Below are 72,089 nucleotides of genomic sequence, written 5' to 3' on the forward strand. Positions count from 1 at the left end.
TGATGCAGCCCCGCTGCGGGGTGAGGCAGTTCCACTCCTTCCATCGAAAACGTTGTATCGGAGGTTGTACAAGCTAACACAAGCTCTTCCCACAGACGGCGCCAATTGTAAGGACACGATTTGGTGACGAACCTAAACAGTATTGGGTTCGTACGTAAAAGGCCCAGACAATATAATTTGTAGAGCGTGGGTGTAAAGAGCTAGGTTAACTGTGGTATCTACCTCCAAGATTTTCTCTCAAGCCCATACAAGGTTTTCCTTCTTTTTCGTTGGTATAATCAGCGTTTTTTCTTAAGTCCCTAGTGTTACTCTCTCTCTCCTCCTTCTTACTTCTTTCTCTTCAGTTTTATGTGTGTTCTTCTTTTTTCCCGATCCCCTTCTTCATGTTCTTCGTTTAGTTTATATACTCCCCTTCGCGATCCATCCTCGCCGAACACGTGTAGATTGTGTCCGGGGGATTTCTTTCTGTCCCATCTGGCACCTCCTAGAACTTCCTATGGGCAGCTGTAAGGCTGCTTCCCTACTGCTCAGGTATCACCTCCACATTAATGCGGCCAGAGAGTTGGTTGAGAGGTCATTAATGCGGAGGCAGCTATAGTTTCAGATATTTGTTTGTCTTATCTCTTTCATCTTTAGTCGGCTACTCTACCCTTTGAGATGACCTAATTCTGAGATCTGATCGCGGTGAGACCACGTCCTGATCGTCCTCGGACCCATACTGCCGAGGAGCATGACGTCCTCGGACGGGTATACGGCCCCGGATGGGCCACTGGCCCAACAATCCTCAACCAATTCTGAATCCTATGGGCCTATCAACCGAATGATCCCCACACTACGAATAAGAAGAAAACTCTAAAAATAAACAAGACAATCTCAACCAATCATGTACAGAAATTTACAATGAATCACACATCAGAGAAAGTAAAGAATATAATAAAAAAGAGTACAGCATTCTCAACCATACAGGAATCGATCATGCATTTAACATATACATTGCAAATGCACACATGCTAAATAAAAATGCAAGCACAAGTATATTCCCTGCCAATTTATACATTGTCGACAATCCACCAGTCAATAACAGAGGATGTCAATAGTCTCTTTGTATAAAGCAATAGAGCTTATCCATCACTAAGAAACTTAAAACAGATTCAATCACTTACCTAGAATTCGCTAATCTCAACTCTATAGTCCACAAACTTCACTCCCAGTCCCCCCACAAACCAGAAAGTTTTACAAAGCTATCTGGACAGAATTTTCCACCAAAATTTTGGGGGGAAAACCACCAATCCACTATTTGACAATTCAAATGATTTTCCATTTGTACTTTTAATTACATGGCTTATTTAAGAGTCATAAGACTTTATTTAGATAACTTCATAGGTCATTGAAATATCCCATAATGAGTTTAAAGAGTAGTCAACGATGCCTTTCTGTGCCTTCTCTGGCGAAAGGATATCAAAGTTTACAACTTAATAAGTATTGCCACTTAGCAAAAGATTCCATGAGATGGAAACCAATTTATAGGTCCCATTCAACTATTCTTATAGAAAAAAATAAATAGGAATACACATAAACAAACAGACTGATAAATAAAAGTCAGTTAACCCGCTACCCGTTTTTATTTTCATCACCAGACACCAGTTTTATTTTCATCATCAAACAGGAGAATTCAGAAATCCAAATCAGGTGTTCTCTCAGACTTCAGAAATCCAAATTAAAGTTCTTATTTCAATTTAAATTCAACCTACAAACACCTGATTGATTATTTGCTTTGAACAAGACAGCAAAAATAAACACTAAAAAAAATAGCCAATAATTAATATGTAGTCTAAAATTTACATGGTTGCAATACTGTAATTCTGTTTATCTAAAAAAAAGACATGCAGATGAAGTCTATCATGATCGGTGATGGAACTCGAAGAAATCAAACCCTGATTGCTAATTATAAACTCAATGGCAACTTAGTAACATATATACGGAGACAAAAAACTTCTTATCTTGAAACTTATATTAACCTTGGAATGCCCTAGTACAGTAGTCACCTATTGGGCAATTTAAAAAAAAAATGAAGCATGTCAGACTGGAAAGGGAAACCAAGCAAAACTTGCAAAAAATAAAGCTTAAAGATCTTTCCAAACATTAAAATCAGTAGATGAGTTGCTATAATTTACAATACTGTCTTGGCACCCTATAAAGTATGAACTTCGTATTGGATCCACGTTTACTAAAGCATGGGCAGTTCCGCTTGGGCTAGCTGCAACAGCAACCTCGTCTGCATCAATTATCACTTCAGCATAACCTTTACCAACTACTTGGCTGTTCTCCAACTGCAAATAATTCACAAATGAAAATTAAATAATTAAATTTTTTTTTTTTTAAAAAGTCAAAGGTGTTGAAGATAGAAGCAATTTGAAGAAGCTTTAAGTTCAGGGATCATCAAAACGACAGCACAGGACAAACAAAACGGTGAAGCTAGATTAATGTTGTGAAACGCATCATTTCATTTAACGCAACACACCATTTAGAATAACGCAGAACCAAAGTACAGGACGCGCTGTAAAACGATGTCGTTCACTCTGTTTTAAGTCTCAGTTAGTTTTGGGCAAAAGTTTGTTATTTAGTTTCCGTGATTTACAGGCTTGATCCCCATAGTTTGGATCTAATTATTGATCACTGATCAGTTAAGAGTGGTAGAGTGAGTGTATAAATAGTTAGTAGTTGATCATTTGTACAATTAAGCAAGATATTTTTTCTCATTCATAGAAATTCTCTGTTTCTCACTCTTTCTCTCTCATTATCTTCACTGATCTTTCTCCTTATTTTTTCTCTGCTTTAATCTTGCTTCTGTCTGAGATTCATAACATCAATAATTTCTTCAAAAGGAATATGAAAACATCATATCAGACTCATCAAATGATGTTACATTCAGATAACGTATAACACCCTCATTGTGATACATAAAAACCTAAGCAGTCTTTCGCCAATCACTAGTGAAATATCACAGAATGGATCCCATATTCCAGTACAGTGATTTAAATAACTTATCTGTCACTCTGTTTCTTTTTAATATAAAATGTTTCCTAGAGAAGTAGGCATAATACAATAGCAATTCCAATTGGTAATAGCATAATGATACACGTACACAACAGGTAAAAGAGAACAATTTTAAAAAAGGGTAGACACAACTTCCACTGGAGTCAACTAGTATGTTTTGTCTCACCACTAGAACTTTTTGATTTTTGGTAATTACATAACTCAGAACTCATTAGACAAGTTTCCATCCACAAGAAACAGAAGTTAGGTTAGCATCTTAATATGCCAAACAGTAACATTTGATTAAAAAATAGAACGAGAAATACTTAACTTCTCACTCTTCCATTATGTGCCATTCATGGCTCCTGCAAACCTTTTCTGCCAATTTGATTTTCTTTTTTTTTCCCCATTAATGCACTAAGTATTGAATTAAATTTCTTGACATGATAAATAACACATCCAAACAATTAGTATGGCCTACATCCACAGAATCAAGCTGTTATGATATTTTCAATTCTTTAAAAGCAACAGCTTACCCTATATTTTGTTTTAGCACCCCAAATGACAAGTGTCTCATTACAAGTATGATGTCTGTGATTTCCCCTTAAAGCACCAGGTCGAATTTCCCCAAAATGAAGTGAAGCACAAGTCACAACTCCATCCAGGGGCGTAGCCAGGAATTTTTACATGGGGGGGCTGATTCGAACCATGAAAGTTGAAATCGACGACAATGAGTATCATTGTTGTATGGATAGTCTATATTTTTAGGTTGATATGGACCTTCTTTAAGATAAACTCGTTGGATTTCATCTTGTTTGTTGATAGGGAATTCACATATTTGTTTACGTGATTCTGGATCACGATCTATCTCTTCAGATTGAATTCTTGAACATTTGGAGGGGTCAGGGTGTTCATCAGGCATCGAAATATCAACATTTGTTTCTACAGTCACAGGTGTCCTAATTTCTGAATTGCTAACATCTTTTTTCTTAAAGAATGCATCAATTTTTTTTTTTCATTTGCTCATAATTCTTTTAGCTTTAAAAATATGACTCAAAAATTAACCTGAAAAGAAGTTTAAAAAATAAAATTTTAATTAGAAATTTTTACTTAGTTATATCGATGCTATTCATACTCAAGAAAAAACAAAATTTCCACTATAATTTAAACATACACCCATTTTTAATACGACTTTAATTAATAATAACCCCTCAAATAAAAACAAAAATTAAACACACAAGTATTGGTACACAAAACCAAACAATTTAACAACACCCACGACCACGTCCACAGCCACATGATATCTAACTAATAAAAAATAAGTAATAAATCAAAACAATTTTACCTTAGAAACTTTGTCTTCACAAAGTGCAAAGATGGGTCACCCGTGTGGCAATGCCTACTGCCTTCGCCTGACTGCCTCCAACTTTAGATCTTCCCTTCAAGACCCATCACAAACAATCTCCCCATGCCTTTAATCATGTATTTCTCTAAAAATCTATGAAAATATAAAGAGCATGTGAATATTTAGGTGTAGATAGTTGAGAAAATTAAAAAAAGACACTAAAAAGAGATGAATGTCTAATGCTTAAGAAAGAGAAGAAAACTCACAAGTCACTAAGTTCCACAACTAAAGCAGATGAAGAAAGAAAAAATTGGTCAAGAACTTTTTTTTTTTTTTTTTCAGACTGTGAGTACAAAGGACTGGAGTTTTAGGGGCTGGTAGGTGGGCAACGGTACTGGTGCAAATGAAAGTGTATCAAAGAAGACAAAACAAAAGAATCAGAAGTAAAGAAAGGGATTCTATGGGTCAGTGGGTGGATTTTTTGAGGTGAAGAGAAAGTAAAGTTTTGTTTTTAGTGTTTGGACTTGAGCAGGCCAGCTTGTTTTATTTGGAGTACATAAGGTGATAAGGCCTAAAACTAAAGTTGGACTTAGGAGAATATTTGAGCTAGGCTTGGGAGAATAGTTGAGAATTGGGCATGGGGGCCAGCTGTCCAATATTGGGGGGCCCAATTTTTTTTTCTACCTACTCTAATGGAATTTTTTTTTTTTTGCAGGGGCCGGGGCCCCCCAAAGCCACTATATGGCTCCGCCCCTGGCTCCACCTGTAAACAAACATACTCCTTCGTCAAACTCTACAACATCAAATTAAATAACAACAAAGAAACAAGAGAAGAACCATGATGATGATCCTATGTTCTTTTTTCCCTGCACCAATAGTTAGTCACAGACTTAGCATCATCCTCATTGTCATTGTGATTCAAAGTCCGCTGGGCAGGAGCTAAAGTTGGAGGTGAAAAGCGGGAATTGCTGTGCTGAAGTTTGAGAGAAAGCCATGTGAGGAAGAGGAAGACTGAAAGAAGAAAAGGGAAAGCATGAGGCTTCTAGTTCTTGAGGAAGTGAATGATGCGATGCGAGATGAGGTTGAGTTTGCATGTGTTGATGTTTGGTTCGCAAATATCGAGCTCTGATTATTGTTTGTGTTTGTTAATGAGTTTCTTCTAGGGTTTGCCATCATCACCTCTCCACTCTCTCCTCTCCTCTCTTCTTCACATTCTCATTTACGACAGTATCGTTCTCTCTCTCTCTCTCTCTCTCTCTCTCTCTCTCTCTTTGGGTTTTTTTTACTCCCCCTTTGCGCCTACTATTTATTTTGAGACAACTCTTTGTGCTTTTTTTTTTTTTCTTTTTTTTGAGTTTGATAAAAATATTAAATCAAGCCAAGAAATCCAATTTGGATTTGGTTTGATTTGTTTCCATATTGAGTCATCTTTACGAAGTGAGGGTTTTTTTAATTTTTTTTTTAATAATTTGATAATTGAGAATGGTTGAGTTGAATGAGCTACAAGCCTTTTAATAGTTAAGTGATTATCTTGATAATTCTTAAACTGAAGGGTCCAATTGATTAGAGGGGTAGAAAAGTAGAAGAATAAAAGAGATTTTTTCTCTCATATGTATTTGGTTGATACTAGAAGGATGGGAAAATGAAAAAAAATCTAAGATGAAGTTGGTATAAATTTACAATTATGTCCTTATTAAATAAAACAAAAATGTAATACATTTTTTTAATTAAAAAATTATTTATGGTAACTTCAATTTTTTTGTTATTATTATTATTATTATTATTATTATAAAAACCACATGTCAATAGGATCCAAAATAGATGAAAGTAGAGAATGTAAGAAACGGATAAAATTTGGATGTATGAGATGTGAGCTTGAGTACCTTATTCTTAACACTTATTGACTGAAAATATTGTGAGGCTTTTTGGATTTTGGTAAGTGTTTTTCTTGAATATGTATTTGAAATTTTGAATAGTGTTCTCTAGGTTAGGATCTAAGATGTTCAAGTCTCTTTTCCTTCTCTCTCTGGATTTTTGTGAATATGACAGTTTTGTTTGGATTGAAATTGGCTTGAGAATGTTCTTATGAAGAGGAAGAGTGTTCTTGGGCAAAAGCTTCACCATTTTAACAAATATGTTTTTAGATCTTGATTTTTATGTTTTTGTTATTATTATTATTATTTTTTTTTTTTTGTGTTTTTAATGGTGAAAGTATGGAGGTGGGTTACGGCAAATTAATGGAGCTAACCCCACGTAGGTAAAGTGCCAATTTTTAAATCACAAATAGACAACTTAAATTTTAGCCAAACCACAAGAGGGTAAGTTGTAATTTTTCCTAAATTAATCAATCACTCAAGTTTATTAATTGGTCCAATTGCATGCAATATACAATTAAATCACCAGTCTAAACTTAAGTGTGACAAAAAATAAATCTTGACACATATGATGTGGTCATGATAGGGAAAACCTTTGCAGGAAAAACCCCAATGGATGATATATAGTCATCACTCCCTGAAGAATCCACTAATAAAGATTAAAATTACAAGTACAAAGAATCTTGTCTGATCCTAACGTACTTCTCTACAATTGAACCTACTGATTTATCCAAGCTTAGATCCAACCCAATTGGACTACTCTTCTCAGCAGACTTCTTCAATATGCAATAAACTCCATTCTATGATTGACTCCTTATAACAATCCTTGATTAATGTAGTTGATTGGTACAAAATTTTTCACAGCAACACACTTCAATGGTGAATTGGAAATAGCTCGGTATAAAACCTTAGGCGCACAAAGTCGTAGCAACCTCTCTTAGTTTGTGTGTCTTCTATCTCTACAATGACAATTGTAGAATATAGTTTTCATACCTCTTGGAACCCTAGTGCATAGATCTCAAAACAAATCATGTCATCATGAGCTAAAATAGAAAAATCTATTCAATTTTCTCGAAACTTGATTGATCTAAGGTGTCAAACTTTAGTAAATCTCGATAGGTTGACCAGGTATCAAGGTGCAGTCGAGATACTTGACTAAAAAGTTTCTTAAGCAATTTTTTTGTGTATTTAAAATGGATCTTTAACATACTTGTGGACATTAAAAAATAAGACTCAAAATACATCATTAAGTGCATTTTGACTTAAATATGCCAACACTTAAAAATATGACCCTAACAAATTCCACTCCAACAAGTATACTTGACCTTAGAGAAAAATAGCATATTAACATAAAAACTATCTAATGAAACCTTGTGACCCTAACCAAAAGATATTACTTAAACAAGAAGCAACTTAACTTAAAATCTCGTACTTCTAAAAGCCAAACTTCTTAAGCAACATTTATTTCAACAAAAATATCCTAATCATTCATTGGTTTATAAAGACACAAGGGTTTTAAGTCTTAAATATAGTTTTGAATTTAACTTAAAAATAAGAAAATTTCTGGAGTGCTAGAAAAATGATGGCCATGAAGTTTTTGAGAAACCTTAAGGCGGTGGTGCTGAGCCTAGTTATCTTTTTTTTTCTCTTTGAAGTGCAAGCTAATGATTTGGCCTCTTCCTCTTTCCATACCTCTTCACTTCAAATCCCTCTTCCTCATATTTTCAAACTTGATAATGTGCAACCCAATTTTCAACTTGCTTTGAAAGCAAGATCAGACAATGTAAAAGAATCTCACCAACATAACACTAAGGGTATGCATGGGTCGGGTTAAGTCAGGTTAAGGGGATTTTTTTACCTAACCCACCATGGTGGGTTAAAACAAAATTCAACCCATCACATAAGTCCAACCCAACCCACATGAGTCGGGTTGAACCCATGGGTTGGACAATTTTTTTTAATACTATTATTATAAAATTGAGCATAAAAATAAAAATAAAAATATATTAAAAAAACCAAAGACTAATATCAATGTAACTCCTTAAAGGCAAACAACACTAATGACTAAACAACAATAGAAATTTACTAGGGTTTGTGTGAACTAATTGGCTTTTATATAGGATAGGAAAAGCTGGTTATTTAAAAAACATTTATTATTTATATAATATATTTTAAATATATGGGTGGGTCGGGTTAGGTTTGGAATTTTATGACTTGAACCCAAATCGACCCGCTATAAAAAAAAAAAAAAAAAAAAATTTGTAACCTAACCCAACCCACCAAGCCCTAAAAATCAATCCAACCCGGTGAGTTGGGTTGGGTCGGGTCGGTTTTGGCAGGTTGGTAGGTTGGTTGCACACCCCTAAAGGCAACAAAGTTTTTGTATCAAAAACTTTGAATTCAATGTATGAAAAGGGTAGAAAGAATAATCGCACTAGAAGAAAGCACTGGCGGCTTTAAATGCAAGCCGACCACCCTGATTTGCAAAAAATTGCATATATACACTTGCCAAAAAAAAAAAAAATTATATGTTAAACTAATCTATTGTGACCATCCTAACAAAAATGTTGAACATCCTAACTTAAGAATTACAAAAAGTTGGGTTCAACAAAAATAAAAATAATGCTATATTCACAACATTTTCACAATAATTATCCAATGTGGTAAGTTGTTACTGATTCTAATTTGAACTCAATACTGATATTATTTTTTTACTCACTAATAACAGCTTTTTACATAAGATTTATTGTAAAACTATTGTGCACGTCGCATTACTCCAAAATTAATTCTACCTCCCAAACATAATCCTTAATCCATTTCATAAAATTTAAAAAAAAAAAAAAAAAAAAAACTTAAATAACAGCAATAAATATTAGTCCAAACAACAACAAACATAAACCAAACAAAAATAAGATAAGACCAAACAACAACAAGTGATCTAATTATTCAACCAAAAACCTACTATAAAACAAAAAAATAAAAATCACTAAACATTCAAATTTGTAACTCATTCAACCTATTCAATAAAAACAATCTCTAATTTCATTTTTCTCTAAAAAATGGTACTAAGAAAAATATTGTAGTTGTCAGTTATCCTTAGTGGTGATGACAATTATATTCTTTTTGGCTTTGAATTCACAACAATTTGAAGTCACAACAATATTACTCTCCTTAGTGACTCGACTCACAATTGTAGCAAATATTCAAGTTATCGCTTTATTAGATTTTGTATAATTTAAATTTCTTAGTGACCACTCTATAAATAATTTCTAAAACCATCACTAGAAGAAATTATGAGAATTTGAATACAATAGATCCCTTTTATTACAAAGAATGTTATATTGAACAGTACAAAAGGCACCACCGCGCACCTTTGGTGTGGTGGTCACTCCACAAGTATAAATACTTGTGGGATGTGGGGGACAAGGGCTGGAGTTCAAGTCTCCAGGAAGAAACTTTACACATATATACATTTAGACTAGGTTAAAGTAGAAATTCTATCTTGTAAAAAAAAAAAAAAAGTACAAAAGGCATATCAAAGGGCACTAAGATGTTACTCATATATATCATCCAAGAGAGAGCTCCAATCTCTCTCTCTCTCTCTCTCTCTCTCTCTCTCTCTCTCTCTCTCTCTCCCTCTCCAAGGATACACAAAAGTGTGAAAAATTATTTAAACACAACCAATACCTTTTTTGGATCTTAGTTCCTCATATTAAACCCTTTCATGGGTCTAAGATTACACCATTATCCTGATGGATTGGGGTGTGAGAATGAATTTCACAGTTGGTTTTGAAGACTAAGAAATTATGTTTATTCCTTTACGCAAAAGTCTAACCTACTTTATTTAAGTTGAACTTAGTGCTAGAGAAATAAGTAAGTAGATACAGGGATAGAGCTAGAACTTTGAGTTAGGGGGGCAGCTATTCTATTGGCTATGTGCGGCAATTTCAACCACTAATTCTACTCTACTACTTAGCTGATGAGATTTTTTTCTTTCTTTCTTTTTTGTATGGATAAGAATAAAATTATTTTTGCTTATAATTTTTTAAAGGGCAGGGTTGTTTATTTTGGATAAAATTGGTTAATTGATCTTATTTTAGTTTTACTATTGGTAATTTTATTGTTGAAAATTTTTTTTTGGCTCGTATATTTTGTTTTAGATTTAAGATCTATAAATTTTTTTATGGTTACTAAAATGAGGAAAATGCTAGAGTTACAAACTTTTTTATAAATTACTGATTTGATAAATGATTATTGGAAAATAAAAAATTGATGTGAGTGATGGACCTATATGCGAACCAATAAGAATTTGCTATTAAAACAGTTTGTAAAAATATTGTATAAAAATTTACGAGAATAGCATTACCTTTAAAATAATCAATGATATTGTTTAAGGGAAAAAAATGTAATTTTATAGAACAAAATTGCTAAAATTAGTTGTGGGTACCTAAGGCATGCTTGGCAACGTCCTAGGCATGCTTGCAACGTCCTTGGCCGTCCTCGGCATGCTTTGTAACGTCCTCAGCATGCTTAGCAACGTCCTCGGCATGCTTGGCAATGTCCTTGGCCGACCTCGGCATGCTTACTACGTCCTAGGCGTCCCACATCGAAGAGAAATCCCCCCACTTTCTACCTTATAAGCTTTGAAGCAAAGGAGTAGTGTACCACTACTTCTTTAAAGAAATAATGATACATTACTCTTTCGCTTCAAAGCTTATAAGGTAGAAAGTGGGAGGATTTCTCTTCAATGTGGGACGCCTAGGACATAGTAAGCATGCCGAGGTCGGCCAAGAATGTTGCCAAGCATGCCTTAGGTACCCACATTAGTATACCCACACACACACACATATATATAATAATAATATTTAAAAAAAAAAAAAAAAAACAATTTTGTGGGGCAATGCCCCCCAATCCAATGATAGCTCTATCCCTGAGTAGATAGCATGATTCTTGTGTACTTACACTCATTCACTTTTATTCATCCTAGTATTCCTAAAGCATTTTGCTCTTCTAACATAAAACGTGGCCGGAGGAGGAATAGCCTCTCATCTTATTACAAGTACAACAGGGGCATTAGCATATTAGATAGATTATTCCATTAGTGGTTGATATCTCTGGTCTTAAAAATTGGTATTTGTGTTGCAAAACAGCATGATTGAATTTAATTGGAAAACCTAGGCAACTCCTGAGGAATTACAACTAAGTTTTGTCCTAGAAATATTTTAGTTCTTTAGCTTCGTGACCTCCAATCTAACAGTTGTAATATCATTAACCTCAACTAGCATTTTTTATTAGTTATTTTTTTTTATATGTATATAGATACAGTAGATTTGAACTTATAGTATTCATTTTATGATGATTGCTATTTTTTTTATGAACAAAAATGGGTAGGGGGAAACCTAAGTTGGTGTCTTCCACGTGGGTGTGACCATAAGGGCATCCTTACCCACTAGGTCTAGGCTTGTAGGAGTAGGGGATCTTGATGAATCATAACTGTGCACCTAGTTTTATCAAGGACGCTAGTGAGCATGAGCCAAGAGCATGAAGTTTTTTCCCAAACGCTTCCCATTGCGAGATTCAAACCTAGGACCTCCACCTCCCAAACCCTTAAAATGAGCTCATGACCACTAGAGCAACCACCTTTGGTGGTTGATCATTGTGATTTATTATAAAGTCAAGACACCAATTGATATTTAGGCTAGGTGGGATCCGAACTTAGGTCTCTTATTCAATAACCAAAAAAAAAAAAAAAAATTTTATTAATTGCAAGAGCAATATTGAGTACCGACACCAAAAAAAAATGTTGAGCACAAAATGAAATCTTCCAAAAATTAAAGATCAAAAACCTTTATTTAAATCTCATCTTACCCATAATGTTGTTTATCAAATGAAGTTTTGTCACACAAAGAGGACAAGCCAATGGAAATGCAATCACTAAGAACCAATAACCCTTTAGTTTAACCTTGGTCTCACTTTGATTTCATGCTAACATCCACAAAACTTTTTTTTGAGAGAGTTTTAACCTATGGCATCCACTCCTGATAATAACTCTTTATTATCAAACCAAGACACCAATCAGTTTTTGGTGTAGGCGGGGATTGAACCCCAGATCTCTTATACAATTATCAGAAACTTTACCAGTTGAGTTAATTGAAACCTACTAACATCCACAAAACTAATGTATTATAAACTGAGCTTTCTAATTAAAAAGGCAGTTTAATTCTGCTTGGGATATAAACATGCTTACTAATCTCTTTGACAACACCATAACATTTTGTAGATCCCTTTCTCCTATTAAGTTGGTCCAGACAAGCTCATATGGACTCCAAACTCACAAGGTAATTTCACAGTGAAGTTATCATATCTTTTAGGCCAATCCCCAATTTTACATGACTTGGGTTCTATTTCAAAACATGAGTGAGAATATTTATGGAAGCTGAAGATACACGAAAGGCTAAATCTGATGCTTTGAAAAATTGCTTGGGACATTCTCCCAACCAAAGACACTCAACAAAAGGAGGCCTCAAGCAGACATGTCCTGTGTCCTATGTAGTCAAGCAATGGAATCGGTGAACCACTTCTTTGTCTCATGCCATATACAACCATATCATTTGGTCTCTCTCTCCATGGCCTATCCTTAGTTCCTCACTGACTCACTAGGTACAATGACTCCAAGTGACCTAGTAAAATATCACATTTTCACAATGATTTTTGAAGATTCTTATTGATGAAGGTCACAAATTCACTTTTTTTGCTACTGTTTTATTTGACAATATTTGGAGATTCCGTAACCAAATCATCTTTATTGAATACATTCCAAATCCTACAAAAGAGGCTGAAAAGATAAACAAGGCCCATCTTGACCACTTATCAGCCTGGTTCTCATTGGTATCGACCTTAAATTTATGTTGGTGTCATCCACAATCAGGTTGAGTGAAGGTCAATTTTAATAATACCATCCGACCCATGCTTCTTTCACTGTTATGTGTCGAAATGAATTTGACGATACTGTGTTTACCCACTCAAATCTCCTTTCCATTACATATCTTTCTCAAGGTGAAACCCATGTAGCTTTTCAAACAATAACACTCGTTGTCCACCATGAATTCCAATATGTTATCTTCGAAGGATATTCCAAAGGAATCATTGAGGCCCCTTTGCAATTGCATTTCTCTCCCCCGTGGTTTTTTTAGGCTCCTTGCGTTATTGAGATTTTATTTTTGTCTTTAGGTTGTTAGCTTCTTGTCTCATAATCAAGGTTTTCAGACCCGGACCGTTCATTGAACCGTAAAAGGGAGAGGTTCAAGGGTTTTGAGGTTGGACCGAGGTCGAACCGGGGTCGAACCGTGATGACGTCATAATTAATTTAATAATTATTTTAAATATATATAAAAACATTAAATTAATAAAAAAAATAGAAAAATTAACTAAAATAGCCTAATTCATTTAGAAAAGCTTATTTCTAAAAAATACATAAAACTTACAAAAATACAGTACACAATTACACGTTGTTACACACTAGACAAAAAAAACTCCTTCCCATCAAAAATGCATGAAAGAAACAAGTCACTAGACAAAAAAACTTTTCAAATGTAACATCCTTTCCACAAGTTAATTGAACCATAATACAAAAACTGATCCCTAAAACATCCTAATCCCACATTCACTTTTCCTTTTCAACTTTCCACAGAACCTACTCATTATGCAACAGACCCCAAAAAAAAAAAAATAATAAAACTAAATATTTAACTTGTATTGCTTGGAAAGCATAGGGTTTCTGAGAATAATGTCTTCTTATCTGGGAAAGCACAGGGTTTCTGCAAGTCATTGGTACTTTTATTACTGTTTTTGCTTCTTCTCACTTTGACTAGCTATTAGCTTACTTTTGTTTCACACTGTTTTTGCTTCTTCTCACTTTGACTAGCTATTAGCTTACTTTTGTTTCACATTTTGATTAGTCATTTCTTCTTCATTGTGCTTGTCAAGTATGTGAGACATTAGGGCCAATTGTTTTCAGGACACCATCATAAGAAAAAGCTAGTTAAGATACTATAAGGCGTCTGCCTGTTCTATCACTTAACTCATTTTGAAACAGGTCCATCGTCCACCTGTTCTATTCTTGAGGGTCATTTTTCTTCTTCTCTTTTTATTTTTTTATTAATATGTGGTCTGATAGCTGTAGTTAAGTAAATTTGAAATCTAGCATATTCAGATGCTATGTTAATTCTGGGATTTCAATTATGTTGAGATTGCTTTTAGTAATGGGGCAAATGATTTGAGAATAATGTAAATATTATTGAAACCAACAGCAATAAAAAATACAAAAAAAAAAAATAAAAAACATGCAGCAAGAAGTTGCAGACACAACAAAGTAATTTTGGCAGACAGAAACACCAATTGACCCAAATCAATTTTCACAATTACAATAATATCACAAGCCTTGTCTTCACATACACCAACACTTCAGATCTATATCATCATCCACAATCAATTTTCAATTGACCCAAATCAATTTACACACCAACACTTCAAATCTATATCATCATCCACAATCAACTTGCAAATATTAACAAAGAAAAAACAGATTAAAGTACCAACGACGGCGACGGCGACGAGGCACAGAGTGAGCTGCGACGGGGACGAGGGAGAGAGGCAGAGATGAGCGTGAGAGAGTGAGCTGCGATCTGGGTTGAGCTGCGACGGCAACGAGGGAGAGAGGTAAAGACGAGAGAGTGATTGAGACTTTGAGAGAGTGAGGAAGAGATCTGGGCTGAGCTGCAACAGTGCGACGGCGACGAGGGAGAGAGTGATTGAGAGAGTGAGGATTGAGGAAGAAATCTGGGCTGAGCTGCGACAGTGCGACGGTGACGAGGGAGAGGCAGAGACGAGAGAGTGATTGAGACTTGAGAGAGTGAGGATTGAGAGTGATTTTTGAGAGAGGCAGAGACGAGTGAGGATTGAGAGTGATTGAGAGAGGGTTTCAGAGTGAGGCTAAGAGTGATTTTTGAGAGAGGGTTAAAAAAAAAAAAAGGTGGAACGACGCCGTATAGGGGGGAAAAAAAAAAAAAAAAAAAGGCTGAAATTAGGGAACCGTCCGAACCGTGTGAACCGGTCACGGTTCACAGACCCGGACGGTCGGACCGCGGTCCGGAAGGTTCCATGCTTTTTTCGCATGGAACGGTTCCTTACCTTAAATGGACCGTGAATCTGAACGGTTCCCGGGTTTTCCGGTCGGACCGTACGGTCCGGTCCGGGTTTAATAACCTTGCTCATAATATGGCTCGTTGGGCCGCCTCTTGTAATTGGGATGGATCAATATCCATCTTCTCTCTTCTTTTTTGAGTTCTTATCCTCAAAATTGAAGATAATTTGAGGCAAAATTTAGCTACAAAATTAGTTGTAGCATTCAAGATTACCGGTTAGACCAATTCAAGTGATTGAAAGAGGAAACCTAGAAAGAAAAAGAAGTCCATGCTACTATAAGGCCTCTAAACTCCTTCCTCACAACACTGCTGCATTACCCATGGGGATGGGCGGCCCATAGGCGCGAGATGTACCTTTTGGGGGGGGGGGGGTGGCGGTCCCCTGGAGATTACAACTTTACTCGATAAAATAAATATTATTATATATTTTGAAAATCTAACCGTTGAATTGTATGTTCTTTATACTTTTAATACACATGTCAAATTTTATGTCAATTGGATATTATTTATTATATGATCAATAAGTTTATATTTTATACATAATTATAAATTACAAAAACTTGCAATTTAAACAATTTTTTTTTTATTAAAATTTAAACAATTTATTAATGATCTAGTTATTGAGATTTAATTTTTTTTAAAAACATGAAAAACATAAGAAGAAAATGTAATTCAATGATGGATTTTTCAAAATTCATCTCCAATAAAAAGATATTGAGTAAGATGGTAACCTTAAACTACTACTAATTTTAATGTTAAAAAAAAAAAAAAAAACCCTACACGGTGTACAAAGAACACCTTTCCTACTCTTTTCCAGGAATTTTTGGTGCTTCAAGGCCGAGTAATGTTTTCATTAGTTTAATGAACAGGAGCTTCGAACTAAACGGAACAGGCCTCATGTAGCCAAACCAAGATCAAAAAAAGAAAAAGAAAATCCATAAAAATAAAATAAACACTTACTAAAAGAAAAGAAACATAAAGAAGACTATGACGACCAGTAGTAAAACTAGTAAAAAAAACAATCTTGAACATTTGTTTTGACTTTAATCTATCTAAATCTATTGGAGCACTGACAACGTTGTTGTTGTTAAATTCACCAAGTCCAAATCTAATGGTCACCAAACTATGATGCAAAATTATCCCAAAAACTTTATAGTACTATTCGTTTGGTTCAATTCCTTATGAGAAAAAAAAAAACAACCTTTACTACTTGTTTAATTATTGTTCACATATATACAAGTTTGGATTCTTGTGTTCTGTTTCCAATCAGAACTTTTTTTTTTTTTTTTTTTTATATAACTTTTATCACTTCTCTCTCCTTATTTTTCCTAGATTTGACGTTTGACCTGAGGTTAGATATATTTTTTAACATTTGGGAATATATATAATATAATCTGATTTTTTGGTGAATATGTGCATTTGATTTTGTGTTTGCTTTCCAAGAAGTTGTTTTTAATTGTTATATATAGTTTCTCTTTTGAAATAAAATAATTGGGGGATATGAAAATTAAGGGACTAGGGTTACCTTTTCTTACTTTACTTCTCTATTGGGGTGCCTGTTTATGATTTCATAAGCTGCGGGCTCACTTGGGTCGTCGATTTTTTCTTGATTTTCTCATCTGGGTTGTTCCAAGTTCCTTGATTTCCCATCTGGGTCGGTGAGTTTTTCTGCTTCTATTGTCTGAAGCGGCGTGTTTTCTCATCTGGGTCTTGCCTGTTTTTCTCTATCTTAGCAGCTTTCGACATTGAATTTCTGGGCTTTTTTACTCGTTTGATTGAATCAGAGAGGTAAAGTTGATTGATTTCCTTGTTAAATTCTGTTACCAGTGTTTGGGGTCTTGGATTTTGCCTTTTTTCCCAGAGATTTGGATTGTTTTTTTTCTTCCCTGTGGCTGGGGGGTGTGTTGTACACTTCTTTCATTGTTTGATAGAAGGAAGAATTAAGTTAAAAATTTCATCAGGCTTGGTAGAAATTGGTGCAGTAGTTAAGGGGTTTTCAATCCCAGGGGGGAAGCCATGATTTTTGGGCTGTAACTTTTCTGTATCCAGCATCTGAGGCTTTGTTGGGAAAGAAAGTGAGGTGTTTCTACTCTCTGGGAATTGTTAAATGATGTTTCATCCACAAGGGGCTTCAAAACACGCTTGTAGTCTTCTTGCTGTCACTAGTGACAAAAATTTAGAAGATAAACTCAAGAAGGATGTTTTGGAAGATAAGCCGAGATATCCCTTTCCAGAATTGGTGTCCTCTGGACGTTTGGAGGTGCAGTAATCTATTTTTGGTTGTAAATTTTCTATAATGAATATCAGATTGAAGAGTATTGCATATTCTATAGTTCCTAGTTCCTAGAAGTTCATTGTTGTCTTCTTTTACTATAGTTATATTTATCCCTCTCTGACTGCAGGTTCAGACTCTGAACAATCCAAGCAAAGACGAGTTATGTAAGACTCTGGAATCGTATAAGCCAAGCATTGTGTACTTGCAAGGAGAGCAGCTTGAGAATGATGAAGTTGGGCCTCTGGCGTTTGGAGGTGTTGGTGTGTCCACCCCGGACGCGATATCTGAGATCTTTGCTAGCACATTGCCTACTGCTGTATGTGATACATCTAAGTTGAACATGTTTTTGTGGTGTAGATCATTCCATTGTCTTACTACTCCCCGTTGTGGTGGGTGGGGTAGGGGTTGCATCTTTTTCTGAATTCGTTTCTTTACTATCTCGTTCGCTGCTAATTGGATTGCTACATACATCTCCACCTTTTACTTTCCTATGTGTTTGTTCTTTTTATTTTTATTTTTTAATCTTCCAGTGTTAACTTTTGATGCTTATTGCACTTCCACAATAGAATCCTTAAATATTGGAACATATGGTCAATAGTGTCAGTATGGTAAAAAAAAGGGAAGGTGAGTGAGTATAGAGACAAAAAATAAAAGGTTTAAAATTTCACTAATGTTTCCTAATCAACTGAATTGAACATATATTTAACAGTAAGGAGATATGGATTCAGCATGTGTGAGTCATTTTGGTAGAAAATTAACATTTGAGTAAGAAATCAGCAATAATTCTGTAATGTAGATGAAATTTGTAAACAAGTTCATCATAGTTTGTGCGGTTCTGCATGGTCTTATGTAGCTTAGTCCCATGAACCCCAAGTGTTCTCCACCATTGTTAATAATGTGTTATGTGACTGAGCATTTGTTTTCTTTGATATGGTGAAGGTCATTACTACATTCGGCATTTGATCTGATTTGATTTCAAATGTGTGTGCAGGTTTATTTGGAAATCCCAAATGGAAAAAAGTTAGCAGAGGCACTTCACACAAAGGTGACTTTTGAAAAGATTTCTAAGCATGCCTTATTGTGTTTACAGTTCATTATTATATTAAACCATTGAAAGCTTGTGTTTGCAATGGTTTAATGTAATCTTTCAAGGAAAAATTTAATTGAATTGATATGCTTCATTGTTTCAGGGGATTCCCTATGTGATATATTGGAGGAATGCAATTTCTTGTTATGCTGCTTGCCATTTTCGTCATGCATTATTTTCAGTTGTACAGAGGTATATTATCTCTTACCAAAGTGCATGTAGTGGCTTTTACTTTAGTTTGGAATGTTCTGTGAATGAATAGTGCACACTTGAGCTTTAGATAAATGATGGGCTAATAATTGGAATCTTGGATAATTTTCGTTCGTACATGCATACGTAAAAAAGAGTCACTTTATTGTCTTACATAAATTTGGAATGCCATACAGGAGTTCAATCAATTGGGTGGTTGTCTGCAATTTTTGAGACCCTAGTGACTAAATAACCTAGTCTATGAACAGTTATTTCTCTCTGCACGTTTGGAGGCAAGATAAATTATCTCATTTTGGAGCAAAACTACTCTCTCTCTGATTAAGGGTCAGATTATATGCATTAGCTTTTCTGCGTCTATGTGCGCACATGTCGAAACATGTTTTATAGGTTGATAAAATGGTATAATGATAAACCAGAAACTTTTTATGTTTGGATCTTTTAGTTATCTATTTTGGATTGTTGGTTAAATGGATCAATGGTATTTTGATTGAGCTGTTGATGCTTGTCTAGATCTATGAGCTTGCCTTTGTGACCTCTTATTGAGGTAGTTTGTCACACAGCATTACATGGTATCCATAGCATGCTTCTTTTGAGCGAAATCCTAATAAATAAAATCTATTTATGGATATTACCAAGTGGTCTTACAAGCGCATAGGTAGTTAAATCAGGGACCCTGTTGCTCGGAGGATTACACTTACAGGGTACCCAGATCCCTGGCCCTCAACAATGGTGCACATAGGCTGCTGCTGCCTCTGTATCTCTCTCTTTTTTTTTTCTTTTTTCCTGGTGGGACAAGAGTTTGGGGAGGAGGAGTATTGGAGAGCTAAATTATATGAGCTTGAGATGGCATTTAATCTTTATCTCTTTTGTTGGATTGCAGTTCATCTACTCATACATGGGATGCTTTCCAACTTGCGCGTGCTTCCTTTAGACTTTATTGTGTACGAAACAGTCAAGTTCTTCCTGCTAACAGCCATAAAGTTGATGATGAGCTGGGGCCATGCCTTCTAGGGGACCGTTTGAAAATCAATGTTGACCCTCCTGAGGTAGATGCAGAGGAAGATGATGAAAGTTCTTTAGGTACTTTGCCTGCTATAAGGATACATGATGATGATGTGAGCTTGAGGTTTCTTGTTTGTGGAGTGCCATCCTCATTGGTGAGCTGGAATTTATCTCTCTTTACTGGTCTTTATCTGATGGTTCTTCTCTTAGGAACATATGCACCTAATTTCATGCTTAAACAAACACAGCCATCCACCCACATATATATTTTTTCTGTAGTTTGCTTATGGACAGATTTCTTTTCAGGATGCATGCTTGTTAGAATCATTGGAAGATGGCCTCAATGCCCTCTTGAACATTGAAGTAAGTTCAATGAGGATTATCTGCAATTATTCTTCAATTAACTTGAGCTTATGTTTCTATTTTTACTTTACATACAGTTATATGGTAATGTCTTCTCATGTATGTTCTTGTCGTCCAACTTGGTTTTCTCATTAAGTGTTAGTTCTCCTATTAAAAAAGGAAAATAAGGATTATTAATATCATATGCCATTATATTTTTGGTGTTATTGACATGCGTTTTGTGTCATCTTTTTGGTGTGAGGGAGGTTTCAACTTTTCTGTATTGTTATTTCTCATTTTGTGCTTTATGTTGTTTCAGATACGAGGGAGCAAACTTCATGGAAAATTTAGGTATTATTCATCTTGGAATTTGTTGATATCTACAGTGGATATATTTTTAATGTTACCTAGTTCCTTTTAAATTATTTTGGTTGAATAAGCTGCATGCTTACAAAGAGATGCTTAAACCTGCGTTTGCAAGACAACCTACTGGTTTAAGTTTTCTGTGTTTATGTTGATATGATGCTTTCTTGGGGTTTTAACATCTTCAAGATGTTTTGATCTTTTAAATTACCTCTGTTTTGAATGATTGTTTGTCTGCATTTATTACCCTGCCTAATAACTTTTTAATATGTCAATTCCTTTATAATGTGGTTCAGTGCCCCTCCTCCGCCACTTCAGGCAGGGACATTTTCTCGTGGCGTTGTGACTATGCGATGTGATGTAACAACCTGCAGTTGTTCTCACATCTCACTTCTGGTGTCTGGTAGTGCTCAAACGTGCTTTGATGATCAGGTAAGCAACAAGGATTTTTGTGGAAATTCTTTTTTGGTATTGGAGATGTTGAGTTCTAATACTTTTATGATCTATATATTTTCAGCTCCTGGAGAATCATATTAAGAATGAAATTATTGAGAAGAGTGAACTTGTTCATGCACTGCCTGAAGGTGATGAAAAGAAAATTACATTCTCTGAGCCTCGTAAATCAGCTTCAATTGCTTGTGGGGCAACTGTATTTGAAATTTGCATGAAGGTCCCTACATGGGCTTCTCAGGTATTTCAACTACAGAACTCTCCTTCCTCAATCCCCTGATCCCCCCTTGTCATTGTAATATTGTATTGAATTTTTCCCCCTCTTTTCCTCTTATTTTTTGGGCAACTGTAATGATTTTCTCTGTTATGGTTGTGCTTTTTCTTGAACATGACCCTGATACAAACCTTATGCCTGATTCATTGAACATCAATTTTCAATGTTGAACTGTTAGTTCACTATCATTGGGGTTCACTTTGAAAGTGAAAGCATAGCACATAACTACCAAAATTCAGTTGGTGATTTTATCTATGATTTATTTGGGTCTCTAAGTATAAATCTGTGATTTTATTCTGCTAATGAGGGGGAATCTTTATATGGCTGTAACCTTGAGCTTGGATTTAACTGCTAGAGATAATGGTTAGAGTAACCTGAATAAATGGCACCTTCCTTTTTGGGAGGCCTCAATTGTCTGATAATGTTACCTATAAGACTTTTGGATATCTGGATTCTTGCAGATTCAAAGACCATCTCTTACAATGATTACCTTGAATAATTTTTTTTTTTTTTTTGGAGAAACGATTTCCTTCAATACTTAGACCTTCTCCCTTTTACATTTGAGAAATGAGGAGCCTTGAAATGGCACTGATTTAGTTACAACAGGGTTGATAGCTCATTATGAGCTTGTTCATATTGTTTGATTACTTACTATGATTATATGGCTTATAAATATGTAACAATAATCTCTATTGTACCTAAAAAAAAATAAAAATAAAAATTCTTAATTGTGCATTTAGCTGGATCAGTCTGTTCCGAACAGCATCCTCCTTCCCGCTCCCCCTCTCTCTATTGGTGATCCTGCACCTAGAACTTATAAGAGGAGGTGGTGCCACTTGAGCTAGAGCTCATTGGCACTCTTTAGCATCCTTAGAACTTGTATAAATCAAAATTGCAAATTGGGTGGATTCACTGTTCACCTGTCTTGAGCTGGAGTCAGATCTAACCTCTTTTAGGACAGTTAGATTGCTGGCGTTAGGGCATTATGGTTCATTATAAGATATTCTGAACTAGTGAGCACTGAACAATTTTAAGCCTCAGAGCTTGAGAAAATTATGCATGATTCAGCTTTGAGGCTCAAGTTCTTTGACCATTTGCACCTCTGAATGTATGGAAAGTTACTTGTTCTATGAATCTGAATTTATTTTGTAAAAAGATACTTTATCAAGCACACTTACTCTGTTGTGTTGATTTGGGGCAGCTAACTGGATGTTTATTACTGTTTTTGTTGTGGTTTTATTATCAGGTTTTAAGGCAGCTAGCGCCAGATGTTTCATATCGTAGTTTAGTTGCACTTGGAATTGCAAGCATTCAGGGATTGCCAGTTGCTTCTTTTGAGAAAGATGATGCTGAGCGTCTGCTTTTTTTCTGTTCAAGGCATGGAAAAGATACCTGTAGGGACAATTTAATTTTTAGCAGCCCCCCTAGTTGGTTGAGACCACCTGCTCCTAGTCGGAAGAGGTCTGAACCAAGCCAAGGGACTACCCCTGCTTCCCATGATGGCAAGTCTAATAAAATTGATGAAGATGACAGAGACACTAGATTGCGGAATGGGGTTAGCATGCCCTTACTCCCAGCTAGGCAAAGATTGAAGGTTGCCGCAATGAGGCCTATTCCTCATGTTCGTCGCCATAAAATGACACCATTTTCTGGAATGTCTGAGGCAGATGGGCATGATGGAGGCCAAGTTAAGGTTACTTTGCCTGTTGTTACCCCTGTAAAGCAAAGTATTGTAGGATCAGCTCCCACAACACAACGAAGATCATATTCAAGCTCATCTCAAGCTAAGCAGATTATTTCCTTGAATCCACTTCCTTTGAAGAAACATGGGTGTGGTAGAAGTCCAATGCAGAGTTGCTCCGAGGTGAGTTGTCTAATTATGTTTTATATGACCAGCTATGGTTTTGGCTGCAGATATGGCTGTTTTGGAAATCCATCGTGCCTGTTCTTGCATCATACATTATGATGAAGAAAAGGAAAATATACAAAACAAAATTATACATCCAAATTACAGTTACTTTCGTAGTAAAAAATGGAAGTAAAAGCAAAGCTTTTACTTTTATCAACTTCCTTAAATTTGTTTCGTTAATCACAGAATTGAATAAGAAAATTAATGCCAAGATGGTTTGATGAGCCAATATCAGAATATCTTGCCCATGGGACTCTTCAAAACACAGTGACTTTTTGTGGTAAATGTGTTTTAAAAATGAATGAAATGAAACACATATGTTACAAAAGAAACGTTAGTGTTGCGTCCTCAGAACAGAAGTTTAACTCAAATCAAAGATGCTTCTAGGTGAGGAGGAGAACTTACTCTACTTGGTTGACGTTATAATTGTCTTGTAGGAGGAGTTTCTGAAGGATGTGATGCAGTTTCTAATCCTTCGAGGACATACTAGGCTTATTCCCCAAGGTGGGCTTGCTGAGTTCCCAGATGCCATACTTAATGGGAAGCGTCTTGACCTATACAACTTGTACAAAGAGGTGAGTTCATTGAATTTTTCTGGTTAGTGGGAATTAGTACAATTTGTTGCTGAAGAGTTCATGCATTTGTAGGTGGTTACAAGAGGAGGCTTTCATGTTGGCAATGGTATCAACTGGAAAGGGCAGATCTTTTCTAAGATGCATAATTACACAATGACCAATAGAATGACTGTATGTTCTATAATCTTTCTTTGATCTTCTTGATTTTTAGTTCTTTCAGCAATGGTCTTTAATTTTGGTCCTACTATGCAACCTTTGGGGTTTCTTTGTTTGTTTTTTTTTTTTTTTTTATATTTAATTTTTGGGTTGGAGGGGGGGGGGGGGGGGGAGAGGAGTGTGTTGGAATTGGAAGAATGGTGAGGGCAAGGAAGGATGGTAAAACAAGTGGGAGGGCATAAATGCTTACTCCTCAGGTGCTTAAACAAAAGCATTTAAATGTGGATGTTTAGTTGTGACAAGCATATTTTGAATCTACTACGAGGAATAGAGTTATTGTTAATCACAAATACTCGTGTAAAACACATTTATTATAACACTATTTGATTTGGGTAATCTATTTGTTTTGACAGGGTGTTGGTAATACGCTAAAAAGGCATTATGAAACTTACCTTCTAGAATATGAATTGGCTCATGATGATGTAGATGGGGAGTGTTGTTTGTTGTGTCATAGGTATGTACTTTTCCCTTTCTCGCTCTCTCTGCTGAGATGGTAGTTAGTAATATCATTGTAAAATAAATGTTTACTTACAATGGAAGTTTACAACTGTTGAGCAGTAGTGCAGCAGGGGATTGGGTGAACTGTGGCATATGTGGTGAGTGGGCCCACTTTGGCTGTGACAGAAGGCAGGGTCTTGGTGCATTTAAGGTATCAGTATTGCAATTCCTGAACTCCATAAGAACCTGTTGGTTGCAAAAACTATTTGCCTCATAGCTATTATTCTTTTCATAGCTTTTATACATGCCAGGAGTTTGATTGTATATCATACATGTGCTGCATTTACCATACAAACTGGGATTTGTTCTGAAAAAATCATTGTTGTAATAATTTGTTTTTAACTTGCAGGATTACGCAAAAACAGATGGGCTAGAATACATATGTCCACATTGTAGCATTACAAATTTCAAGAAGAAACCACAGAAAGTAGGAAATGGAGTTCCTCAAGGCTCGATGATATCAAGACCATTGTAATTCATTTTTGCATTCCTTTTTTTGTTCATTGGCTTACCATTTTTTGGGGTTTCTTTTTCTTATATCATGTATGAGAGACTCTTAGTTTGCTCGGCTAATGGGGTTGCATGTTCTTATTAAGTTCTCACCCACTTTCATTGCAATTAATTAGGAGATTATGGGGAAAAGGACAAGGAGTAGAGAAGCATACAAGTCGATAAATAGAGGATAGGTGTCGCAGGCATAGTATTACAAGTAGGAATTTATATTTTCCACTTTTCAGTGGGGTGGATAGGTATTAGGGTAAAGATGCCCTTAATTTAGGCAGGGTGGTTGTAAAATATTTTGATTCTCCTTTGAACATTTGACTGATGTAGCTTAATGACGATGATAAATATATCCATTAAATGATTCCCTGTGTCTAGATTATCTGAAAAGAATAATCTTTATACTATAGTTGATGTAGTTTATTATGGATATCCCACAGAAATCTGTTTATTGACAAGATGGTGTGATTGACACAAAACAACTAGCCATCAGATGATTGCTAGTTGTTCTAAATGAAAATACCAACACCCGTTTGAAATATGCCATAAATGACACTCAATTTTCTTTCACGGTCTAAAGAGACCATGGATTTTTAGGTGAATATCCAGAATCAGTTCGTAATACAGGTTGATTTTTATTGTTCATGGCCTATTTTATTGTGTTTTGGTATGCTTGTGTTGTATGGTCTGGTGGCAGAATGGTTTTATTTATGAAATGTGTTTCTTCCTGTCCCGTTTTCTCTTGTTGATTCCCTGTTGCCCCTCTCAGGGTGCTCTGTTTCTTCAAAAAAAGTTTTTTGGTTCATCCCAAAAAAAGTCTTCTTGTACAGCTGGAAATGTACTGAAAAATTATCTTGCTTACTAAAAATGGATTTTTCACTTAAAATTGTTCATAAATTAAATGGTTGATTTTTGTTTTTTAAGATTTACTTGTATTAAGCACAAAACCATGGCCAGAAATCGAACAGGAAACGCCACTTCTTAATATTGGAATTTGGAAGATTATAGTAGGTTATATTCATCAATTAAATACTCCCTATGCTGCAAAAGTTGAGTCTCAGACTCAGCTTGGTTATTAGACCTATAACAAATTTAGTGACAATTTTTTTTTTTTTTTAACAATTTGTTCATATAATGAATTGTAATTGATGCAATGATAAAGATTATGTCAATGGTGGGTTCATGTTAAAATTCATGTCAAATCACAACTCAACATTTTATTTTAATACATTGTAAAATATTATGTATTGTTGTAGTTAATGATTGTTATATTTAGGCCTATAATTACACATTATTAAAATTTTTTAAGTGACCGTGACATACCTTTTAAATCTTTTAGACTAAACTACAAATGAGTACCATAAATAGGATATAATATACTAACCTGCATGTAATGTGCAAGCAGCCTTGAACCTTGTCCCCATAGAACTTGCAATGAGGACAGCTCCTCCAATTATTTATCGTGGCAAGCTCCATCACCATTATATCTTCCCTCTCTCTTTCATCCTTGTTTAAGTTTTGAAATCCCTGCATTCAATACTTGCATGCCATGAAACCCTGCACTGTGCACAGAATAGTCTTCGACAATTTGGACACTCAGATGCAGTCACTAACTCCCCTCCATCATCTACTAACATAGCCGAGCAGTCCTTGTAGGGGCAGTAAAACTTTTTGAGACCCAAGAATCAATGATTCACAAAGGGCATCTCCCCATCTATCAAATACTTCTTGTGGAATAATGTCACGGCAACACTGAGGCTCCAAGAGACCTCTACAGTTTGGATCAGGGCATTTCACTGATGATATATTTTCTTGTAACTTTGTTGCAACATATTGGCTAATACAGTCAGCACAAAATGAGTGAGTGCAGCTATTGTTTGTGAACATTTCACTGGATACTTTCCCATCCATGCAAATCATGCACAAGGTTTGAGGGGAATGAGAAGATTGACCAGTTTCTTTACCCTTTCCATTGTGATTTTTCATAGAAGAGGAACAGTACTCTTCCTCCACCAAAGGAGTTGGTGATTCCCTATTTATTCTTGAAGAGATTACTGAGGACATGAGAGCCTCTTGAAGCTGTAAGCCTGTAACTCTTAGCCAATAGGAAATATTTTACAATGTATTAGCTTCTAATATTTACAAAGCATACATTTATACAATAATAATAAATCTGTTAATTTCTAGAGCTGTAAGTTAATACAGCAAAGCAAAAAAAACTCACATTAACCCAAAACTTACAATTCTTAGTTGTACACACTGAAACAAAGCAGAAGAGTATTATAACAATGAATAATCGGTGGTAAGTGAAACAATATGAAAAATGTAACTTTCTGTGAGGAGATGCAATGCAAAAAGTGATGATGCATGCTCCCTTTTATAACAAGGAGGAGAAATAAAAAGATAAAAAAGTATCCATGACATAGATTCTATGTGTGATATCAGTAGGTTAGGTTTTATTGGGAACAAATAAAGAATATATTCCAAGTACTTTGGTGAATAAGAATCAAGAAGAAGAGGTGATTGACTCTAATTTTCGGTGCCACAATTTTTTTTATTTTTTCAGCATACCAAAATTCCTATTAAATATTTATCTCTCCTCCCTTACAATTTCGGCAACTTGGTTGCCATAAATTTTTTTTTTCTCCCATTTTTGGCAATTTGGTTGCCAAATTTCCTATTAAATCCTCCCTCATTTCGGCAAAACCATGCCCCAATATTTCTAAATATATTCTTCAACAATATGAATAAAAAGAAATGGAAGAGGAAAAGAAAGAAAGTAGTTTGGAGAAAAAAATAAAAATAAAAATAAAAATCTAAGCAGTACTGTAGAGCCGGGTCAAGAGCCTTTTTAGATTCCTAGATATAGATGCATGCATGGGGAAGCTGTTTATTAACACCAATACCAATCTATGCAGAATACTAAGCAGGGCCTCTAAATCCCTTGATTAGAGGTTCACGTATATAAATACGAACAGAATGAGATAACTTCCTTAAATGAAATATAAAATATGGCAGCTGGAACATCAAGCTCTAACAATCATCTCTTGGTTGATGACTTCTACTTCTCAGCTCTCCATGATGACGAAGAACTACTCCCCATCTCAGATGAGAAATATGCCCAAGAGTTACAGCTTCAAGAGGCTCTCATGTCCTCCGTAATCTCTTCAAGAATAAATAGGGAATCACCAACTCTTTTGGTGGAGGAAGGGTGTTCTTCTTCCATGAAAAATCCCAAGGGAAAGGGTAAAGAAACTGGTCAATCTTCTCAGTCCTTCCCTCAAACCTTGTGCATGATTTGCATGGATGGGAAACTAACCGGTGAAATGTTCACAAACAATAGCTGCACTCACTCATTTTGTGCTGGCTGTATTAGCCAATATGTTGCAACAAAGTTACAAGATAATATATCATCAGTGAAATGCCCTGATCCAAAATGTAGAGGTCTCTTGGAGCCTCAGTGTTGCCGTGACATTATTCCACAAGAAGTGTTTGATAGATGGGGAGATGCCCTTTGTGAATCATTGATTCTTGGGTCTCAAAAGTTTTACTGCCCCTACAAGGACTGCTCGGCTATGTTAGTAGATGATGGAGGGGAGGTAGTGACTGCATCTGAGTGTCCAGATTGTCGAAGACTATTCTGTGCACAGTGCAGGGTTTCATGGCATGCAGGAATTGAATGCAGGGAATTTCAAAATATAAACAAAGATGAAAGAGAGAGGGAAGATATAATGGTGATGGAGCTTGCCAAGAAAAAGAATTGGAGGAGATGTCCTCATTGCAAGTTCTATGTGGACAAGGTTCAAGGCTGCTTGCACATTGCATGCAGGTTAGTATATTATATCCTATTTATGGTACTCATTTGTAGTTTAGTCCAAAAGATTTAAAAGGTATGTGTACGTCACTTAAAATTGAAATAATGTGTTGATGATAGACCTAAAGATTTATAATATAATCCTGATATAGATGCATTTGAAATTAATAAATAAAATAAAATAACAAAAAAAAACATACTTTTCTCATGTTTAAACATGCAATAGTAAGAATTAAGAGTTTTATAATTCAATTGACATTTTTTAAGTATTTCCTTTAGAGATATTTATGATTCAAATTTCTTTTTCATGATTATTGTTATAACTTAATTAATCACTTTAGAGAGGTTTCTCTTTTCTTTTCTCTTTTTTTTGTCAAATTCTTTTTATAGATAATCATAATGCAGTTTTAATCTCAATCAAGTACATTGACATGATTTTAGAAAATCATGCTTTAGAGCATTAACATTGGAGGTGTAAAACCCCCAAACAAATTACTATTTTAACAATACACCCGCTTAAATTGAGGTTTACCTAAGTGTGCTACTAAAAAAAATTTAACAACCATGAATAAATTTGTATATATACAACCTACTATTCATGGTTGCTAATAATAAAAGTATATAGAAGTACACAGAAGAGAGAAGTGAGAGATGGGAGAAAAGAGAGAGAATGGGTTGATAGGGTAGTTTATATTATTTTAATGAGTTGTATGTAAAAATAAAAAACTGAGATGTTATGCGATGCTAAATTACTGATTGTCTCAAAAACTTAAACTATTGAGATATAGTAAATTTAATTATTTAACCACACAATTCTAACATGTAAGTTGTAAAATAAATTGATAAAATAGATAAAGTAACTTTTTATTGTTGTAAAGTAAATATTTGTTTTACAAATCGAGACGTGAATGTTTAAATTTGTTATAACTTTGCCAAACAAGATCTTTTGATACATATTAGGAATCATTTTTAATTTCCTTCACTGTCGTCTACTTTTTTACTTTTTTATTGTATTTTATCTTTATTTTTTACAGGTGTGGATTTCATTTTTGCTATGGCTGCGGATCTGAATGGGATGAAGTCCACCAATGTGGACTTACTTATTAAGAACGTTGAAGTCCAAAGAATGCATTAGGAATGTGATTCAAATATGAATGTCATTCGGGTTAGAAATATATAAATTTCGATTTAGGATAATGCGCCATAGAGTATTTTTATCCCTGAAATTTTGTATTAAGAGCATTATTTGCCTTAAATTATAATTTTTTTTAATTATAAAACAAGTGTGAGGTTAATGGAACAAGTTGTTTAAAAAAAAAAAAAAAAGCTTACAAACAACATGGTGCATTCTATTTATATAATGAAAAGTAGGCCGGCTCTCCTTGCAAGCCATTTAGGCATGGGTCTAAAGCCCCCAAATAGAAGAAGGCCAATTGAATTCATTATCTATATTTCTTTCTATATAGAAGTCAGTCTCTCCCCAAATCCCAAATATTAATTAGCCAACATTTGAAAAATAATTTTTACATAAAAAATAATAATAATCTCTCTCTTCATGGGCTGTGCATTTTGGATTGAGAGTGCAACTTGGGTTTACTACTCAAAGAGAGTGGATAGAGAGCGAAAGAATTGGTGACCAATATATATCTCCTTAAAAAACTATTAATATGGATGAATTTGAGCTAATATGTTATAATTATTAGATCATCCCTCCTTACAAGTTCACTTAACACTAATTACACTCTTATAACCTTACTTGGTATTACTTTGATTGCGTTAGTAGTTATTTTGAGACCCTATTGTCATAATCAAAAGACATTACACCAAGTCTGAGACAAATAGCATACAATTTATCTTACTTAGGGAAAATCAATGGATGAGAAAATTTTGACAAAACTTGTGATGAGGATGACATTCTTATTGATCTACAAGCTAATGTCTCTGCCTCTAAAGGCCTCTAAAATTTTCAATCCATCTTAGTAACTTCCAATCCCACATTCCAATCTCTTTAAGTTTGACGGATATGCAATATATATGTATTCTACGGGTTTCTAACACTGCATTCGTGATCTGGTTTATCTAAGTGATCTAAAACATCCTGTTGCTGTAAAGTGCACAATTGATTGCATCACAAAGCTAGAGAGATGTGACTTTGAATTTGTAAGGATTTTTCTAAATTGTTATCTAAGTCATACTATAAGATGTCATGTCATGCAGAGTCCAGTGAATAGACCCTAATTGTAGATTTGGTAACTAGTTCTTAAGATATAGATATTCCTTCTGTCTTTGTCTTTAAAATCATGCAATAATGTGGGAATATGTAGCATAATCAGGGTGTGTTTACAAAATTCCATGAGGTTGTGAATTAGGTAGGTAGCATAATTAGGTGTTAGAAAAATTCCATTGGTTCCATCTTTCTCTTTACCATGAAATAAATAAATTAATAATTACATTTTTGCATAATTCAACTTTGTAAATTTACTAAATTGAAATTATGAGACTCATTGAATAAAATTATGAATGTTTTTGGATGCTTTGTGTAAAAAATATGTTGCTTATGAGTGTAAGAATTTTCATCGAGATGGTTTAAGTAATCTAGTAATTTTAAGTTTTATTATGATTGTGAAAAAAATAAGTATATTTCTTATATAAAAAAATCAACAATGATAAACAAATAGATAAAGGCCTATTGAGAAAGATATGTGAGTTTTTAAAAGGAATTGAGAGCTTTTCTATTTGGGTTTTGCTTATTTTGGCATTGAATGATCATACAAGGAATAGGTTGAATAAAAAGGGAGTAAAAAAAAATGAAGCTTGAGCACCATAGCTGTTAAGAGTAAGATATAGGGATGGCAATGAGGTGGGTTGAGGTGGGATCATGGGTGCGGGGTGGCCATCCCCATCATGTCACCTCTTTGGAGCAAGAAAAACCAATGAGGGACAGTAGTTGGGCAGGTTGAGTTTTAGGGGAGTTGGAGATGTCTTACTAATATTAATGAGATTGTTTCGATATTGAGAAGATAAAGATGAAATATAAAGGAAAAACGATAACCATGGGAGTACTAAAAAATAAGTAGATATAAACATTTCGTTTTTCTACTTATATAAACGAAAACTTTTCATTTTTGCCATCCCTACCCTAGTAAGAAACAAAGGGTTATAGATTGAACTTTGGAAAGAGAGAGAGAAGGTTAAAGAAAAAGGCCAAAGAGAGAGAAAATGAATATTTTGAGCTGAGGAAAGTTAAATGCCATGGCAAATAGGTGGGAATTAAATAGCTAAACAAAGTGCCTTCTCACGTGACTTTGCACCATTGCAAATTTGCAATGGTGACTCAGTTTTGGTTTGCAGGGGAAACGAGCCCCCTTCCCCAAATACAATTTTTTTTTTTTCAACACCCACTTTAAAAAGTTGTGGAAAAAAAAATGTATTTTTAGCATAATTATTTTTAAAAAATTAATAAAAAAATTTCACTTTAAGCCTTAAAATGCTTAGAACCGGCTGATGAAAACATGTATATTGTTGTTGATGGTAATTACGATCCGAAAGGCACTTCTACCTGTTCTGAAAGGCATTTCTATCCTTTCGGCCCATTTGTTTATGGACCGCATCTGGAAAAAATAATATTCATACATGAAAAGTGTATTGTATTAAAATTAGGCTTTGAGTTTCGAGCTAACTTATTCATTTCTTTGGGCTCAACCTCTTAATTCTACATTTCAACTTATCCACAATAGAAACGTGGTTGTCATCTGATTCAGGATTTTTTTTTTTTTTGAAAAAACAAAATTTTATTCTAATCTTCCTTTTATAAGTTATAGTACTTCTGTTAAATTTATAAGTTTTTGGCTTGTACTTGGATCAGCTATTCTTTAATGTAATATTGTTCCTTTTCTACTTAAAAATTAAAAATTAAAAAAATAAATAGAAAGTCTTAAACAGATAATCAAATACAAAACTAGGGAAAAAAAAAATTTTGGAGTTACTCTTTACCACCCTAAAGTATACTCCAAATTATACTTTGCACCCTAAACTTTTCGAATGCATATTTTGCATCTTAAACTATATCAATTGTTACACTTTGCACCCCGACATTAAGTTTGCTGTTAACTTAGATGGAAAAGTATGACATCGCGTGAAAAGTCTCAATTGCCTCTCTTCTCAATTCCTAAAAATAAAGAAGAAATTACATTTTACCACCCTAAGCTATACTATTGATTACACTTTACATTCTAAACTTTGGATTTCCATCCAAGTTAACAGAAAACTTAATGTTGAGGATGCAAAGTGTAACAAAAGTCATAGTTTAGGGTGCAAAACGTGCTTTTAAAAAGTTTATGGTGCAAGTATAATCTAGGGTATAGTTTAACGTGGTAAATTATAATTTCTCCAAAAGAATTGAACTATTTTTGTACTTAGTTTTATTTCTTATAATGTAATTTTTGTTATTGTGATATAAGAAATTTTGTTAATGTTTTACATTTTTTTCCAATTAATTATGAAAATCTATTTAACGGGTATGACTTTTTTTTAGAACAATATATATTTTTCATGAAGTTTGTACCTTAGTTAATATTTATTTTAGATAGAAATTTTGAAATTTATTTCAAATGAGGTTTTGTTGGTTATAATGGTGTGGACGATAATTCCTTTAGAGTAAAAATCACCAACATATCTGTGGGGTAGGGGGTCGGATCACATACTGGGCCTTAGGCCTTGTTTGAGGAGGTAAGTAATCCAAAGACAAGCAAGCAGCACAAATTGTTTTGAGTCAGACTTTATGAGTAGAGCATGGAACGGAAAGGTTGTCCGAGGAGGAGTGTCTCCTCGGACCGACTCGGAGTGGGTCAAACACTAGACCTAATGATCCAGGTTACCCCCCAAGATGCATCGGTGACAAGGACGTACCCCTGAAACGTTCAAGAGGGAAGAAAACCCCAAAAGAAAAATATAATATATCTAAAGGAAAGCTGCTATCACCACATTAAATGCACCGCAGCTACTTTTCTTGCCGCATTTATGTGGAGAAAACCCTTGAACAGTAATCCCTTAGCAACCGCAGCTCACAGAAAGCCAAAGATGATGCTAGATGGAACAGGTACTCAAATAAGGGTTTAGATGGCCAACAAGTATAAGATTAAGATGGTCCGAGGAGGACTATATAACGTGAAAAACCCTCCATGAAAGAGGGGTGGGGGGGGGGGGAGAAAAAATGGTAATTAAATCGGCCATAAAGCTTTAAGTATAGAATACCAAAGAATCAGCATCCTTGGACCAATCTGAGAGCATTATTCCTTAACAGACTTTTGTTATCTTTTTCTTTTTGGCAACAAAACCTGTTTTTCTGCCACTTGGTTCACATGAGCCTAGTCCCCCAACCCATTCTCTACAAATTTAATTGTTTTGGGCTGCTTGGGCCTTAAATCCACACATCCATAGGACCATAAGTCAAAGTCAGGTCCCTACAGTATCAACAAAGAGAAATTAATAGTACTTTGAAACAAATGATCTTTCTTTTACACGTCTCTTGGTAAGAGATATGTCACTTGAATAACAAATAAGTTCTATTCAAGAGACACAACTCTTCTGTCTCTTCATTAACAAATAAGCAATGAATCAATGCTTATATCATTGATTTTCATATGTTTGAATTAATTTATTTTATTGGCTCAAATTAAATTGCCCATCATAACTTGTTAAATTTTTGCTATATGCGTCCGTGTATTGTAGTATGACTTGTTTAACACGTTTTTTTTAACCAATATATCTCCTTTGAAAACCCATTAGTATGGATGAATTTGATATAATATGTGATAATTATTTGATCATCCCTCCTTACAAGTTACAAGTTTACTTGAAACTAATTACACTCTTATGACCATACTTGTCTTTATTCAAATCATATGGTTACATTAATAGTTATTTTGAGACCCTATGGTAATAATCAAAAGACATTACTCTTAAGTCCTAGACAAATAGCATACAAATTATCATACTTCGAAAAGATACAATTCTAAAACGATAACACCAAATTAATTACAATTCTATTAATAATATTTTAAAGGAGTCTAGTAATTTGGTTATAAATAAGGAATAAAGTTTTAAGCCTTTATCGTTCTCTTAAATTATACTTTAAAAGAAGAAATTTTCTAACATTAGGTAAAATCAATTGATGAAAAAATTATGACAAAACTTGTGGTGGGGATGATGGAGCTTGTTATCCTTATTCTTATTGATCTACAAGCTAATGTCTCTGCCTCTAAATTTTCCAATCCATCTTCACTTCCTAATCCGCTTTCTCATCTCTCTAGGCTTGATCATGATCATGGCATTATTAATGATTGCATTTTAGAAAAACATGAATATTGTCTAGATTACTCTAATGAATGTGGAATTTGTATTCTACGGGGTTTCGAACACTGCATTCGTGACTTGGTCTATCTAAGTGATCCAAAACGTCTCGTTGCTATAAAATGCATAATTGATTGCCTCAAAAAGATAGAGATGACCATGATTTTGGAAGCACTTTGGTAACTTCTTATGTAAGTCAATCTATGAGATAGAGTAAAATGGATACCCCAATTATAGATTTGGTAAGTAGTTCTCTCTCTCTCTCTCTCTCTCTCTCTCTCTCTCTCTCTCTCATTTATGGCGCTAGTTTTTGTTGTTTAAATTACACATGAAAGATGAATTTATAGGTCAAATAGTAAATACTGTTTGATTAACGTGAAATTTGTTATGTGTGTTAATAATATAGAGAACATGTAATTCAATGGTTGGATTTTCAACTTATTTATCTAATAAAAAGTTATTAGGTAATATAACATTTTTTTTAAGTTACATCATGTGTAACTTCAACCCAGCCCCATTGTTGGTAAAAAAATGTTCAAAATATCCAATTCTAGATAGATGTGAGGGCTTTAGTTAATAAGTGATGAGAATTTTTTTGAGACATCATGACTTCAAGTTATTATATAGAATGAAATATGACTCATGTGAATGGAAACAGTTGTGTGATTTGACTAATGTCATTTTACCCCTTAGGTTATTCATGGAGTCTAAATAAATAAAAACAATAATTAAGTGCCTCATCCATACTACTTATTATAGTTTTCATAATCAGATCGGACCGATCGATTCAATCAGGTTAACTAGAAATTGGACGTCGGGCCGATCTTTTATGTTGGAAACTTGACTGACACGTTAACCATTAAGGTAAGCCAGCTTCTTGGGTCTCTATGTTACAAAAAATTATTATATATATAATTGAATTAATAATTTTTATTTTGTTACGGTTTGACTTCGGTTGGATATTGGTATGACCGTAAAAATCTTGAACCTCTCAATTTTTCGATTCTTTAAGCGATCCAAATTTCAAAACAATGCTACTTATAAGAGGATTCTCTAGTTTGGTACCAAAAAAAAAAAAAAAAAAAATTAGTTGCTCTAAAATAAGAATTGCTACATCCACAAAACCTTTACAACAAATTATAGGTTATTAGTTATTATTTGTTCTAATTAAAACTTACCACTGAAATTACTTCTTTGCCCACTATTAGTAGCCAATAACAACTTGCCAGCTAGAATTTATAATGAAAATGGTGTAGACATAACATTTCTCTTCTAAAATACTTCACACAACTTACTGAACTCAAAACACCCTTGTCTTTTAGTTAAATTATTTGAAATAAAAAAGTCACACATATGTTTTACTATTTTTAAATCTAACCAACTTTGTCATAAAATAAAAAATACTAACACTCATACACTACTATCATTTTGAATTCAAGGTAAATCCTAATTTTTAGGCTCTTTTTTTCTTTTCACTATTTGAGTTACCATAAAGAGCGGATTAGTCATAGGTTGAAACTATCTCTTAAAAAAAGAATTACCACCTTTTATTTTAAATTCAAAATTTTAAAACATTCACAATGGTTTAAATGTAACTTTTATACAAGTACTATAAGTGGAATTTACTACTAGTAAGTTCAGGACCTATTCATTTTTCCAAAAAATGCTAAATTACAAACTATTTTACAACACTTTTTATGAATTGTTGATATGGTGAGTAATTATTGGTAATTGAAAAAGTGATGTTAATCATAGATCTATATGAAAATCAGTAAAAATTGGACACATCAACCATTTATAAAAATGTTATAAAATAATTTGTGATGATAACAATATTACTTCTTCTTTTTTCCTCCCTGTCCTTGATTTTCTTGCCGTGGATGATGGATCTGATTATTTAGATTTATGGAACAGGTCAAGAATATTTCAATAGATTAATACGTTAGAGGCTTAGAGCTATTTTAGGCGATGTCTTGCAGCTTTCATTCTCTCTTATAACCAAGGCCAGTTATAGAAACGTTGCAAATAAGTGGGGCATAAAGCACCTGGTTTTTCAAAGGTCAACATGACGTTGATGTACCAATTCATTTTTAGGTCCATACAATTTCTGTCCTCAATGATGAGGAGTTGAGCAAGCTGATAGGAACACTCACTATTGCCAATCCAGGTGTTTTGCCCATTATTAATCTTGATTTGTTGCCTAAGAGGGGAAGGTGACATTGAATCGGCATCTGAAGTGTTTTTGGGTCTTTGTTATAGTAAATTTGATGTTCAAAGTTTGGGATATGGTAAATAAGATTCAAGAAGACAATGCTAATCTCTTCATCATTTTTAGAATCATTTAAATTGATCTCCTATTTTAAAAAAGGTAAATTAAGCCCAAAAGAAAAGGGAAAAAAATGAATGAAAATTCAATTCAAGCATGAATTTTAATTATTGGGGATCCAATAAACCACAACCACTCAAATTCTCCTAACACTGCAAACATAAGACTCAAAATTCCAGCTGATTTGAACATAGAGAACCATTCGAACCTAGTTCCTATTAACTGGTTGATGATATGCTAAAGAAGATTCAAGAAGACAATGCATGTATGATGTATCAACCAGTTTTGGGATCCAATTTTTATAATGTATAATTAGATAACTAGATTTTCTTACCATAAAAGAATATTCTTGACAAAATTTTAAATTGACATAGATGTCAAACTTTTCCTTCTAAAAAACAAAAGATGTGGAACTCTTGAATATGAAACCATTTTCCCCCGAACATTAAAATTCCATTCCGCTATTTTGTAGGTGATTGTTAGAGATTTAAAGTGTCTTACAGACCATTCAAACGATCTAATAAAAGGTGTTCTATACAACAAGTTTCCCAACTTCTCTAGATGCATGTTAGGCATTGCCATTGCAAAGCTACCAGATGTGTAGACGGGTTGGTGAGGTTGGGAGTTAATCAAACCTCTTATTTTGTGTTGTATGACAGTCCTTAAGTTTTTATCAATCGGAATTGAATGGAGTGTTTTAAACACGCTTTGTCCTTTTTCTTTTTTCTTTTTTGAAGACAACACGCTTTGTCTTGAAACTAGCTTGGTTCTCTAGTTTTTAATGCATCCCCTTTCTACCAAAAAAATTAATAAATAAAATACATTATACAATATGCTTAAAAACAAATTCAGATTCAATTATTAAAACAAAACAAAACCAAAAATAATAATAATAATAAAGAAGATGGAGACAAAATCCATTTCTTTCATGTCACTTTGCCATCACTTTCGAAAATCAGTAAAGTTTAGTTGACAATAATTCGAGAGGATGATCATTAAGATGGAAGAGGCAAGAACCTTCTTCATAGCCCCTATAACATTCTTTATAAACTTGTTTAAAGTTTGAATAACTTTGCCTTCAAACTATATGTTAAGACAATGGCAAAAAAGGAAAAGGTTCATTGAGTGGCTTTTGCTTTGATTCACAACCACAACAAAGAGGCCTGCCAACCCTGTATCTCTTCCTCTTTACTGCTAATAATGAGACTTCCAATAATTGCATGTGAACTGTACCACCTTCTGTATCCCTTTCTTTTTAATCTTGCTATCACTGCCTCTTGTTCCAGGAAAAAGAATCCTTGCAGTGTAAAATGACTATATTTTATGTGTTTTCGGTTAAATATATATTATAAATGGTCAGACCAGTTATTACATGATATTTTGTACATTGTTAAATTTAAGAAATAAAATCTAAACAATGAAATAGACTGTTTCCGTTTGAAGTATAATAGAGCGGATTGTGTCTCATGTAATTGACTTCTCTTAATTACCCTCAGCTAAACATTACTAAAATTGATATCAATTTTACTACCAAAAATTTAGAAAGTGACAATTAAATGCGATTGTTTCCCTTATTTATTACTACTATATTAAGTGGTTACAACGTTATAGATAAATTTTTTATTTTTTTTATGAAAAAAGAATTGATACATCAATTTTTAAAATTGTAAAATCTTATTATCACAAGTAGTACTATTTTCTTCCACTTGGCTTTGTTTAGATATTTCCCCATCCTTTTAGCAATCTAATCTTGGACTCTTCCTTTGGTTTACCTTTTTAGTTCTACAAAGAGAGTAATACTCGTGCTCCTTTTCACTGTACCTTCCTCAATGGCAAGGTAGAAAACTATATAGTTAGGTGAATAATAAGTGATAGAATGGTCCATTTTCAAATTCAAAGCTAGAAGATCGATCACAAATGCAACTTTGTTCTCGCTATGGAGTAAGGTCCCCCACCATTCCATGTTATTGTTGAGACCTGGAATATGTGAAACTAAAGAGAGCCGACAATTTACCCAGAATGTCATCATCAGCAAAATTCAAAGAAAAGATGATTGATGAATGTACATTATTTTTAGTTTTATTCATCCAAAAAAGAAAGAAAATCATGGAGTTAGTTTCAATTAGAATGGCCCACCCTCCTTATTTGCCCTTCCAAAATGTCAATGATGATTCAAGATGATCGACAACTGTCTTCTTAACCATGCGTACTAGCTGCAGCAGTTCCTATGGCTCATGGGTCCCAAATTCAGACTCCTTTTATTAGACCAAAATCAACCTCATCCTCATGCATATTCCATAGCTAGGTGAAATGGTTTGGTCCTGTTTATCCAACCTGTACTCTCACTTTTTCTCAAAAAAAAACCTGTACTCTCACTTAGTTTACAGCCTCTACGGACTAGACGTACTCAACCCAAACTCATTACCAAATCAATCACTTTCTTTAGCTTCACAATTCTCTACCCAAAAAAAAAAAAAAAAAAAAAACAGTTAAGGTCGCAATAATTATTACAGAATATTTCACAAGTTATTGTTAATAATAAATAATAATAATAATAAAGCAATATTAGCAATGAAAACAAGATTGCGTCTAACATTGGTGTCGGCAAATTGTTGTCCATATGCTTCTTCAACTTAGATGGCAAGGAGTTGATGAGTATATGTAGTAACAGTAGGGAAGGGTGTAGCATAGTATAATGTGAGGAAGATCTGTTAGAGATATATTAGACATATTAGTCTAATGTAATAAGCTCAAGCTCACTCCTATTTATACTAGTAATTTAGGGTTTAGTCGCTTATATATACTCATGTTATAGTTCATTATAACACAGGTTATTTATTCTAGAATATACATACAACATGGTATAACACATTGCAAATTATCTTTGTATTATTGTTAGTGTAAACAAGATTGTGTTTAACATTGGTGTTTGCAAATTTTAGTCCATATGCTTCTTCTTTTTTTAGAAATAGTCCATATGGATTTAGATGACAAGGAGTAGTTTTTTTTTTTTTTTTGGAGGAAAAGATGACAAGGAGTTGATGAGTAATTACAGCAGAAAGAGTGTGCCATAGTATAATGTGAAAAAGATATAATTGTGGCCACATCCTATTATATTAGTATATTAATACCTAGAAAACATGGATAAAGCAACACACACATTCAAAATCACAATCTTATCAGCTTATAAGCAGAATAAATCACCTTATTTTATTATAATCTGGTGGACTGGAGCAACGAAAATTGAGAAGAGTATTACCTAGGACTGTATGAGTCCCCATGACACAAAATATTCTTTAAACATTAAACAGTACTCTTAAAGTTAAAACACTCTAAAAAACTATTTAAAGGGTAAGCATTCCAAAGCAACTTTTTTTTTTATTTGCCTCAAGTTCTGTTTATGTATATATGGTACTAATTTTATTCACGAGAGGCACAGGCTGCACCAAAATGACATCTTTAATTAAAATGGTAGTAAATTAATAATAGTGATAGCTACATTAGAATATGGGAATATCCCTGACTTTTACGGTGGGATATTGTGCATGAAAAACAGTGTGTTTTTTTTTATAATTTTGATATACAAAGAACAAAGTTATGCAACCCCACGTGTCTTACATATCAATTGTCCATGTACCTACCTCGACAATAGATATATGTGTATGAAAAAGCCATGTACAAATCAAATCAGCAAGCAAAACCCACTAGCTTTATTTTTAGCAAATTAAAAGGCCGTAAAAACATGTTGACACGTGTGTGCAAAATCAGCCTTTAAACACTTGAGAGAGCTGCAGATGATGATGACAAGTCCCCGACACAAATTAACATCAAATTTCTCTTTAAAAAAAGAATTGAAAAACTGTTGCAATTTTCAATACCAAATCCCACTTTTAATTTTACTACTAGTTTCTCTTTCTTCTTTTTACTTTTTACTACCGTCCCTGTCGACATTGACCAATTTGGCTAATTCTTTACATACCACTCTAGCTTTAGTTGTAGATTAGGCTATATATAGTCATAGTTTTTTACTTTTTAGTATTACCTAAAAGGTTAAATTAATTAAAGAAAACTTATGTGCCAACTGAAGTCAATCCGCATGAAGGTTCGAGACAATTTATAATTAATTTTTTTCATTAAATTTGAGGGCGTTATATATGCAGTGAAATTGTTTATTGCATTGGAAACAAAGTTAAACTCTCCAAACTTTTCATATATATATATATATATATATTGGTGTGAATTTTATATATTTTTTTTTATATTTTTAACATACACATCAAATTTTGTTCAAATCAGATGTTATTTAATATTCGATCAATGAACTTATTTTTTATACACAACTTTAGATCACAAAACTTGAAATTTTAACATTTATTTAATGATATAGTTTTGGATCTTTAATCTTCTTGAAATTTTGCAAGTATAAAAGATATAATAAGAACATGTAATCTAATTGTTAGATTTTCAAAATTCACACTCAATATAAAAATATACCAAAAGTTTGTAGAATTTATCTCTAAACTACTACTTTGAAGATAAACTTTATTATTATATTAGGAATAATACAATCTTTTTTCTAATTTGAAGTTCATAATAAAGATAAAAGGCATTGAATATACAAAATAATTCCTCGTTGATTCGATATATATATATATATATATATATTGGTTAAAGGGAAAAAAAATTAAATAGCAAGCAACCCAGCAGCCAAGGCAGCTAGGTCCGAACAGAGTCTGTAACAAAAGGACCCCGAAGAATCTCTAATCAAAATAGGGCCAACCGCAAGAACCCAAGAGATGAGAATAAAGCTAAGCCATCCATGACTGCCCAAAGCTCGGCCTTCAAACTATTGGCTCGACCAATGGATCTAATGAATCCTTTGACTTAAGATCCATGGTGATTCCTGATTAGAAAAAAAATATTGTTTTGGTCTCTTCGGTTCCTATATAGGACAAAAATATTTTATAGTGCATGTTAATTAGTTTGGATGATTGTCTACACATAGATAGATACCATTTTGTTTTTGGTCTCACAGACTCGATTCATTGTATCTCCTGTTGTGACTTGTGAGAGGAAATTTTCTCAACTATATAATATTATATGCTTATTGGAGGCTATTTTTTTCTTTGAAATAAGAAAAGATTACATCTAAAAAGAAATAGGTAAGAAGAAAGTCAATATTATGTTCTCATTTCTCAAATGATTATTTTCTCGCCATTATGGGCCTTGGGTCAAACCAAGGATCCCATGGTGAGATGTTCAAGGAATTTATGACCTTTTGAATCAACGTAACCAAGTCCAAATAAATTCAACGGTCATTAAATAAAGATATTTTATTTATTTTAGAAAGATGAATCGGAACCTTAGTTAAACGTTACATTTTTTTTTTTTTGAGAAAGAGTTACATAATTTATTTGGAAAATAATTTTATTTATTCAAAATAGTTACATTTTATTATTCCATTTAAATATTATAAACATAAAAATGTAATTAGTGTTTAAATCACAAACATAAAGATATAATTAGTGTTATATTATTTAAAATTTTAAAGGACATTGTATTATATACACAGTTAAATACTGAAAATATAAAGAAAATATTTCTAGCTTTTCAATATATTTTGAAAAAAAAAAGAAACCCACAATAGAAAAGGAGATGATCATGATATGATCAGTGTTACTTTAGAATAATACTTCAATACAAACATTTCCTTATGATGGTGTTCATGTATTTACATGATGAAAAGTTATGAACAAATATTGATAATATCATTATAATATTTGGTGTATCATGATTACTGTGAGCTGAATGATAAATAGGGTCATAAGAAGCTAATTAACATGAACTAATCAACAAACCTACAATTTTAATGCAAATACCACTTGAAACTAAACTTTTTCTTACAAACTTATATTAGGGTGTTAATCAAAGTGATTCAATGACACTTATCCCCGTATAATTTGGATTTTCCCAATTATTACAAGATAAAGATAAAAAGAAAAAAATTTCTAATCAAATGAAAAGGATCAAAGCAAATAGAGCCAGGCTTTTATCTCCTTTTTAGAAAAAGGAAAAAAAAAAAAAAATACTGTTTTTATATCAGCAACATTCCTATCAAACACTATGCGACAAAAGCAGAATTATTATTAATTTAATGAAGAAACTAACAAAAGATACAAAATACTCAACCCCACCAATTCAAATTTCCATTGCCCAAAGAAGAGAAATCTCAGTACTCTAATTGAAAGAACAAAATAATTTCACATAGATTCCTCCCAAATCAACAACACTCTACGTCTACCACAACACAGACAAACCCCACCTAATTTCACACTCACACCTACTAGCCCACTTGTACCACTGTCAATATACCTCACTTGTCTCTGTCTCTCTCTGCCCTTCACTCTATTCCTTCCACGCTTTACACAATAGTACCCTACCCCCAATTCAAGAGTAATATCATGGAGAAAATATTTTGACAGAAATCTTGTAAATTAATTATTTACTAATTACTGCATATGGTGAAAAATGTTATACCCTTATATTTATTATCATTTTAATAGTAAGAATATTACAAATTTTAATTATATATCATATAAGCTTATAAACTTAATTTTCACTCAACAATCCAAAAAAAAAAAAAAAAACTTATGTGTCACTTACAAAAAAAGAAAATACTAATTACAATATTTTTTTAGTTTATGATTCAGTAATTTCTCACTCGACAAGATAATCCTTAAACGCAACCTTCTCCAATACTAATGGTGACTAGGACCCAAAGTCACTTATGATGAGACGGACAACGACTTATAACTAACTGACAACTAAGGTTAGTTTATTTATTACCCCTAATCACACTCATTATAATTTATAAGTCATTTTTATGTTTTTCAAAAAAAAAAAAGTCATTTTTGTAGTAATAACAAAATGCTACTAATAAAATCTTTTATAGTTAAAAATTAATTAATATCTTAATTCGATAATATTAAGCTCTCCTCAAGAGCAGAATCATAAATTGAAACTATTTATAAAAAAAAATGCTAATTTCTGTCTTTTGGTCTTTAACCTCTGCTGAATTCTGCTAGTACCATAGTTGATAGTACTATCATTTTCCCCTCACCCACATGGGCCACACACTGGACTCTCTCTCACAGTATCTCTAGATTCTCTACTCCTGCTACCATACTATTCCCATACCATCACAATTCACACACTCTCCCTCCCTCTCCCTCTCCATTCTTTTTAAACTTCCTTCACTGCCAAACCATTCACACTCTCTCACTCACACACACTCCCGAAAATGGCCCCTTCTCTCACCTTCTTTCTCCTCCTTCTCACACTCACCCTCACCACCTCCACACCCACACCCACTTCCAAACCCAAAACCTTCATCATCCTAGTCAACCCAGACTCCAAACCCACCATCTTCCCCACTCACACTAACTGGTACTCTTCTCTTCTCTCCACCAACACCACCACAACCTCCACCATTCTCCACACCTACTCCACCATCTTCCACGGCTTCTCCGCCACGCTCTCTCCATCCCAAGCAGCCTCCCTCAGCTCCCACCCCCACATCCTCTCTCTCCTCCCCGACACTCTCCGCCACCTCCACACCACTCGCTCCCCTCAATTCCTCGGCCTCAAAACCTCCGGCAACTCCGGCCTCCTCAAAGAGTCCGACTTTGGCTCCGACCTCGTCATCGCCGTCATCGACACCGGCATTACTCCCAACCACAAGAGCTTCAACGACGAAGACCTCGGTCCCGTACCCACCAAATGGAAGGGCCACTGCGTCGCCAGCTCAGATTTCCCACCTTCTTCTTGCAACAAAAAGCTCATCGGAGCGAAGTTTTTCTCTCAAGGCTACGAAGCCACCAACGGTAAAATCAACGAAACCGTCGAAACCAAGTCTCCAAAAGACACTGATGGTCATGGGACCCATACTGCCTCCATCGCCGCCGGAAGATACGTTTTTCCGGCGTCAACTTTAGGCTATGCTCGTGGTGTGGCCGCCGGGATGGCTCCGAAGGCCCGTTTAGCTGCTTACAAAGTTTGCTGGAACTCTGGCTGTTACGATTCCGACATTCTCGCCGCCTTCGACGCCGCCGTAGCTGACGGCGTCGATGTCATATCACTTAGCGTTGGTGGCGTTGTTGTGCCTTACCATCTCGATGCAATAGCTATCGGAGCTTTTGCTGCTGCTGATGCGGGGATCTTTGTATCTGCTTCCGCCGGAAATGGCGGCCCCGGAGCTCTCACGGTGACGAATGTGGCTCCGTGGGTTACCACAGTCGGTGCTGGAACGATTGATAGAGATTTCCCGGCGGATGTGAAGCTTGGGAATGAGAAAATCATTCCGGGTATGAGTATTTACGGCGGGCCGAATTTGGTTCCGGGTCGGATGTACCCGTTAGTGTACGGTGGGAGTTCTCAGACAGGCAATGGCGGTGATGGGTACTCGTCGTCTTTGTGTTTGGAAGGTTCATTGGACCCCAATTTCGTAAAAGGAAAAATCGTGTTATGTGATAGAGGCATCAATTCAAGGACTGCAAAAGGCGAGGTTGTGAAGAAAGCTGGAGGGGCTGGAATGGTTTTAGCAAATGCGGTATTTGATGGTGAAGGATTGGTGGCTGATTGCCACGTGTTGCCCGCGACGGCGGTGGGTGCAGCCGGCGGTGATGCGATTAGGAATTACCTTACGCAGGCGAAGAAGCCGGTGGCGACTATTGTATTCAAAGGAACTAGGCTTGGAGTCAGGCCTGCACCTGTGGTGGCATCGTTTTCGGCTCGAGGGACTAATCCGGAGACCCCGGAGATAGTGAAGCCGGATGTGATTGCTCCAGGGTTGAATATTCTTGCAGCTTGGCCTGATAGTGTTGGTCCATCTGGGATTCCATCGGATAAGCGTAAGACTGAGTTTAATATACTGTCCGGGACTTCAATGGCTTGTCCTCATGTGTCTGGTTTAGCAGCACTGTTGAAAGCAGCACACCCAGAATGGACTCCAGCTTCAATAAGGTCAGCTCTTATGACCACTGCTTATACTGTGGATAATAGGGGTGAGACCATGATTGATGAGTCTACTGGAAATGTTTCGAGTGTGTTGGATTATGGGGCTGGTCATGTCCACCCTGAGAAGGCTATGGATCCTGGACTAGTGTATGATATTAGTTCGTATGATTATGTGGATTTTCTGTGCAATTTGAATTATACTACTAAGAATGTTCAAGTGGTTACTAGGAAGAATGCAGATTGTAGTGGGGCAAAGAAAGCTGGTCATGCTGGGAATTTGAATTACCCTTCATTGTCTGCAGTGTTTCAACAATATGGGAAGCATAAGATGTCTACTCATTTTATTAGGACAGTGACGAATGTTGGGGACCCAAAATCGGTTTACCAAGTTACAATTAGGCCGCCTAGCGGAATGATGGTGACGGTGCAGCCGGAGAAGCTTGCTTTTAGGAGGGTGGGTCAGAAGCTGAGTTTCCTTGTAAGGGTGCAAGCCAGGGAAATTAAGCTCTCCCCTGGAAGCTCTACTATGAAGGGGGGTTCTATTGTATGGTCTGATGGGAAGCACACTGTCACCAGTCCCATACTTGTGACACTGCAGCAACCTCTCTAGGAGTGTTTATATTTTTGGAGTTTTGGGTTTAGGAATTTTGCTCTCCTTATAGAATTTTTATATAAATTATCTCCATATGTATCATGATGATGTGTTATTTTTTTGTTTTTTTGTTTTTTTTTTCCTCTTTTGTAATGTTTTCTATTTCAGAAAACTGGTGGGTTGGTTTTGTAATGCACAATAGATTTGTATCCTTGTTTCTGTAAGATTAACAATCAAGAATGAATGTAAAATGCTTTCCATCAAAAAAAAAAAAGAATGAATGTAAAATGCTGTGTGATAATCAAAAGATCTCTTTTCCTTTCAAATCATATATTGCAGGGATCTCATAACTTGTTCTATTGTCTGCTTAGTCAAAGATTTTGGTAATTGCATGTGCAAAAGAGAAAGCCGGACCCCTTGTAGATGTAATTTTAAAGTCAAGGTATCTAGCATACAAGCTCACAGCCTAACAACAAAGACATCATGATAATGACAATCATTCGGACAAAAATCATGTGGGGTTTACCTGATGGCAGTAATAAATGGGCATAGCAATTGTTTATTTGGTAGTATTTCGCATGTGTGTTGCTTTTGACTCAGGACCGGGATATTTATTTAGTGTCAACACTCAACAACCGGGTGGTCAAGAAATCATTACTTTTTTCTCGGGAAAATAGGACAAAATATTTAAAGAACTTTCAGTTCATTGAATCAAGCTTCAAATCCCACTTGGGATGATCACATTTGTATATTTGAGCAGAGAGATACTGCAGGTTTGTATATCAAACATCCAGAAGAGAATGGAGATAGGCTTTGGTTTGTATATCAAACATCCAGAAGAGAATGGAGATAGGCTTTGTTAGAAGCTGCAGTGAACATAGCTGGAGGCTGGAGCCATCAACTACATTGTGCATGTATGTGTGTGTGTGTGTGGTCACATTGAACCCCAACTCTCTTGGGACACAAAATGAACTTATTACTCATTTGAATTTACTTAATATGCATGTTTATCCTAACCAGTTATTTAATTCTATAACTAAAATATGCTGCATAATAAATGCTATTGATTAAAACCCGAGTGGAGCACAATCAATGGCTTCACTTCATGGGGCTGTCTGCTTTTAAGTGGGAACTTAATCGATGATGTTTGTTATTCATCCGTTAAATAAAGCAAACTTAGCTGGAAAGGACTCCTTGTTGAGAAATTACTTTACATCCATGGGCCATGTTAACACGGTTTCAGCTGGCTTTTGTTGTTCTATTTGCTTCGTCAATCATGGTGTCTCCTTCTTATGCTGTACGAGAAAAGTCTTTTTCTTTTTGCTTAAACTCTATAGGGCAGGAAGACCTCATGCTTTGAATTTTGATTCAATGGCAATCTAATATTTGAACACTAAGTGCGTTTGGATTAGTTTTTTCCCGTTAGTTCATTAACTTTTTGTGGTTAATGTATAATTTTTTAGAGTCTCACTTTTCTTTATATATAATTGTATTTTTCTAATTACATTATGTATCCAAGGTCTGCCTAGAACTATGGTGCTCACAGCTCTGCTCAAGCTCTTTGGAGTGATTGGTCAGAACCCAAACTCAGCCTAATAATAGATCATGCAAAGCCACTGTTTTTTCTCACAAATTAGAAGCTACCCTTATAGCTGTAATTTGACTAGTTGAGCATTTTTGCCAAAGAATTATGTACACTCAAAAGAAACAAAATGGGTGGACAAAACCTTTTGAGTTTTGATGTTGATGTGAAGTGTAGAGTTGGCAATTTAAATTCAAATCTATTCCATCTTATTCCGCATTAGATATAATTAGTATGCTGGAAATTTAAATTCAAATCTATCACATTTTATTCCATATAGTAAGGCTAGATATAATTAGCATGCCTATAAACATTTGATATTTCTTACAATAAAAATTCAGCCATTCAGGCATTATCTTAAAAGGATGATCCATTATATAAATGGGAAATGTTAACAAGCATCGACCGATGCTGGTTAAGGTGCAAAAAAGTTTTTTTTTTTTTTTTTAAATGTCAAAAAAATAAAATAAAAAATAAAAAACACCAAATGATACTTATAAAGTTGAAAAAATGAAATACAGGGGTAAAAAAAATTATCAGAAAAATTTCAAAAAAGTTATTAACAGACACCTTGTCGTGCCTGTTAACACAACCTTATATAAATTTATGTCTTTCAATATAATGCCAATAGAGTGGAGTGTCTTCAACATTTGACATCATCTAGAGCTCAATAAATTATAGTATAAAAATTAATATTTTCAACTTTTTTATTTATAATAATTACGAATAATTGCATTCAAGAAAGCCCAAACTCATCTCTATCTTTAGGACAAAAGATATAATTAATAAGTGAGGAGATGGTCAAGGCCCATCCCAGATACAATGAGCAGCCTAGCTGGTAATATTATGGGCCTAAATCCAAACAAGAAAGGGATCTCAAAATAGATCTAATAATAGACATTATAATTACTATACCATTTGGAGGAGCTAAAGAACAATGTTGCAAATTCTATTGCCTTTTTTGGATTAGGTATGTTAGATTTCGGATTCTCCGTATACTATCAAAGAGAATGAAGGAGAATAAAATGAATTTGTGGGAATCATCCTCTAGAATCTTAAGAAACTTTGTGGGATCAAGTCTCACTTTTCTTTATATATAATTGTATTTTTCTAATTACATTATGTATCCAAGGTCAGCCTAGACCTATGGTGCTCACAGCTCTGCTCAAGCTCTTTGGAGTGATTGGTCAGAACCTAAACTTAGCCTAATAATAGATCATGCAAAGCCACTATTTTTTCTCTCAAATTAGAAGCTACCCTTATAGCTGTAATTTGACTAGTTGGGCATTTTTGCCAAAGAATTATGTACACTCAAAAGAAACAAAATAGGGGGACAAAACCTTTTGAGTTTTGATGTTGATGTGAAGTTTAGAGTGGCAATTTAAATTCAAATCTATTCCATCTTATTCCACATTAGATATGATTAGTATGCTGGAAATTTATATTCAAATCTATCCCATTTTATTCCATATACTAAGGCTAGATATAATTAGTATGCCTATAAACATTTGATGTTTCTTACGATAAAAGTTTAGTCGTTCAGGTATTATTTAATGCATCATGTTAAAAGGATGATCCATTATATAAATGGGAAATGTTAACAAGTATAGACCGATGCTGGTTAAGGTGCCAAAAAAAGAAAAATTAAATGTCAGAAAAAGTCAAAAAAAAACACCAAACGATACTTATAAAGTTGAAAAAATGAGATAAAACTATAAAAATAAATAAATAAAAATTTTTATCTAATGCATTATGTTAAAAGGATGATCCTTTATATAAATGGGAAATGTTAACAAGTATTGACCGATGCTGGTTAAGGTGCAAAAATAAATAAATAAATAAAATGTCAGAAAAAGTCAAAAAAGACACCAAACGATACTTATAAAATTGAAAAAATGAGATAAAACTGTAAAAAAAACAAAACAAAAAAAAAATTGTTAGAAAAATTTCAAAAAAGTTATTAACAGGCACCTTACGGTGCCTGTTAATATTACCCTATATAAATTTATGTCTTTCAATATGATGTCAATAGAGTGGAGTGTCTTCAATGTTTGACATCATCTAGAGCTCAATAAATTATAGTATAAAAATGAATATTTTCAACCTTTTTTATTTATAATAATTAAGAATAATTGCAGATACAATGAGCAGCCTAGCTCATAATATTATAGGCCTAAATCCCAGCAAGAAAGGGATCTCAAAATAGATCTAATAATAGACATTATAATTACTATACTATCTGGAGGAGCTAAAGAACAATGTTGCAAATTCTTTTGCCTTTTTTGGATTAGGTATGTTAGATTTCGGATTCTCCGTATACTATCAAAGAGAATGAAGGAGAATAAAGTGAATTTGTGGGAATCATCCTCTGGAATCTTAAGAAACTTTGTGGGATCAAGTCTCACTTTTCTTTATATATAATTGTATTTTTCTAATTACATTATGTATCTAAGGTCTGCCTAGACCTATGGTGCTCACCGCTCTGCTCAAGCTCTTTGGAGTGATTGGTCAGAACCCAAACTCAACCTAATAATAGATCATGCAAAGCCACTGTTTTTTCTCTCAAATTAGAAGCTACCCTTATAGCTGTAATTTGACTAGTTGGGCATTTTTGCCAAAGAATTATGTACACTCAAAAGAAACAAAATAGGTGGACAAAACCTTTTGAGTTTTGATGTTGATGTGAAGTTTAGAGTGGCAATTTAAATTCAAATCTATTCCATCTTATTCCACATTAGATATGATTAGTATGCTGGAAACTTATATTCAAATCTATCCCATTTTATTCCATATACTAAGGCTAGATATAATTAGTATGCCTATAAACATTTGATGTTTCTTACGATAAAAGTTCAGCCGTTCAGGTATTATTTAATGCATTATGTTAAAAGGATGATCCATTATATAAATGAGAAATGTTAACAAGTATCGACCGATGCTAGTTAAGGTGCAAAAAAAAAATAAAAAAAATGTTAGAAAAAGTCAAAAAAGACACCAAACGATACTTATAAAGTTGAAAAAATAAGATAAAATTGTAAAAAAAAAAAACAAAAAACAAAAAACAAAAAAAAATTGTTATCTAATGCATTATGTTAAAAGGATGATCTATTATATAAATGGGAAATGTTAACAAGTATCAACCGATGCTGGTTAAGGTGCAAAAATAAATAAATAAATAAAATGTCAGAAAAAGTAAAAAAAGACACCAAACGATACTTATAAAATTGAAAAAATGAGATAGAGCTGTAAAAAAAAAAAATTTGTTGGAAAATTTTCAAAAAAGTTATTTACAGGCACCTTGCGATGTATAAATTTATGTCTTTCAATATGATGTCAATAGAGTGGAGTGTCTTCAACATTTGACATCATCTAGAGCTCAATAAATTATAGTATAAAAATGAATATTTTCAACCTTTTTATTTATAATAATTAAGAATAATTGCAAATACAATGAGCAGCCTAGCTCATAATATTATGGGCCTAAATCCCAGCAAGAAAGGGATCTCAAAATAGATCTAATAATAGACATAATAATTACTATACTATATGGAGGAGCTAAAGAACAATGTTGCAAATTCTATTGCCTTTTTTGGATTAGGTATGTTAGATTTCGGATTCTCCATATACTATCAAAGAGAATGAAGGAGAATAAAGTGAATTTGTGGGAATCATCCTCTAGAATCTTAAGAAACTTTGTGGGATCAAGTAGACGTTTCACAAGTTCACAATACGTAAGAGTCCCCAATTATGAAAATTGATGGGCCAATCTATAAAAGAGTAGGTAGTGAAAATTTTCAACTCAAATTCAAAGTTAGGGCTTTTTTCTTTTTCTTTTTCCTTTTAAATTAAAGATCATTAAATAAATAATGAAACCCTAATTCTGAAGCACTTTTTGAATTGAATTATCAAGATTTTCCAATTGTTGCAACTAAACAAATTAAAGAGGATAACAAACATGGATTGAGATCTAGCAAATCGTGTGCAATTGTTATTTATGGTTGAGACTGAAAGTTAGAAAAAGAAACTTACAATCTAGCTTTTGAATTTTATAAAAACAAAGTAAACAAGTGAAGAAGTTAAAAAAAAAAAAATGTGAAATGAATGAGAATAATTTGGATGAGATCCTGATCCAAAAATAGCATATAGCAGCTAAAGCCAAAAATATAAAACTAAAGTTAATAAATTAAACTAACTTGGCCAAGTCAAGGGGCCTATCAAACCAAAAGGCAAACTTAAATATTATATCTTTTTTTTTTTTTTTGAGAAAACTTAAATATTATATTGAATTGCTCTATACATGTATAAATATTATATGAAATGAAATGCTGTTTCTTTTTTTCATTTTATTTATAAACCAGAAATGCTGTTAGTTATTATTATTATTATTATTATTATTTTCAGAGTAGAAAATGCATGTTAATATAGACTATGAGTTGATAAATTATTACTTTATGTATTAAAACTCGTACTATAAACAATAAATTGTGCATTCAAAAAGTCCCACATACTAAACATGCACTCTATTGTTAGTGTGTCAAATTGTCATAACATAAGTTATAGACTTATAGCCTTACATAATAAGAGTATACATTCAGGTTAATTAATGGTTCCTCACACTGCTTTATCATTTCTCATTCAATAATTCTAATGCCATAGACTTTTAGACTTTGCCACAACTATTGATGTGATCTATTACTATTGATATGATCTATTGTAATTGATGTATAATAAAAATAGTACCATTGATGAATTTATGTAAAATTAACGTTTTCTCAATCAAAAGCTTACATTTTAGCAAGTTTTAAATATGGTTCTTGAAATTTTTTTCAAATATTTATTTATTGAGTAATGCTACAAACATAATTAAATTTCGTAACGTTTTTTTTACAAGAAGTGAGTTACCAAGTTTATATTTGCTTTCACCTACTAGCGATACTAACATCACTTTTTTTTACTTTCTCAAAAAAAAAAATCACTTTTTTTTATAATCATTAGTGAATTTATTTGGAACTTCTATATTTGGTGCCCAACCTGATAACCTCTGGATATAGAGCATTGGATGTTTATTATGGGTACAGTAGTCCAGATCCATGCACTCTCCAGCAAAGCTTCGCAACCAGGACCATAGGCCCAATTGCAGTAACAACAGGCCTTGTAAGTTGAAACATCCACTACAACTTTCTCAGAAGTTTCAAGTTTAGTTACCCATTTTAATGTGGGTTAGCAAACAGGCTTTTCTAAAGCATATTAACAAAAAATGGGCCAGCCTAGGTTTCAAACCTAGTCAGTTATTTTCAGAACAGTTGAGCAACAGGAGCATTATCTCAAAATAAATGACAAAGATATATATTCATATTCTCACCCAAAATAATTACGATATGGTTCCAATGTAAGCGTCGTCAATGTTCGACCTAACATGTGAATATGACACGATAAAAAACGTGTTACAAGCAAGTCAACTCACGTGACTCATAATAGACACGTTTAACGCATCAATTTATTCGTGTCAACCAAAAATGACACATTTAAAGTAACCCGTTTAACTCATATAACAAATAAATATTCATTTTATTCTAGATTTGTCAAATAACTTTTATATCCAACCTATATTTTAAACTTAAAAAGAAAGGCAAGTAATTACAAAAACTTACAAATGATATAATTAGAAATTGAAATAGGTTAAAGACTTGAGATGTATGCACTACTTTTGGGATATAAAAAAAAATACAAAGTATTTCTAGATAAATATTATATTCAATATTAAGTAGGTTGAAATGGGTCGTGTTATAGTTGCATTAACCCAACACAACCCGTTTATTATGCGTATCAAGTTGGTTGGGTCAGGTCAATCCGCCTTATTAACAGATAAGGTTAGAGATGAAGGATCATGACACAATTATTAAATAGGTCGAATTCGAATTGAGCTATTTAATCGAATACCCCTACTTCGACACGATACAAATTCGACGCGCTAATTCGAATGTACACTCCTATTCCAATGTCAATTTTGTGTAGGCCACTTTAAGAGCTAAATTTCGTCAAGATTTATCTTCAGAATCTTACCATGTCATTTCAAAGTTCAACAATGCTAGACTTTCCATTCCCAAATTAAAGGCAAAGCTACTACTAGTACTATCAAATATCAATCAAATCCCCAATAAAGCTTCACGGAGCTTCTAATAGTTGTACATTTAACATGTCTGAAACGACAGATTACTGCACTGATTATTGATTATATTTATGCTGCTACGAATCAATATATATGTGGCAACAAATTGTGTTTAGATTAATTTCCACAAATATAGGCCACCTAAACCTCACCATGACCATGTTTGTCTTATTCTCCCATATACTTCCGAATACTAATTTTGATAACACTTCTGGCCCTTCTTTTTGGGTGTTAATTAACAACTAATTTACTAAATACAATTTTTTCACGGCCGTTGAAATGATAAGTTGTTAATAATATACAAAAAAGTGTTATAAATGACTCAGAAATGAACTTATATGAAAATCAATAATAACTAATCACCTTAAATTCTTAATAAGTTATAAAAAATATTATGTTTATAGCATTAATCTTAAGTTGCTTACAATACATTATTAATAAAAAGATGGAAAGTTAGCTTAGAATAAAATTAGGAGGAAAATGTTGAATTGCAAAAGACAAGAGAGGATAACACTACTGTAGTGAACAGAGGAGTCCAGCTGCCCGAGTAAGTATATACAATTAAGAGAGGATAACACTACAATCTCTTAGCAACAAAGGTACCATCATTTTCATGATTTCATCACCAAGCTACCAACCTGTAAATTTTGACATCATTCCGCTTGATGAAATGCATTCTGCATGAAAATTCAATAAGATACTCATATTGTGAGAGAGGAATCCATGTGGTCCTATGCTTGGATTACATATATATAGTACAAGGCAAGATTTGAAAGGGCAATCCAATCTTTATGGGAATCCTAATATGCCGTTTCTTTTATAACAGGATTTTATGGGGGAAAAAAAATTATTTAAGAAAAAAGAGATACTTAATCTGGCTCAAATTGTTGAATTCCTATTTCATTTCAAGATGTCCCAAAAGTTCCTCTTTGAAAGTCTAAACCTTATAAACAGTATTCATCTTTTGTTGATCCTAGGTCTCATTTGAATATTTTACTTTATTTTCCATCAATCATGATTTGTCATATATTCATTTTTTCCTCCTTAGAAAACAACTAAAGTTTAAAATGATAAAAATAAAATAAAATAAAATAAGACACATGGTATGCTACATTTAATGGAGCATAAAGTAGAATATTAAGAGTATGACAAGATTTTTGTCTGTACTCATAATAAAAATATGCATACAATATATTGAAGGAGATTTAAGATTAGTTATTGATATATTTTTAGAACAAAATTAGTTCACTTTAGGGCCTGATTGGTAGAAAGTTTTTTTTTTTTTAAACAATATAAAAACAATTTCCAAAAAATTGAACTTGAAACTAGTTTTCAGATAATAATTTTTATATTTTACGTGTTTGCCTCCCACTTTTAAGTACAATTTTCAAAATATTAAAAACAAAAAATAATTGTTTGGGAGACCATTTCTATTTTTGAGATTTAAAAAAAAAATATTTACAAAAAGTAACATGTAAACTCTCTCGATTACTCTATTTTTGTGGATAATGATAAGGGAATAGAGCTCATCATGTATGTAAGGACCAGATTTGAGTCTCTAGCCCAAAAGATGGATGAACTTAAGCTCAAAAAGCCCAAAACAATGAATTTGTAGAGAGTGGATTGGAAAACTGAGTTAAAATGAGTTGAACAACAAATAAAGTGGACTCAAATGATAAGAACAGGAAGATAGATTTATTTAAACTAACGAAAATCGTCATTGGCACAATCTAAGGAGATCAGTTCTTATATATTTCTCACAAGTTTGACTATAAATTTAGTTCTTGATTGCTATAGTGTTTTTCTCTTAATTTCTCGATCTCCCTCTCTCATTGCCTCCTTCTTTTTTTATACTATCTTCCCCTTTCATTTCTACCCTCCACGTGCAGGCCAGATGGTTGGTGTTGATACTTGTCCCTAGGGGTGTGCACAAAACCCACCGACCCGTCAAACCCAACCCAACCCAACCCGACCCGCTGGGTTGGGTCGGTTTTTTAGGCTTGGTGGGTTGGGTTGGGTTATAAAAATTTTTTTTATGGTGGGTCGGGTTGGGTTTGGGTCATAAAATTACAAACCCGCCAAACCCAACCCGACCCACCCATATTTAAAATATATTTTATATTTAATAATTTTTTTGAATCAATTATAGGGCACTTATATATATATATATATATATATATATTATATTATATTATATTTAATAATTTTTTAAAAAAAACCAGCTATAGAGCAGCATTTCCTCAGTTCCTCCTACTAATACTAATTTAATATATATATATATAATATATTATATAATTAATAAATTTTTTTAAATAGTCAGTTCTTCCTATCTTATATAAAAGCCAATTAGTTCACAAAAATCCTAATAAATTACTATTGTTGTTTAGTTATTAGTATTGTTTACCTTTAAGGAGTTACATTGATACTAATCTTTAGGTTTTTTTAATATATTAATTTTTTTTTCTACTCAATTTAATAATAATAATAATAAAAATTTGTCAAACCCATGGGTTCAACCCGACCCAACCCAACCAATGTGGGTTGGGTTGGACTTATGTGATGGGTTGGGTTGGGTTGAATTTTTTTTGACCCACCATGGTGGGTTGGGTCAAAAAATCCCCTCAACCCGACCCAACCCGACCCATGCACACCCCTACTTGTCCCATCAGCACTTTCCTGAAGTCTTTGTGTATAAGCTGTAAGGCTGAAAACCACTGTTCATGTATCACTTCCACATTAATGCGGCTAGAGGGTTAGCTGCAGAGCATTCAATGGGGTGGTAACAGCTTTCTTCTTAGATATTTTAGGACTCCCCCCTGTCCTATGATTCCGTAATGCTTATCCGTATCAACAGAATTTCCTGGAACATTCTCCTGAATGGCAGACCATCTCTTCAGACCTCGGCTTTGGTTAGCCGAGGAGGTATTCATCTTTGGCACAACCTCCTAGGCCCTTATAACCAAAACTAGCTTTTTCTTCTACTAACATGGACTCCTTTGACAACGTTTATTCCTTCTCAGATGTACTTTCGTCCTCGGATTAGGCCCCAGGCCAAATATATACAAAGATAATGAGCTCCTAGGCCCAATACCCCTACAATAGCCCCTCAAGATTCTTCTTTTTGGCTCCTCGGGAAGAAAGGAGGATTTCGATGTAATGATGGTTCCTCCGCGCCCATTTTACATCACCTCTGATGGTACAGATGCCCTTTTTAACTTCTCAAGACCCGCTTTTGACGCTTCGGCACTTGAGACTCTCTCTCATTAAATTTTTATGTCTCCATGTCCCCCACATTCTATAGTGCGATGCGGATCTAACGGCTGGGGGCTTTGCTAAAACCTGGGTGGGAATTTTCCTGCTTGTAACTTTCTCTTTGATATAAATATCACTCAAATCAATCACTCATCTTACTTTAGCATTCATTTCTTTTTAGCGCACATACACTGAACCTGCAAACCTTCCCAACTCACTCGTGCCCTTACAAATACCAAAAGCCCGTCCGAGGGTACTTTTCTTCTTTCTGTAAGTCTTCACAAATCTCTACACTTTACTTTTCTATACACTTTTCTTTTCTTTGTGTCTTTTCCTCCTCGACTCTTCTTTCTTCTCATTATCTCCTTAGTATCTCCAAGTCTTTCTTAGAGATGGGTAGGTTCGCTTATTTGGTAGACTCCGAGGAGGGAATAGAGAGTTTTAGAGCTTTGTATAGGATTCCTTCAAGAACGTTCATTAAGTACTGTAAGGAGGGAGAGTGGCACGAAGAAAGGCAAGAGGGAGAAGTTGTGATCCCAATGATTGCCTTCATAAAGGGTGGGATGAGAATTCCCATGGGTACCGTAACCAGGGATTACCTTAGAGCCCATAGGTTAGCTCCCACCCAGTGTGCCCTAAACATGTTTAGGATCCTAGGGAGTGTAGGTGCCCTTACTGAAAGAATGGATTTAGGGTTGACGCACCATGATATCAACTAGGTTTACAACCTCCACCATTTGAAGGGACAGGGGTATTACCTAAAATCTAGGTACCCCGAGATTAGGCTCACTCAATATCTACCTGAATCCAACAAAGGCCTGAATAAAGATTTATTGGTCGTGTCAGGGGAATGGCATGATGGCCTCCCCTGTCTGACAAGAGAGGGGCAACCAAGTGGGGTTTCAGACTTAGGATGATTATTCTGAAGTTACCTCCTTTTTCCTTTTCCTTTTGTTTGTGTTTGTGCATGAAGTTCCCTCTGACTTGCATTATTCTTGATTGATGATGTTTTTTGTCTTTCCCAATGGTTTTGCAGACAAAAACGCTTCTATCCCCAACTTCAACCTTGTGTACCAGTAGAGTTTGGACATAATCCTGAAGGCCGAAATGTTTGTCCACACAGACGGTCAACTCAAGGTAGCCCACCTGATATTGGACTACATTCCAATATCTAAAAGTTTTCAGGTGCCAAAATGTGTTATCAACCGGAGTGGCCACTTCTTCTCACCCAGCCAACACAGAAGAGGAAGAAGTAGTTGAGGTACCTGATTCCGAGGACGAGTTTGAAGTCTTCAATCAAGCTTTGGCCCTAGAGACTTCAATTTGACCTCGACTATCCATTCACACCAATACTAGACGAGATGGGAATTCAATGCAAGCCAAGGTCCAACTTGCTAGACCTGATAGAGTCCCAACCGGAGTGGGAGGCTTAGTTTGGGCTGCCTTCCTAGGCCCTTCTCTCGTCGGACAGGGGAGGCCATCATACTATTTCCCTAACACGATCAAGAAATCTTTATTCAGGCCTTTGTTGGATTCGGGTAGACACTAAACCCAATTGATATCATGGTGGGTCAACCTTAATCTCATTCTTTCATTATAGGCATCTACACTCCCTAGGATCCTAAACATGTTTGGGGCACACTAGATGGGAGCTAACCTATGGGCCCTAAGGTAATCTCTGGTTACGATATCCATGGAAATTCTCATCCCACCCTCTATGAAGGCAATCATTGGGATCTCAACTTCTCCCTCTTGCCTTTTTTCGTGCCATTCACCCTCCTTACAGTACCTAATGAACGTTCCTGAAGAAATCCTATACAGAGCTCTAAAAATCTTTATTCCTTCATCGGAGTCTACCAAATGAGCGAACCTACCCATCCCTAAGAAAGACTTAAAGATACTAAGGAGATAATGAGAAGAAAGAAGAGCTGAGAAGGAAAAGACACAAAGAAAAGAAAAGTGTATAGAAAAGTAAAGTGTAAGATCTGTGAAGACTTACAGAAAGAAGAAAAGTATCCTCAGACGGGCTTTTGGTATTTGTAAGGGCACGAGTGAGTTGGGAAGGTTTGTGGGTTCAGTGTATGTGTGCTAAAAAGAAATGAATGCTAAAGTGAGATGAGTGATTGATTTGAGTGGTATTTATATCAAAAAGAAAGTTACAAGCAGGAAAATTCCCACCCAGGTTTCAATAAAGCCTCCAACCGTTGGATCCGCATCGCATCGTAGAACGAGGGGGACATGGAGTCGTAAAAATTTAATGAGGGAGAGTCTCGAATGCTAAAGCATCAGGAGCAAGCCTTGAGAAGTTAAAAAGGGCATTTGTACCATCAGAGGTGATGTAAAATGGGCCCAGAGGAACTATCATTACATCAAAATCCTCCTTTCTTCCCGAGGAGCTAGAAAGAAGAATCTCGAGAGGCTATTATAGGGGTATTGGGACCAGGAGCTCATTATCTTTGTATATATTGGGCCTGGGGCCCAATCTGAGGACGAAATTACATCCAAGGAGGAATAAACGTTGTCAAAGAAGTCCGTGTTAGTAGAAGAGAAAGTTAGTTTTGGTCATAAGGGCCCAGGAGGTTGTGCCAAGGATGAATACCTCCTCGGCTGACCAAAGTCGAAGTATGAAGAGATAGTCTGCCGTCTAAGAGAACATTCCAGGAAATTCTGTTGATACGGATAAGCATTATAGAATCATAGGACAGGGGGGAGTCTTGAAATATCAAAGGAAAAAACTGCTATCACAGCATTAAATGCTCTGCAACTAACCCTCTAGCCGCATAAATGTGAAAGTGATACCTGAACAGTGGTTTTCAACCTTACAGCTACTACACAAAGATTTCAGGAATGTACTGATGAGATAAGTATCAACACCAACCATCTGGCCTGCACGTGGAGGGTAGAAATGAAAGGGGAAGATAGTATAAAAGAAGAAGGAGACAATGAAAGAGGGAGATCGAGAAATCAAGAGAGAAACACTATTGCAATCAGGAACTAAATTTGTAGTCAAACTTGTAAGAAATATATAAGAACTGATCTCCTCAAACTGTGCCGAGGACGATTTTCTTTAATTTAAATTAATCTATCTTCCTATTCTTGTCATTTGAGTCCACTTTATTTGTTGTCCAACTCATTTTATCCTAGTTTTCCAATCCACTCTCTACAAATTCATTGTTTTGAGCTTTTTGGGTCTAAGTCCATCCATCTTTTGGGCTAGAGACTCAAATTTGATCCTTACAATGTACTTTATAAATATATATATATATATATATATATGTAATGATAAGTTTCAAATTTAAAAGGTGAGAATTATTTTTGTGGTAAAGATAAGCTCATCAATTTAAGAGATAAAAGAGTTTGGGAAAATATGTGGGGTCCATTATTTTTAACTTGTTTACAACTATGTTATTAAAAACATTTTCTGTATTCTGAAAAGTGAAAACACCCTTTTAGCCATTTTCAAAGTCCTGTTCTAAATTAGGAAAATAGGATACAGTTTTTCAAAAATTGTATTTACAATAAATTCAAGTATGGGACCCACCATTTTATCAATTGCAAAACCAAAAATTATATTTAAATACTCTTACCAAGCATATTCTTAGATTCTAATAATTGGATACCATAGGTTGAAACTCTTTCTTTAAAAAAAATAGAACTTAACTATTGTATGGTAAAATTTGAATTTATAACGTTTACTCCATAATAATTGTTTTTTATCCCAGTTGTATTTGAGTTGAAAACACCTATGTTCAAAAGATACTTTGTCTTTCCTAGTCAATATATAAGACTCTGTCATTAATTCAGCTTATGTAACATTTTTTTTCTTATTTTGGGATAAATTCGATAATTACAATGGAAATTTAACTCTTTAGTCATTTTTACTATGAAGTGCTAATTGAATTATAAAGGTAATGTTTTAGGATTTTCAGAACTGTGGAAAGATTCTCATATTTGGTTGTAAATCACACAGGAAATTAAATACTAGGGATATTTGGATTCCTACTCAACCCTCTTCTTGTAGAAATGTGGATTCCTTTTGAAACATGTGGGTATTTAGATTTCCAAGTTTGAAAGAAATTACATTTGTTATAAATTGACAATTTTATAACAAAGACATGATGTTGTGATTTCAACAAAGAACAAGAATTTCAATAGTTATTTTTGGATTATACATGTCATTTTGAAATGTTAGACTATAATATTAATGAATTTGTTTTTATTTGTAGTTTATATTTTGTTTGTCATTATTTATTTGGATAATAATAATAATAATTTGATATTGAGTTTACAAATTTAAAGATAATATGAAAAATAATAAATAATTTCTATAATTAAGTTACAAGATATCACCTTCTTAAGAATCTAAATGTGGGGTTACGTGAATTCCCGATATACGCCACCTAAACATTTTCAATAACCACTTGGATTTACTGTTAATGTACGAGTATGACGTGAAACATGCATGCACTTGCCCTTACTACACACTGTTGTACGAGATATATATATGAAATAATGAACTTCTTCTATTTTATTTTTTTGGTTTATCATGAAATATAATACTTCAACTAGGAGGGGAAGTTGTCCTCTAATGCGCCAAAGATAAAATAAGTAAAGATTAGAAGAGAAACGATTTAGCAAACATGTCATGTCATGTGATTAGCCTCCTGTTAAAATTAATTATATACCGAATGATAGTATTTTTAAATTTTAATATAAATGTTTCTTTCACTTTCGATCTGTGGAATATATCCAATGCTTACCTACTACCTAGTACCTTCGTTGTCGGGGCTCAACTGGAAAGGGTTAAATTTCCTTTTTTCATCAACATTATGTAGAATTATGCTACGGCAAAGTAATCAATTCTTTTTAATTTTGAAGAAGAATTTGCTATTGAAATTTTGAGTTTCTCAGAGTTAAACACTAGCATCTTTTATTATAATTTTTAAAAATTTAAGATATTAGGGCACTATTTAACTCAAAAACTTAAGCATATGAGTTTGAACCAAATTATGTTATATTAATTATTCATTTTTATCAAGTTTTTATTATTATCTAAAGTAGAACTTCCAATTAGTCTCCCCCTTGAATATAAGTATTTTTCTTAGCAATTCAAATGTCACATATTACCATTAATTTTAATGCTCACTAGTAGAGTGAATTTAGTACTTTACTCCATTAAATCCTGAATGACACTAGCATTTGATCCATCCTCTTTCGACTTAGTGTGACTCACTGATGAACATTTACCATGTGAAACCATCATCTCTAATACTACTTTTCTCAATTGTGAGAGTTAAAATACTAACATCTTGAAGAGTGTATCTATGAGGTTTATATATATATATATATATATATATTTTTTTTTTTATAACATGTTGGGTCACCACTTAATCATAAAGTTAAGCTTATGAATTTGGGCTCAATATGTTATTAACCACACACTCCTGTCATTATAATCCAAAGTGAGATTTTATTACTTAATTAACAATGCAACTCCTATGTGAATATTTCAACCTTTGCAAACATATGGAACAATTATATGTATAATTTATGTAATCTATTTTATATATTGATCACATACATCCAAACTTTGCAAATAAAATCATACAAGAGCAATAGTTATCTATGTATAATTTCTGCAATCTATTTCCTTTTCGGCTAAAAATTTTTATTTTTTGTAAAATAGTAAATTTAAGAACAAGAATCATGTACAAAAGTCATTGTAACAGAATGAAGGAAATCCTTAGAGGGCACAAGAACCCTGCAAGTTTAAGAGATAGCTAACTTAGATAATCAGTGGGCCATTTCATATAAAACTCTGAACAAAAACTATGTTCCAACAAAGAGAGAGGCCAAGTCTTTAATATCCTCAAAAATAGTAAGGCCATATAGTGGGGATAGTCTCCCTTCTCTTAAATCCCTAATACGAAATCAATAAATTTGACTTGGCAATCACGTAAAATTAATCACTTGAATGTACAATTAATTTTATTTTTTTGAAAATTTTTATAGAAAATCATTATTTGGAGGTCCATATTCTATTAAAAATCTCATTTATGTAATGCATGACATATAAGGGTTGGAGGTTTGACCAGTACATAAAAATAAAATTGGGATTGAGTTGGATAGGTTTGGATTTTAGCCCAACCGTCCAGGGCCAATTGAAAATGATCATGCCTGTCACTCGGGGACAGCTACTAAATGGGGGCCATAATTTGTTTGAGGCTGGCTCCTACTTCCTAAAAATCATCAGATGCCACACAATCTTCTTATGATTCATAACCATGATCAGGAAATCACAGCCGTTGAGACAGTCAAGGGTTCCCATACTTTTGGTCAGTGTGCAACCCTAGATGGCTACATGTCCACTTCACAATTCATAGCACATGATTGATGAGGCCAAAAAAAAAAAAGCATCTACAATTGCCCACTTGGTACCTTCTCTGTGCTTTTTTTTTTTGGAGGAAAAATTTTATGCTAATTTTTAAGTGTGGATACCACGTGCTCTTACAGTTTTACCTCAATACCAGCCTTGGTTCTTTAAAGTTTTAAAACACTTCTTTGAATACCACTTCATATTTCTTTATGCTAATCTTTGATTTTATTTTATTTTACAGCAATCTTCATTGACAACGAAGTAACATCACTTTGATTAAATTATAATGATTAAGAGTAATTGTGTTTTCCTTAAGTTAATCTCCAACTTGTTTGGTGGAGTTCTATCTTTCCATTATGACAAAGGCAGAAGGTTCGGGGCGAATTTGAACATTAGGTATTATTAATAATAATAATAATAATAATAATAATGAAAGAAGAGTACAAAAATGAAATGTAAAAGTGGATAAAAACGTTGAAAGATTCGCATATGCGGCAATAGGCAAGCAAGTTGTCGCAACTTGCAAAATAATACATAAAAGAATTGAAAATAGTCCACCAGTACAGGAAGTTGTAAAATTGAATTGCTATATTTATGAAAGAGGCCAGAGGCCATGGGGCCACCATAAAGCTGGCGGACACTAATGCAATCAAAAGAGAGTTAGAACTTGCTACTAGCCTTCCGAGTAATTTTATTAGGAAAATGAATACTTGAAATTAAAATTGGCTCTCCCAATCTTGGGATGTTCTAATTATTTCCTTTGTTGCTTATTACTGTCTCATTAAAGGAATTTTCTTTTTGGGATAGGTAAGGAATAGTTTATTTAAAAATAAAAATCGACAAGAATAATGAAGATTTGGCCCAATATCTACAAAATTGAAACAAAGATCATGTTTGTTTTGATATATAACGTTTTATAAATTTTCAAGTGTTTAGCCCAGTTGAAAATATTGGTCAAGCCAAAATTATTTTCAATTTGACTAGGGAAAGAAGGCTTGTGGGTCATTCCTTCCCCTGAACCCAAATCGGATGTTAGTGTTCCACCTAGCCACAACTACCCATGATCGTCTCTTGATTATCATGATCATCACCCATTGTGGACTCACCCAATCCCATTGCCGCCCAAAACCGATCATTTATGTTTTTCTCTCTCATGTTATAGTGATATGCTTCTCCATCCCCCTCTCTCTCAATATTTTTTGCAATTTTTTTAGATTTAAAAATCATATTGGTGGTAAAATTTTCATATTGGCTTAGAATTTGTTGCATTGAAATTATTAGAACATTTTTTTTACCTATTGTGATCTATTGGATATGGTTTTAATTGTATTGTTGTAAGATTAGATGTTGCTGCTGTGTATTTTTTGGTCAATATGTTTGATTTTGTGAGATTATATTGTGTAATATCTTTTAGATTTTGTGAGATTAGTTATGCTCGATTTCCATATGAGCCAAACACTAGAAAATAAATAGTTTTTCTTGAAAATAGTTTCAGTTAAAAAAGTATTTTATATTGAAACAAACACCGTCAAAGAATAGCAATATTTGCAAAATTAACAGTAAATAAGAGAAAGTTATGCAATATTTTTTATTTTTGAGAGAATTTCAACCTATGATGTCCGCTCTTTATCATCAGACCAAGACACTAATCAGTTTTTTGTATAGATGGAAATTGAACCCCAAATCTCTTATACAATCATTAGATACTTTATCAGTTAAACTAACTGGAACCCATGAAAGTTATGCAATATACCATATGAATAATTGAGCATTCTCTTTTCTTTTTTCTTTTTCTTTTTTTTCTTCATTTTTGAGAATCATATACCATATCAATTATTAGGGCTAATAGGAGAAAGTTATTCAATGTGTGCTAGTATTCAGCAAATATTCTTTTACATATAAGACATAACAACATTGCATTTAACTTGCAGTTCAATAAAAAAAAAAAAAAAAAAATTGTATTTAGCTTAAATATTCTTTTACGTCTTATTTTCTGGAAACTTTGCTTCTAATACTTTTGTGCTAAGCTAGCTTTTAGGCAAGCAGATGTTGACCATCTACCAACTTATAATTTATAATATCCAAACTATTATTAACATAGAAAAAATTATTTTGAACAATTTAAATAATTTATAAGATTATAATTATTATTTTTTCCTTGCAATAACCTCCAATTTACTCTACCCTCTCACTCAAAGACTAAAGTTGTCTAGTTAATACAATTAAACCCTAAAACATATCTCAAATTTGTGTGGCAAATTCTAGGGTGCTTATCCATAAAGAGTGTAAGTGCTTATCCATTCAGGATTGAGATTAGAACTATTGCACTTGATGCAATTCACCCACTTTTTCTTACAAATTTTTTTATATTTTTTACTTTTTAACTCTCTTTCAATCTCAATAATTAATTACAATTACATTAGATATAATATTCTAGGTATTACACCAGGTTGAATCCATCCATAAGGAGTGTGAATTCCTTTGTTGGTATGAAAGATTGAAGCATTATATCAGGGCCGACTGAAGCTATAGGCCACTTAGGCAGTGGCCTAAGGCCCCCACTGATAAAGGGGCCCCCAAATAGTAATAATATATTATATAGTATTATATAATATCCCATCAAAAAATTGAATAATTTGAAAAAAAAATTGTCTTAATCTTGAATATTTTCTCACACATGAAATTTATTCCGATATTGATAGCTTAGATTTATTTTTAGAACTAAAAGTTTTAAAAGAAATTTTGCAAATAAATGAAAACTCTCTAATTAATGTACTAAATTATATAAAGAGGTTAGAATATTTTCTAAATGCATGTATTGCTTTTAGAATATTACTCATTATACCTATTACAGTTGCTTCCGCATAAATAAGTTTTTTAAAATTAAAATTAATAAAATCCTATTTAAGATCAATTATGTCACAAGAAAGATTAAGTGGATTAGCCATATTACCAATTAAAAAGGAAATGTTAACGGAACTTGAATGCAAAAATTTTGCCTCTCAAAAAGTAAGAAAAATAAATTTTAATTAAAAAAAATATATAAATTTATAATTAAATATAATAAAATATCTCATTTAAAGATTTCACCTAGGAACACTAAATTAATTGAGCCGGCCCTGCATTATATGTTATCCATTGCAGACGGTAGCAACGTGGAAATGGGCACTATCTCCATAGGATAGGAATAGAAGCCACAGCCACTTGCCTAGTTTTATCATTTAGTGTTAAAAGGGTGCAAGCAAGTTGCCCATAAAAACAGTATTAAAATCCCATAAATAAAAAGAATAGAAACAAGACAAACCAAGCAACAAAATTATACGTGCATGCACCTTCTAACTTATACCAATAAAAAAATAATAAAAAAAAAGCCTTGGAGTTCGGCCGAGCTCAAAATATTCATGTCATCATGTGTGTGGTTGGTCCCGCACCTATCTCTCTGGGTCCCTCTCTCCTCCTTTATTTTAACTTTTTAGCTTTGTCGTTTTGTATTCTCTCTCTCTCAGTCCGAATTTACGGCATGTTCTGGTGCATGAACCTGCCTTTTTAACCCTCTTTTAACTTTTTTTTACCCCCCCTCTCTCCCTATCCTCAAATTGACCATTCTTTTTTACTTTTTTGGTTTTGGGAATGCCCTTTCTATCTCCACCATACTTGGCAGTAAAAAATGTGGAAGATTCCTAAACTTTGTCAGACTCTTTTTCTTCCCAGGTTACCCTTCTATTATCCATTTATTAACAAATTTGCCATTTTAATATTCAAGCTTCATTGGCAACGCTGTCGGTTAGTTTAGACTTTAGCTTACAGTTACATTGCCTTCCTTTCAGGAAATTTGGCATATATATATATATATATATATATATATATATAAAAGGATTTACCAATATATATCTTAATGACACACGTTAATAAAATTCAATTTTATTTAGTATTTTATTTACCAAAGGGAGAATAGGTCACATGACCCAACCACTCTAATTGCAGATTGATGGCTTAGAAATTTGAAGACGTAACAACACGTGTAAAGCGTAAAGGGTTGGGAGAGAGAGATAAACACATTGTTAGGTTAATTTTTGTTACTAAGCGTTTACAAACTAGGATTAGAATAAGTCAAAGTAATACGATCTGTTACATAAATTTTTAAATAATTTTCTAGAGATGGCATGTTGTGATTAGTAATAAATAAACATAATATTAGTGGTGGTCCATATTATTGACCGACCATCAATCACAAGTAGGACTCTTAAACGAGTCAAGTTATGTATTAAAAATTCAACTAAGCAAACTTGTGTTTTGAAAATTCAAATTAGTTCGTTTAGTTTTATTTTGAAAGTGAATTGAGCTCGAGTTCGCTACTAAACAAGATGATCTATTCAAAATTTGTTCATTTTCTTATTGAAAAACTTGAGCTTGTTCAATAGCAATTTGTTAAACTTATTCTTTTCTAATATATAATAAAATCATGACTAAAATTTTACCCATTTACAAATCTATGAATTTTTATAACGAATAAACTATTTATATTATAAATAAACTGAAAATAATAATTTGATATCTTATGAATCTATTTACAAAGTTATACAATCTAATCTCAAATTTATATAAGTACATTTTAAGATAAGTATACATATAAAAATATTGTATTATATATAGTTAAATAAAGTTCCTTGTCCATTAGCTTATTTATGAACATATTATAATATTTGAACTTAGCTCATTTAATAGTCTAGCCTAAACTTGGTCTTGAACTTGACTTATTTTAGTTGTTTGCTAAACAAATGAAAATAAACCAAGTTGTTTCCTAAATTGAGTTCAAACTATTCATAAACAACTTGGTTCATTTGATAATACACAACAACAAACTTACAGTTTCGTAGAGTGAGAGAAACACATTTCTGGTTAATTTTTCCTAATATACAATCAGTTACACAAATTTTTGAATAATTTTTTGAAGATGATAAGTTGGGAATAATTAAAAGTAAACATATTATTAATAGTAAGTTGATACAAATGATTGTCCATCCATCACAACAACTTATTTGTTTTTTTTTCTTTTTTTATTAAATCATCTATCACAACAATTATTAATACCCTTTAACGATTTGTGAAAAAAGCTGCGTCCAAGACAATTGCTAAGCTTATATGAACACGTCATGAATGACATAAATTGCTTAGAGTCAAAATTTTGCTACGGGCAACGACTTAGAAATTCAACACGTTTTATCATTTGTGTCTTGTGGGGAAGCCTCTCTGATAAGGATTAACTTTTTTTGCGTATCAAATTCAAATAATCTGTGATTATGAAGTTTGCCAAAGATTATGTTATCAAGTGAACTATTATAAATGTTGACACCCCATCAAAAAAGAAAAGAAGTGTTTTTTTTTTTGGGTGTTATTTGCTGTTTTCTCTGTTAAATTAACAGCTATCTTTATTTAATTTGTAGGAATCATGCATTAAAGGTCTATTTAGATACTGTTTATTATTGAAAACTAAAAATATTTTAGTAAAATAATTTTTAAATGTGTGAATAGTACTGTGGAACCCAATTTTAAAATTATTTTTGTTGAAAAAAGTATTTGCGGATCCCATAAACAGTACACAGGACCCACTAAAAAAACCACACCAGCTGGGATAAAACGCAAACGTAGATATTATATCTACGTAGACGTGGATGCAACCCAAACACTCACTACTTATCATTCTTGTACAATTCTTTTTTCTTCTCTAAATTGGAAAGCTACTATTATTCACGTCATAATATTATTTACAAATCCTTTATATGTGTTTTAAGGACGTTTCATACATATGACACCCCAAAAACAAAATACATAATACAACAAAACTTGGAAGCTGATCATTATAGATATTGAAGCTAGTTGATCTGTACATGAAAGTCAGCTTTTAGATAAACATGCTTGATTAACCTTTGACTCGATAGTCTCTAACGAGTAACGAGTAGGTTTCTACAATCAGAAACAAGTGCAAATATTTAGATTCATCCGATCAGAAATAAGTATAAATAATAAGTACCTACGGACCAAAAGAGAATTCACATCGAGAATGATGTGTCCTAGAGACCCTTTGACATATGTAAATATCAATCCTACTATCTTTGTCTACAAATTCGTTTGTGACACTCTGTCTGGCCTAACTTGATTAAAAAACCTCCCAACCAATTTCTTAATAGTCCGTTTGAATTTAGAGGAATAGAGTAGAGTAGAGTACGTAAAATTAATCTAAAATTAACTCATTTTCAACTAATTCTACTCTATTCTTCTTCACTTCCCATCGCTCCCTCTTAAATCCAAACGGGCCCTAAATTAGGGCCCCCTACTAGAGGAAGGCCCCAAATTTTGGGGCAAAAATTGATGTTTTTTTTTTTTTTTTTTTGAAAATGGAGATGTAGGAAAAAAAAATAGTTTTATAATTTTCCTCTACTTTTAAGAAGTCCCAAAGCATTGAGTAATGTTAGAGATAATATAACTTTAAATACATAGGTCTTACAAATAGAGTAATGCTATAGTTTTACAAACTATTTAACAACTTTTTTACAAACTGTTATTGTGGCTAACTTTTTATTAGTTCTCATCTGGGTCCACCAATAACATCACTTTTTTATTTATTTATAATATTATCACATCATCGGTTTGTAAAAATTTTGTAAAAGAATTTGTATTTCTAGCATTTTCCCTTATAAATATATGTATTACTAATCGCAAGAAATAATTCAGATAGGAAAATGCTAGAAATATTATTAATTTTACTTGAAAACTTTATAAATTAATGTGACAATTAATATGATATATGGACGCTAATAACCTATTAAATTCATTTTTGAATTATTTTTTTGTGATTAATGAAACATCTTTGTAAGCCTCATGTTGTAAATTTATAATATTTCAAACATCATTCATTCAAATACTTGTTTATTATCTTCTTGAAGTGTCACTAATCGCATTCATTTCAACATCGTTTGAAAGTTTTTTTTTTTAATAAAATTTGTAATAGTTTTAGCATTTTTTTTAAAAAAAAGCATATTATAAAATAAAAAGAATAGATTTTTGTTATAAAAAATTATGATATTAAATACTAGTTAAATATTATTTAAGTGATAACAAAAAAAAACCCAATTGAATATATTGCCTTTTAGACCTCCAAATTTGTTAGGTTGCTTCTGCCCTAAATGATCTCATATAGTCCATCATAACGCCGGATTAGGATTGCGTGTTTATAAATTTTTTCTATCTGCATATTATGCAATGGCGGAGCCAGGAATTTAGGTTAGGAGGGGCAAGATTAAAAGATAAGATTGAAAGTAAAAAACTAATCTAAAAAAATTTAAACATGAATATTAAGAGTACGCAATATACCTGTGAATATTTAAACATGACTCAATGACTTGAATGTTTTTAAAAACTCAGTTTGAATGCTTTTAAAAACTCAATAGAAAC

General features: G+C 33.6%; 5 protein-coding genes across 6 annotated transcripts; 3 read left to right on the forward strand and 2 right to left on the reverse strand.

The window, feature by feature from the left end:
- Positions 1-2,018: 2,018 nt before the first annotated feature.
- Positions 2,019-3,777, reverse strand: LOC115989078. The gene is made up of 3 exons (XM_031112745.1): positions 3,744-3,777; positions 3,573-3,691; positions 2,019-2,330 (listed from the first exon to the last, which is right to left on the reverse strand). Exons 1-3 carry the CDS (start codon positions 3,775-3,777, stop codon positions 2,124-2,126), a joined length of 360 nt encoding a protein of 119 aa, XP_030968605.1. The 3' UTR covers positions 2,019-2,123.
- Positions 3,778-16,769: 12,992 nt separating this feature from the next.
- Positions 16,770-25,537, forward strand: LOC115989719 (AT-rich interactive domain-containing protein 4-like). Of its 2 annotated transcripts, XM_031113544.1 has the most exons (17): positions 16,770-17,246; positions 17,420-17,718; positions 17,861-18,049; positions 18,725-18,778; positions 18,924-19,012; positions 19,911-20,187; positions 20,339-20,395; positions 20,694-20,725; positions 21,034-21,169; positions 21,255-21,428; positions 22,708-23,325; positions 23,808-23,945; positions 24,018-24,116; positions 24,515-24,615; positions 24,720-24,810; positions 25,009-25,130; positions 25,286-25,537. In XM_031113544.1, the coding sequence occupies exons 2-17, from the start codon at positions 17,566-17,568 to the stop codon at positions 25,332-25,334; spliced, it is 2,379 nt and encodes a 792-aa protein (XP_030969404.1). In that variant the 5' UTR covers positions 16,770-17,246; positions 17,420-17,565; the 3' UTR covers positions 25,335-25,537. The 2 variants fall into 2 exon arrangements, with proteins under 2 accessions (XP_030969404.1, XP_030969403.1); XM_031113543.1 differs by having other exon boundaries at positions 16,770-17,718.
- A 1,246-nt stretch (positions 25,538-26,783) lies between these two features.
- LOC115989079 (E3 ubiquitin-protein ligase RNF14-like) lies at positions 26,784-27,224 on the reverse strand. The gene has a single exon (XM_031112746.1). It carries the CDS (start codon positions 27,222-27,224, stop codon positions 26,784-26,786), a length of 441 nt encoding a protein of 146 aa, XP_030968606.1.
- A 947-nt stretch (positions 27,225-28,171) lies between these two features.
- On the forward strand, positions 28,172-30,081 carry LOC115989083 (E3 ubiquitin-protein ligase RNF144A-like). The gene is made up of 2 exons (XM_031112748.1): positions 28,172-28,989; positions 30,009-30,081. Exons 1-2 carry the CDS (start codon positions 28,172-28,174, stop codon positions 30,079-30,081), a joined length of 891 nt encoding a protein of 296 aa, XP_030968608.1.
- Positions 30,082-44,854: 14,773 nt separating this feature from the next.
- On the forward strand, positions 44,855-47,547 carry LOC115992978 (subtilisin-like protease SBT1.5). The gene has a single exon (XM_031117233.1). It carries the CDS (start codon positions 44,952-44,954, stop codon positions 47,274-47,276), a length of 2,325 nt encoding a protein of 774 aa, XP_030973093.1. The 5' UTR covers positions 44,855-44,951; the 3' UTR covers positions 47,277-47,547.
- Positions 47,548-72,089: the final 24,542 nt, after the last annotated feature.

Source organism: Quercus lobata, chromosome 5 (assembly GCF_001633185.2).
Source record: "Quercus lobata isolate SW786 chromosome 5, ValleyOak3.0 Primary Assembly, whole genome shotgun sequence".
In the NCBI taxonomy this organism is placed as follows: Eukaryota; Viridiplantae; Streptophyta; class Magnoliopsida; order Fagales; family Fagaceae; genus Quercus; species Quercus lobata.

What these genes read in the sequence shown, in the direction of transcription:
- LOC115989078 (XM_031112745.1), bottom strand. Translation starts at nt 3,777, where the DNA reads ATGATACTCATTGTCGTCGATTTCAACTTTCATG. An exon ending in CGTCGATTTCAACTTTCATG is followed by an intron (nt 3,692 to 3,743) that starts GTTCGAATCAGC and finishes CCCTGGATGGAG; the next exon opens with TTGTGACTTGTGCTTCACTT. An exon ending in GTGCTAAAACAAAATATAGG is followed by an intron (nt 2,331 to 3,572) that starts GTAAGCTGTTGC and finishes AATTATTTGCAG; the next exon opens with TTGGAGAACAGCCAAGTAGT.
- LOC115989719 (XM_031113543.1), top strand. Translation starts at nt 17,566, where the DNA reads ATGATGTTTCATCCACAAGGGGCTTCAAAACACGCTTGTAGTCTTCTT. An exon ending in TCCCTACATGGGCTTCTCAG is followed by an intron (nt 21,429 to 22,707) that starts GTATTTCAACTA and finishes TTTTATTATCAG; the next exon opens with GTTTTAAGGCAGCTAGCGCC. An exon ending in CAATGACCAATAGAATGACT is followed by an intron (nt 24,117 to 24,514) that starts GTATGTTCTATA and finishes TTGTTTTGACAG; the next exon opens with GGTGTTGGTAATACGCTAAA.
- LOC115989079 (XM_031112746.1), bottom strand. Translation starts at nt 27,224, where the DNA reads ATGTCCTCAGTAATCTCTTCAAGAATAAATAGGGAATCACCAACTCCT.
- LOC115989083 (XM_031112748.1), top strand. Translation starts at nt 28,172, where the DNA reads ATGGCAGCTGGAACATCAAGCTCTAACAATCATCTCTTGGTTGATGAC. An exon ending in TGCTTGCACATTGCATGCAG is followed by an intron (nt 28,990 to 30,008) that starts GTTAGTATATTA and finishes TATTTTTTACAG; the next exon opens with GTGTGGATTTCATTTTTGCT.
- LOC115992978 (XM_031117233.1), top strand. Translation starts at nt 44,952, where the DNA reads ATGGCCCCTTCTCTCACCTTCTTTCTCCTCCTTCTCACACTCACCCTC.